General features: G+C 42.9%; 4 protein-coding genes and 1 pseudogene across 4 annotated transcripts; all 5 read right to left on the bottom strand.

Moving 5' to 3' along the window:
- Nucleotides 1–20,769: 20,769 nt before the first annotated feature.
- On the bottom strand, nt 20,770–27,530 carry LOC114582452 (vomeronasal type-2 receptor 26-like). Its single transcript, XM_077917772.1, has 4 exons — nt 27,240–27,530; nt 24,377–24,604; nt 22,185–22,311; nt 20,770–21,671 (listed from the first exon to the last, which is right to left on the bottom strand). The coding sequence occupies exons 1-4, from the start codon at nt 27,528–27,530 to the stop codon at nt 20,770–20,772; spliced, it is 1,548 nt and encodes a 515-aa protein (XP_077773898.1).
- Nucleotides 27,531–32,551: 5,021 nt separating this feature from the next.
- Nucleotides 32,552–33,451, bottom strand: LOC114583536 (vomeronasal type-2 receptor 26-like). The gene has a single exon (XM_028704840.2). The coding sequence runs from the start codon at nt 33,449–33,451 to the stop codon at nt 32,552–32,554; it is 900 nt and encodes a 299-aa protein (XP_028560673.2).
- Nucleotides 33,452–35,505: 2,054 nt separating this feature from the next.
- LOC144325193 (vomeronasal type-2 receptor 26-like) lies at nt 35,506–38,346 on the bottom strand. Its single transcript, XM_077917771.1, has 3 exons — nt 37,546–38,346; nt 35,872–36,006; nt 35,506–35,580 (listed from the first exon to the last, which is right to left on the bottom strand). The coding sequence occupies exons 1-3, from the start codon at nt 38,344–38,346 to the stop codon at nt 35,506–35,508; spliced, it is 1,011 nt and encodes a 336-aa protein (XP_077773897.1).
- A 9,646-nt stretch (nt 38,347–47,992) lies between these two features.
- On the bottom strand, nt 47,993–52,789 carry LOC114583537 (vomeronasal type-2 receptor 26-like). Its single transcript, XM_077917770.1, has 4 exons — nt 52,499–52,789; nt 50,791–51,018; nt 49,740–49,866; nt 47,993–48,894 (listed from the first exon to the last, which is right to left on the bottom strand). Exons 1-4 carry the CDS (start codon nt 52,787–52,789, stop codon nt 47,993–47,995), a joined length of 1,548 nt encoding a protein of 515 aa, XP_077773896.1.
- Nucleotides 52,790–57,970: 5,181 nt separating this feature from the next.
- LOC144325061 (plasma membrane calcium-transporting ATPase 1 pseudogene) lies at nt 57,971–62,006 on the bottom strand (annotated as a pseudogene).
- Nucleotides 62,007–71,558: the final 9,552 nt, after the last annotated feature.

The raw sequence follows: 71,558 nt of genomic DNA, 5'->3' as shown, positions 1-71,558 counted from the left end.
CTCCCCAAATGTAATTATAGGGGGCATGGCAAGGTCAGGACAATGCAGGAAGGGGGAAACTAGTTTAATTTTTTATTCCATTTGAACCAGACTGATACATATATTCTTTTTCCATAATTCAAGAAAATCTACTGTTCTTTTTTTTAAAAAAAATCATTTTGTAGATTGCCTATGTTACCCATTGAGTTTGATACCTTTGTTGACAAGCATTCTATGTAATCTGTGGCATAGATGCTTTAAATGCACACTTGATGAAAAGACAAGAGATATGGTTGCATATTATATCGGTTCCTCCCCTCTTATATTCGTTGATTTATGCAAAGCTGCAAAAAGTAGTTTCCCTCTTCAGCCTTAAAAGTCTCACACCCCACCCAGACTTCCTGCAACGGCACATTACATCTCTTTCTGATCCAGACTATCCCACCATTATGATGTCTTTACTGCCAGTGCTCATTGCCTTGGCTGCCTCTTTCCCATGTATGTTGAGGTCTTTTTCCTTCCTTAATTCATTGTGAGTTCCATGTGATCACTTTGGGCTGTTGCTTTTCCTATTTCAGCTTTTTCCCCTGCCTTCCTTTTCCAGACACCCTCACACAAATTGTTCTGACCCAGTCGGATCCAATACTGAAGAAACCTGGAGAATCCCATAAACTAATCTGTGCTGTCACTGGGTTTGATGTTAACAGCTACTATATGGACTGGTTTCGACAAAAACCTGGAAAAGGATTGGAATGGCTTGTTCACTACTACAAACCTGGGAGCACTGATTATTATTCCCCTACAATCCAAGGGCGATTCATAGCCACTAAGGACAGCTCCAACTTCTATCTGCAAATGAACAACCTGAAAGCAGAAGACACGGCTGTCTATTACTGTGCGAGAGACACAGTGAGTAAGATCCCACTAGACCTCAGACAAAAACCCTTCACTGCATTTCATTTTGTGAGAAATAACCAGAGAGGGCAGCAAAGGGCAACAAACCAGAAAGCCACAAATTTGAAATGATCAATGGTCTACCGATTTCATTTATTGGCCACACTCCAGTCTGCAATGAGTTGCTCTAATTTTGTCTGCTGCAAAAGAACAGCTCTGAGACAGTGCCCTCCCCACATTTCCCCCACCTGTGCCTTTCTCTGAGAGAGCTTGTCAGCTTCCTTCCAAGACAAAATATATTTTCCTTTAACAATGTCCAGAAAAGCAGTTTTTCTAGTGTAGTTTTTTCTCATGATATTTTGTGCTGTTGGAAACTGAACCCACTGATTAGGCTGCAGTTGTGGATGTTCATCACCCAAATCCACTCAGCTGGAGACAAGTCATCCTATCTCAGCTGCCTAGGTGCAGCAGGAATGCAGCTGGCTGAACTAACCTGGAGCACTTAAGGCTGGCATAAGGATCCCCAAATGGCTGTTCTAGGGAAAATGGCAAGGTCAGGACATTTCTGGAAGGAGGGACCTAGTCTCAATTTTTATTCCATTTGAACCAAGCTGATACATATATTCTTCTTTTCTTAACCATATCTACTGTCCTGTGTTTTTTTTTAATTGTTTTGTAGCTTACCTATGTTAACCTTCTAGTTTGAAACGTTTGTTAGTATGCATCCTTTGTAATCTGTGGCATAGATGTTTTAAGCGCACACTTGAAGAAAATGCCAGAGATAAGTTTCCATATTAATATACTCCCTTCTTATAATCACTGATTTATGCAAAGCTGTGAAAAGGCGTGTTCCCCTTAAGCCTTCAAAGCCTCACACCCCACCCAGACTTCCTGCAACAGCACATTACATCTCTTTCTGATCCAGACTATCCCACCATTATGGTTTCTTTTCTGCCAGTGCTCATTGCATTGGCAGCTTCTTTCTCATGTATGTCAAGGTCTTTTTCTTTCCTTAATTCATTCATTCTCAGTTTCATGTGATAACTGTGGGCTGCTGATTTTCCTATTTCAACTTTTTCCCCTGCTTTCCTATTCCAGGCACCCTCACCCAAATTGTTCTGACTCAGTCGGATCCAGTACTGAAGAAACCTGGAGAATCTCACAAACTCACCTGTGCTGTCACTGGGTTTGATGTTAACAGCTATGCTATGGGCTGGGTCCGACAAAAACCTGGAAAAGGATTGGAATGGCTTGTTCGCTACTATAAAGGTTGGAGCAGTCAATATTATTCCCCTACAATTCAAGGGCGATTCACAGCATCAACAGACAGCTCCAACTTCTATCTGCAAATGAACAACCTGAAAGCAGAAGACATGGCTGTCTATTACTGTGCAAGAGACACAGTGAGTGAGATCCCACTAGACCTCAGACAAAAACCCTTCACTGCATTTCAGTTTGTGAGAAATAACCAGAGGGGGCAGCAAAGGGCAACAAGCCAGAAATGATGAATGGTCCACCAATTTCATTTATTGGCCACACTCCAGTCTGCAATGAGGTGCTGCAATGAGGTCTTATGCAAAAGAACAGTGGATGTTTAGTTAAGGCCCTCTTATGCAGATCTGTAGGCCTATGTTGATTGATTCAGGGGAGGCAGGGCATAACCTAACCCCTGCAATCGAAACAAAACAAAATAAACAAAATAAAACAAAATAGAAGTTTTTTTAAAAAAATCCTTTCAGGAGCACCTTAGACACCAACTAAGTTAGTTATTGGTATGAGCTTTCGTGTGCATGCACACTTCTTCAGATACCTACCTACCTACCTACCTACCTACCTACCTACCTATCTGTAACTAACCCCTGCAGATACCAACCAATGAAGATGTCCATTCTGCACAATGTTAAATTGGTTCTTTAGTGTGGTGGCTCCTGACGTTTGCAAATCCTCACCTTTATATATCAGGCAGGCAACTTCTCTATTATCTTTTCAGCAATTGCTAAATTGCTTAAAAGACAATAGAGTCCAGAAGATACGGCTCTCTATTACTGTGTGAAAGTCACAGTGAGTGAGATCCCGCTAGACAGTATGATGAAAGCATTCAGTCTCCAACAACACAAAATTTCATATGAAAAGTTGCACCTGGGGAACTTCTGCCTTCCTCAATATTTGTAAAGGAACAGGAAGGAAGGAAGGAAGGAAGTTTTTTTCTGGAAGGAAGTTTTTAAAAAAATCAAAGATGGGAGAAATGGGGGGGAGAGGATTGTCTCAGAACTTACCTTTTGTATTGGAACAAGAAAGATGTGGAACAACTTACTGCAGGCAGAACCTAGGATAAAGAATTGCAGCTGTTGGGCATTTATAATTTCTCAGCTTTATACAGTGGTACCTCAGGTTAGATACGCTTCAGGTTACATACACTTCAGGTTACAGAGTCCACTAACCCAGAAATAGTGCTTCAGGTTAAGAAAATTATGCTTCGGTGGCACGGCGGCAGCAGGAGGCCCCATTAGCTAAAGTGGTGCTTCAGGTTAAGAACAGTTTCAGGTTAAGTACGGACCTCCAGAACGAATTAAGTACTTAACCCGAGGTATAACTGTACATCCGTTCTGCAACAGGTTTTACTGGTTTGTGCATCTTTGGTACCCCCTCTGGCAATTAGTCACCAAATCAGAGGCAGTGAAGCATTTTTGACATCAGACTGTATTTGTGTGCATTCTTTTTGGGCCTTCTTATAAATTTGGGTTCATTAAGATTGGATACTAAGTAGATTAAATGTGGGGAGCTTTGCAGTAACACAAATCCTACAGATAATGATAATAAGAATAGCAATAGTAATAATAATAATAAATTATTCAATTTATATACAGCGTTTTATCCAAAGATCACAGGCCTGTATGCAACATAAGAAAATAATTTACAAAACATAATAAAAAACATGATGCAGTGCATAATATTACAAAGCATAATAAGAAAATGATCAAAATAACCACACAGACTTTTAACACGCCATAGATTATTTAATAGCTGAAGGCCTGGGTAAAGAGGAATGCGTTCACCAGGCAGCTAAAGACCTGCAATGATGGAGCTATTCCACAGATGGGGAGCCACCACAGAAAAAGCCCATTTCATGTTGTCACCCTCCAAAACCTCTCAGGGAGAGGAGACAAAGAGAATGGCCTTGGGTGACAGGCACAGAATCAAAGTCGGTTCGTATGGGAGAGACGGTCGGTAACTCATTGAGGTCAGGAGCCCTGAGGCTTTATAGATCAGCACCAGCACTTTGAATTGGGGCCAGAAACTAATTGGCAGCCAGTGCAGTTGGGCCAGGATCAATCCTTAGTCCATTCAGATTGGTCTGAAACATATATTGTTTTCTTTTTTCCTTTTAAAATCCCCTACTGTTTTATCAATAAAAACATATACAAAGATTTCATGGATCATCTAATATAGGTAGCAATTTGGGTTTGATAATTTGGTAATGTGCATGCATAGAATCTATGGCATAGATGTTTTAAGTGCACACTTGATGAGAAGGCAGGATGTGTAGAGTTTGGATTCCATATTAATGCTCTCCATTCTTATGCTCACTGATTTATGCAAAGCTACAAGACATTGGACATCCTACTTAAGCCTTCAAAGCCTCACACCCCACCCAGACTTCCTGCAGCAGCACATTACATCTCTTTCTGATCCAGACTATCCCACCATTATGCTGTCTTCATTGCCAGTGTTCATAGCACTGGTTGCTGCTTTCCCATGTATGTTGAGATCTTTTCCCTTCCTTAATTCATTCATTGTGAGTTTCATGTGATAACTGTGGGCTGTTGCTTCTCCTATTTCAGCTATTTTTCCTGCCTTCCTATTCCAGGTACCCTCACCCAAATTGTTTTGACCCAGTCGAATCCAGTACTGAAGAAACCTGGAGAATCTCACAAACTCACCTGTGCTGTCACTGGGTTTGATGTTAACAGCAACTATATGGTCTGGGTCCGACAAAAACCTGGAAAAGGATTGGAATGGCTTGTTTTCTACCATAAAGCTGGGAGTGATTATAGGTATTCCCCTTCAATCCAAGGGCGTTTCATAGCCTCAACAGACAGCTCAAACTTTTATCTACAAATGAACAACCTGAAAGCAGAAGACACGGCAGTCTATTACTGTGCGAGACACACAGTGAGTGAGATCCCACTAGACCTCAGACAAAAACCCTTCACTGCATTTCATTTTGTGACAAATAACCAGAGGGGGCAGCAAAGGGCAACAAGCCAGAAATGATGAATGGTCCACCAATTTCATTTATTGGCCACACTCCAGTCTGCAATGAGCTGCTCTAATATTGTCTGCTGCAAAAGAACAGCTCTGAGACAGTGCCCTCCCCTCATTTCCCCCACCTGTGCCTTTCTCTGAGAGAGCTTGTCAGCTTCTTTCCAAGACAAAAGATATTCTCCTTTAACAATGTCTAGGAAGGCAGTTTTTCTATTACGGTTTTTCCCCCCTTCATGATCTTTTGTGCTGTTGGAAACTGAACCCACTCTTTAGGCAGCAGTTGTGGATGTTCTGTGAAGGCCTTCTGATGAAGATTTGTAGTCCTAGGTGGATTGACTGAGGGGAGGTAGGGCATAACCTAACCCCTACAGATACCAACCAATGAGGATGTCCATTCTGCACAATGCAAAATTGGTCCCATAGTGGGGCAGCTCCTGCCCTTTGCAACTCCTCACCATTGTGTGTCAGACAAAAACATTCTCCTTCGCCTTTTCATCAATTGCTAAAGACATTCCTCCTTCATCAAACATTCTAAATTGAGGCATTTATACCAACTGGTAAGAACACAAGAGATTAATTTATTGGTGGTGTATATAAGTGCTTTTTAGCTGGCTGTCCTGGAGCAGAGGGCACTTGGATGAATGGGGTCACAATGGAGTGCATCTCCCAAATCCACTCAGCTGGAGAAATGTCATCCTACCTGAGCTGCCCAGGTGCAGAAGTAATCCAGCTGGCTGAATAGAGCCTGGAGAATCTAAGGCTGGCATAAGGATCCCCAAACGGCTGTTCTTGGGAAAACAGCAAGGTCAGAACATTACTGGAAGGAGGGACCTAGTCTCAATTTTTATTCCATTTGAACCAGACTGATACATATACGCATTTATTTATTTTGCTATATCTACTGTTCAATTTTTAAAAATCATTTTGTAGATTCTCTGTGTTACCTATTGAGTTTGATACCTTTGTTGATAAGCATTCTATATAATCCCTGGCATAGATGTTTTAAAAACACACTAGATGAAAAGGCAAGAGATATGGTTCCATATAAATATACTCCCTTCTTATAATCACTGATTTATGCAAAGCTGCAAAAAGGAGTGTCCCCCTTAAGCCTTCAAAGCCTCACGCCCCACCCAGACTTCCTGCAACAGCACATTACGTCTCTTTCTGATCCAGACTATCCCACCATTATGCTGTCTTATCTGCCAGTGCTCACTGCATTGGCTGCTTTTTTCCCATGTATGTTGAGGTCTTTTTCTTTCCTTAATTTATTCATTGTGAGTTTCATGTGATAACAGGGGGCTGCTGCTTTTCCTATTTCAGCTATTTTTCCTCCATTCCTATTCCAGGCACCCAGACACAAATTGTTCTGACTCAGTCGGATCCAGTACTGAAGAAACCTGGAGAATCTCACAAACTCACCTGTGCTGTCACTGGGTTTGATGTTAACAGCTACGCTATGGGCTGGGTCCGACAAAAACCTGGAAAAGGATTGGAATGGCTTGTTCGCTACAATAAAGGTTGGAGCAGTCAAGAGTATTCCCCTACAATCCAAGGAAGATTCACAGCCTCAACGGACAGCTCAAACTTCTATCTGCAAATGAACAACCTGAAAGCAGAAGACACAGCAGTCTATTACTGTGCGAGAGACACAGTGAGTGAGATCCCAATAGACCTCAGACAAAAACCCTTCACTGCATTTCAGTTTGTGACAAATAACCAGAGGGGGCAGCAAAGGGCAACAAATCAGAAATGATCAATGGTCCAACGATTTAATTTATTGGCCACATTCCAGTCTGCAATGAGTTACACTAATATTTTCTGATGCAAAATAACATTTTTGAGACAGTCCCTTCCCTCATTTCCCCCACTTGTGCCTTTCTCCGAGAGAGCTTGTCAGCTTCCTTCCAAGACAAAATATATTTTCCTTTACCGATGTTTAGGAAGACAGTTTTTCTAGTGCAGTTTTTCTCATGATATTTTGTGCTGTTGTAGACTGAAGGCACACATTAGGCTGCAATAGTGGATGTTTAGTTAAGGCCCTCTTATGCAGATCTGTAGGCCTATGTTGATTGATTGAGGGGAGGCAGGACATAACCTAACCCCTGCAATAAAAACAAAAGAAAATAAACAAAATGAAATAATAAAATTTTTAAAAATCCTTTCAGTAGCACCTTAGACACCAACTAAGTTAGTTATTGGTATGAGCTTTCGTGTGCATGCACATTTCTTCAGATACCTACCTACCTACCTACCTACCTACCTACCTACCTACCTACCTGTAACTAACCCCTGCAGATACCAACCAATGAAGATGTCCATTCTGCACAATGTTAAATTGGTTCTTTAGTGTGGTGGCTCCTGACATTTGCAACTCCTCACCTTTATATATCAGACAGGCAGCTTCTCTATTGTATTTTCAGCAATTGCTAAATTGCTTAAAAGACAATACAGTCCAGAAGATACGGCCTTGGGTGACAGGCACAGAATCAAGGTCGGTTCATATGGGAGAGACGGTCAGTAACTCATTGAGGTCATGAGCCATGAGGCTTTATAGATCAGCACCAGCACTTTGAATTGGGCCCAGAAACTAATTGGCAGCCAGTGCAGTTGGGCCAGGATCAATCCTTAGTCCATTCATAGTGGTCTGAAACATATATTGTTTTCTTTTTTACTTTTAAAATCCCCTACTGTTTTATCATTAAAAACATATACCAAGATTTCATGGATCGTCTAATATAGGTAGCAATTTGGGTTTGATAAGAACATTACTGGAAGGAGGGACCTAGTCTCAATTTTTATTCCATTTGAACCAAGCTGATACATATATTCTTCTTTTCTTAACCATATCTACTGTCCTATTTAAAAAAAAAAAATGGAGCTTGCCTATGTTAACCTTCTAGTTTGAAACGTTTGTTAGTATGCATCCTTTATAATCTGTGGCATAGATGTTTTAAGCGCACACTTGAAGAAAAGGCCAGAGATAAAATTCCATATTAATATACTCCCTTCTTATAATCACTGATTTATGCAAAGCTGCGAAAGGCGTGTCCCCCTTAATTCTTCAAAGCCTCACGTCCCACCCAGACTTCCTGCAACAGCACATTACGTCTCTTTCTGATCCAGACTATCCCACCATTATGCTGTTTTCATTGCCAGTGCTCATTGCACTGGTTGCTGCTTTCCCATGTATGTTAAGATCTTTTCCCTTCCTTAATTCATTCATTACTAGTTTCATGTGATAACTGTGGGCTGTTGTTTCTCCTATTTCAGCTATTTTTCCTGCCTTCCTATTCCAGGCACCCTCACCCAAATTGTTTTGACCCAGTCGGATCCAGTACTGAAGAAACCTGGAGAATCTAATAAACTCACCTGTGCTGTCACAGGGTTTAATGTTAACAACGACTATATGGGCTGGATCCGACAAAAACCTGGAGAAGTCTTGGAATGGCTTGTTCTCTACTATAATGCTGGGAGAGATTATAGGTATTCCCCTACAATCCAAGGGCGGTTCACAGCCTCAACGGACAGCTCAAACTTCTACCTGCAAATGAACAACCTAAAAGCAGAAGACACGGCTGTCTATTACTGTGCGAGAGACACAGTGAGTGAGATCCCACTAGACCTCAGACAAAAACCCTTCACTGCATTTCATTTTGTGAGAAATAACCAGAGAGGGCAGCAAAGGGCAACAAACCAGAAAGCCACAAACCAGAAATGACTGATGGTCCACCCATTTCATTTTTTGACCAGGCTCCAGTCTGCAATGAGTTGCTCTAATTTTGTCTGCTGCAAAAGAACAGCTCTGAGACAGTGCCCTCCCCTCATTTGCCTCACCTGTGCCTTTTTCTGAGAGAGCTTGTCAGCTTCCTTCTAGGACAAAAGATATTTTCCTTTAACAATGTCCAGGAAGGCAGTTTTTCTAGTGTAGTTTTTCTCATGGTCTTTTGTGCTGTTGGAAACTGAAACCACTCATTAGGCTGCAGTTGTGGATTTTCTGTGAAGGCCTTCATGTGCAGATTTGTAGGCCTATGTAGATTGATTGATTGATTGATTGATTGATTGATTGAAGGGTGGTAGGACATAACCATAACCCTACAGATACCAACCAATGAGGATGTCCATTCTGCACAATGCAAAATTGGACCCATAGTGGGGCAGCTCCTGCCCTTTGCAACTCCTCCCATTGCGTGTCAGACAAACACCTTTATTGTCTTTTCAGCAATTGCAAAAGACATTCCTCCTTCATCAAACATTCTAAATTGAGGCATTTATCCCAATTGGTAAGAACATTGGACATGAATTGATTGGAGGTGTATGTTAGTGCTTTTTATCTGGCTGTCCTGGAGCAGAGGACACTTGGATGAATGGGGTCACAATGGAGTGCATCACCCAAATCCACTCAGCTGGAGACAAGTCATCCTATCTCAGCTGCCTAGGTGCAGCAGGAATGCAGCTGGCTGAACTAACCTGGAGCACCTAAGGCTGGCATAAGGATCCCCAAATGGCTGTTCTAGGGAAAATGGCAAGGTCAGGACATTTCTGGAAGGAGGGACCTAGTCTCAATTTTTATTCCATTTGAACCAAGCTGATACATATATTCTTCTTTTCTTAACCATATCTACTGTCCTGTTTTTTTTTAAATTGTTTTGTAGCTTACCTATGTTAACCTTCTAGTTTGAAACGTTTGTTAGTATGCATCCTTTGTAATCTGTGGCATAGATGTTTTAAGCGCACACTTGAAGAAAATGCCAGAGATAAGTTTCCATATTAATATACTCCCTTCTTATAATCACTGATTTATGCAAAGCTGTGAAAAGGCGTGTTCCCCTTAAGCCTTCAAAGCCTCACACCCCACCCAGACTTCCTGCAACAGCACATTACATCTCTTTCTGATCCAGACTATCCCACCATTATGGTTTCTTTTCTGCCAGTGCTCATTGCATTGGCAGCTTCTTTCTCATGTATGTCAAGGTCTTTTTCTTTCCTTAATTCATTCATTCTCAGTTTCATGTGATAACTGTGGGCTGCTGATTTTCCTATTTCAACTTTTTCCCCTGCTTTCCTATTCCAGGCACCCTCACCCAAATTGTTCTGACCCAGTCGGATCCAGTACTGAAGAAACCTGGAGAATCTCACAAACTCACCTGTGCTGTCACTGGGTTTGATGTTAACAGCTATGCTATGGGCTGGGTCCGACAAAAACCTGGAAAAGGATTGGAATGGCTTGTTCGCTACTATAAAGGTTGGAGCAGTCAAGAGTATTCCCCTACAATTCAAGGGCGATTCACAGCATCAACAGACAGCTCCAACTTCTATCTGCAAATGAACAACCTGAAAGCAGAAGACATGGCTGTCTATTACTGTGCGAGAGACACAGTGAGTGAGATCCCACTAGACCTCAGACAAAAACCCTTCGCTGCATTTCATTTTGTGAGAAATAACCAGAGGGGGCAGCAAAGGGCAACAAGCCAGAAATGATGAATGGTCCACCAATTTCATTTATTGGCCACACTCCAGTCTGCAATGAGGTGCTGCAATGAGGTCTTATGCAAAAGAACAGTGGATGTTTAGTTAAGGCCCTCTTATGCAGATCTGTAGGCCTATGTTGATTGATTCAGGGGAGGCAGGGCATAACCTAACCCCTGCAATCGAAACAAAACAAAATAAACAAAATAAAACAAAATAGAAGTTTTTTTAAAAAAATCCTTTCAGGAGCACCTTAGACACCAACTAAGTTAATTATTGGTATGAGCTTTCGTGTGCATGCACACTTCTTCAGATACCTACCTACCTACCTACCTACCTACCTACCTATCTGTAACTAACCCCTGCAGATACCAACCAATGAAGATGTCCATTCTGCACAATGTTAAATTGGTTCTTTAGTGTGGTGGCTCCTGACGTTTGCAAATCCTTACCTTTATATATCAGACAGGCAACTTCTCTATTATCTTTTCAGCAATTGCTAAATTGCTTAAAAGACAATAGAGTCCAGAAGATACGGCTCTCTATTACTGTGTGAAAGTCACAGTGAGTGAGATCCCGCTAGACAGTATGATGAAAGCATTCAGTCTCCAACAACACAAAATTTCATATGAAAAGTTGCACCTGGGGAACTTCTGCCTTCCTCAATATTTGTAAAGGAACAGGAAGGAAGGAAGGAAGGAAGTTTTTTTCTGGAAGGAAGTTTTAAAAAAAATCAAAGATGGGAGAAATGGGGGGGAGAGGATTGTCTCAGAACTTACCTTTTGTATTGGAACAAGAAAGATGTGGAACAACTTACTGCAGGCAGAACCTAGGATAAAGAATTGCAGCTGTTGGGCATTTATAATTTCTCAGCTTTATACAGTGGTACCTCAGGTTAGATACGCTTCAGGTTACATACACTTCAGGTTACAGAGTCCACTAACCCAGAAATAGTGCTTCAGGTTAAGAAAATTATGCTTCGGTGGCACGGCGGCAGCAGGAGGCCCCATTAGCTAAAGTGGTGCTTCAGGTTAAGAACAGTTTCAGGTTAAGTACGGACCTCCAGAACGAATTAAGTACTTAACCCGAGGTATAACTGTACATCCGTTCTGCAACAGGTTTTACTGGTTTGTGCATCTTTGGTACCCCCTCTGGCAATTAGTCACCAAATCAGAGGCAGTGAAGCATTTTTGACATCAGACTGTATTTGTGTGCATTCTTTTTGGGCCTTCTTATAAATTTGGGTTCATTAAGATTGGATACTAAGTAGATTAAATGTGGGGAGCTTTGCAGTAACACAAATCCTACAGATAATGATAATAAGAATAGCAATAGTAATAATAATAATAAATTATTCAATTTATATACAGCGTTTTATCCAAAGATCACAGGCCTGTATGCAACATAAGAAAATAATTTACAAAACATAATAAAAAACATGATGCAGTGCATAATATTACAAAGCATAATAAGAAAATGATCAAAATAACCACACAGACTTTTAACACGCCATAGATTATTTAATAGCTGAAGGCCTGGGTAAAGAGGAATGCGTTCACCAGGCAGCTAAAGACCTGCAATGATGGAGCTATTCCACAGATGGGGAGCCACCACAGAAAAAGCCCATTTCATGTTGTCACCCTCCAAAACCTCTCAGGGAGAGGAGACAAAGAGAATGGCCTTGGGTGACAGGCACAGAATCAAAGTCGGTTCGTATGGGAGAGACGGTCGGTAACTCATTGAGGTCAGGAGCCCTGAGGCTTTATAGATCAGCACCAGCACTTTGAATTGGGGCCAGAAACTAATTGGCAGCCAGTGCAGTTGGGCCAGGATCAATCCTTAGTCCATTCAGATTGGTCTGAAACATATATTGTTTTCTTTTTTCCTTTTAAAATCCCCTACTGTTTTATCAATAAAAACATATACAAAGATTTCATGGATCATCTAATATAGGTAGCAATTTGGGTTTGATAATTTGGTAATGTGCATGCATAGAATCTATGGCATAGATGTTTTAAGTGCACACTTGATGAGAAGGCAGGATGTGTAGAGTTTGGATTCCATATTAATGCTCTCCATTCTTATGCTCACTGATTTATGCAAAGCTACAAGACATTGGACATCCTACTTAAGCCTTCAAAGCCTCACACCCCACCCAGACTTCCTGCAGCAGCACATTACATCTCTTTCTGATCCAGACTATCCCACCATTATGCTGTCTTCATTGCCAGTGTTCATAGCACTGGTTGCTGCTTTCCCATGTATGTTGAGATCTTTTCCCTTCCTTAATTCATTCATTGTGAGTTTCATGTGATAACTGTGGGCTGTTGCTTCTCCTATTTCAGCTACTTTTCCTGCCTTCCTATTCCAGGCACCCACACACAAATTGTTTTGACCCAGTCGGATCCAGTACTGAAGAAACCTGGAGAATCTCACAAACTCACCTGTGCTGTCACTGGGTTTGATGTTAACAGCAACTATATGGTCTGGGTCCGACAAAAACCTGGAAAAGGATTGGAATGGCTTGTTTTGTACCGTAAAGCTGGGAGTGATTATAGGTATTCCCCTTCAATCCAAGGGCGTTTCATAGCCTCAACAGACAGCTCAAACTTTTATCTACAAATGAACAACCTGAAAGCAGAAGACACGGCAGTCTATTACTGTGCGAGACACACAGTGAGTGAGATCCCACTAGACCTCAGACAAAAACCCTTCACTGCATTTCAGTTTGTGACAAATAACCAGAGGGGGCAGCAAAGGGCAACAAGCCAGAAATGATGAATGGTCCACCAATTTCATTTATTGGCCACACTCCAGTCTGCAATGAGCTGCTCTAATATTGTCTGCTGCAAAAGAACAGCTCTGAGACAGTGCCCTCCCCTCATTTCCCCCACCTGTGCCTTTCTCTGAGAGAGCTTGTCAGCTTCTTTCCAAGACAAAAGATATTCTCCTTTAACAATGTCTAGGAAGGCAGTTTTTCTATTACGGTTTTCCCCCCCTTCATGATCTTTTGTGCTGTTGGAAACTGAACCCACTCTTTAGGCAGCAGTTGTGGATGTTCTGTGAAGGCCTTCTGATGAAGATTTGTAGTCCTAGGTGGATTGACTGAGGGGAGGTAGGGCATAACCTAACCCCTACAGATACCAACCAATGAGGATGTCCATTCTGCACAATGCAAAATTGGTCCCATAGTGGGGCAGCTCCTGCCCTTTGCAACTCCTCACCATTGTGTGTCAGACAAAAACATTCTCCTTCGCCTTTTCATCAATTGCTAAAGACATTCCTCCTTCATCAAACATTCTAAATTGAGGCATTTATACCAACTGGTAAGAACATAAGAGATTAATTTATTGGTGGTGTATATAAGTGCTTTTTAGCTGGCTGTCCTGGAGCAGAGGGCACTTGGATGAATGGCGTCACAATGGAGTGCATCTTCCAAATCCACTCAGCTGGAGAAATGTCATCCTACCTGAGCTGCCCAGGTGCAGAAGGAATCCAGCTGGCTGAATAGAGCCTGGAGAATCTAAGGCTGGCATAAGGATCCCCAAACGGCTGTTCTTGGGAAAACAGCAAGGTCAGAACATTACTGGAAGGAGGGACCTAGTCTCAATTTTTATTCCATTTGAACCAGACTGATACATATATGCATTTATTTATTTGTTTTGCTATATCTACTGTTCACTTTTTAAAAATCATTTTGTAGATTCTCTGTGTTACCTATTGAGTTTGATACCTTTGTCCATAAGCATTCTATATAATCCCTGGCATAAATGTTTTAAAAACACACTTGATGAATAGGCAAGAGATATGGTTCCATATAAATATACTCCCTTCTTATAATCACTGATTTATGCAAAGCTGCAAAAAGGAGTGTCCCCCTTAAGCCTTCAAAGCCTCACACCCCACCCAGACTTCCTGCAACGGCACATTACATCTCTTTCTGATCCAGACTATCCCACCATTATGCTGTCTTATCTGCCAGTGCTCACTGCATTGGCTGCTTTTTCCCCATGTATGTTGAGGTCTTTTTCTTTCCTTAATTTATTCATTGTGAGTTTCATGTGATAACAGAGGGCTGCTGCTTTTCCTATTTCAGCTATTTTTGCTCCCTTCCTATTCCAAGCACCCACACACAAATTGTTCTGACTCAGTCGGATCCAGTACTGAAGAAACCTGGAGAATCTCACAAACTCACCTGTGCTGTCACTGGGTTTGATGTTAACAGCTACGCTATGGGCTGGGTCCGACAAAAACCTGGAAAAGGATTGGAATGGCTTGTTCGTTACTATAAAGGTTGGAGCAGTCAAGAGTATTCCCCTACAATCCAAGGGCGATTCACAGCCTCAACAGACAGCTCAAACTTCTATCTGCAAATGAACAACCTGAAAGCAGAAGACACGGCTGTCTATTACTGTGCGAGAGACACAGTGAGTGAGATCCCACTAGACCTCAGACAAAAACCCTTCACTGCATTTCATTTTGTGAGAAATAACCACAGGGGGCAACAAAGAGCAACATATCAGAAATGATCAGTCGTCCAACGATTTAATTTATTGGCCACACTCTAGTCTGCAATGAGTTACACTAATATTGTCTGATGCAAGATAACAGTTTTGAGACAGTCCCTTCCCTCATTTCCCCCACTTGTGCCTTTCTCCGAGAGAGCTTGTCAGCTTCCTTCCAAGACAAAATATATTTTCCTTTACCGATGTTTAGGAAGACAGTTTTTCTAGTGCCGTTTTTCTCATGATATTTTGTGCTGTTGTAGACTGAAGGCACACATTAGGCTGCAATAGTGGATGTTTAGTTAAGGCCCTCTTATGCAGATCTGTAGGCCTATGTTGATTGATTCAGGGGAGGCAGGGCATAACCTAACCCCTGCAATCGAAACAAAACAAAATAAACAAAATGAAATAATAAAATTTTTAAAAATCCTTTCAGTAGCACCTTAGACACCAACTAAGTTAGTTATTGGTATGAGCTTTCGTGTGCATGCACATTTCTTCAGATACCTACCTACCTACCTACCTACCTACCTACCTACCTACCTACCTACCTGTAACTAACCCCTGCAGATACCAACCAATGAAGATGTCCATTCTGCACAATGTTAAATTGGTTCTTTAGTGTGGTGGCTCCTGACATTTGCAACTCCTCACCTTTATATATCAGACAGGCAGCTTCTCTATTGTATTTTCAGCAATTGCTAAATTGCTTAAAAGACAATACAGTCCAGAAGATACGGCCTTGGGTGACAGGCACAGAATCAAGGTCGGTTCATATGGGAGAGACGGTCGGTAACTCATTGAGGTCATGAGCCATGAGGCTTTATAGATCAGCACCAGCACTTTGAATTGGGCCCAGAAACTAATTGGCAGCCAGTGCAGTTGGGCCAGGATCAATCCTTAGTCCATTCATAGTGGTCTGAAACATATATTGTTTTCTTTTTTACTTTTAAAATCCCCTACTGTTTTATCATTAAAAACATATACCAAGATTTCATGGATCGTCTAATATAGGTAGCAATTTGGGTTTGATAAGAACATTACTGGAAGGAGGGACCTAGTCTCAATTTTTATTCCATTTGAACCAAGCTGATACATATATTCTTCTTTTCTTAACCATATCTACTGTCCTATTTTAAAAATAAAAAATAAAAAAATGGAGCTTACCTATGTTAACCTTCTAGTTTGAAACATTTGTTAGTATGCATCCTTTATAATCTGTGGCATAGATGTTTTAAGCGCACACTTGAAGAAAAGGCCAGAGATAAAATTCCATATTAATATACTCCCTTCTTATAATCACTGATTTATGCAAAGCTGCGAAAGGCGTGTCCCCCTTAATTCTTCAAAGCCTCACGTCCCACCCAGACTTCCTGCAACAGCACATTACGTCTCTTTCTGATCCAGACTATCCCACCATTATGCTGTTTTCATTGCCAGTGCTCATTGCACTGGTTGCTGCTTTCCCATGTATGTTAAGATCTTTTCCCTTCCTTAATTCATTCATTACTAGTTTCATGTGATAACTGTGGGCTGTTGTTTCTCCTATTTCAGCTATTTTTCCTGCCTTCCTATTCCAGGCACCCTCACCCAAATTGTTTTGACCCAGTCGGATCCAGTACTGAAGAAACCTGGAGAATCTAATAAACTCACCTGTGCTGTCACTGGGTTTAATGTTAACAACGACTATATGGGCTGGATCCGACAAAAACCTGGAGAAGTCTTGGAATGGCTTGTTCTCTACTATAAAGCTTGGAGCAGTCAATATTATTCCCCTACAATCCAAGGGCGATTCACAGCCTCAACGGACAGCTCAAACTTCTACCTGCAAATGAACAACCTGAAAGCAGAAGACACGGCTGTCTATTACTGTGCGAGAGACACACTGAGTGAGATCCAACTAGACCTCAGGCAAAAACCCTTCACTGCATTTCATTTTGTGAGAAATAACCAGGGGGGGGGGGCAGCAAAAAGCAACAAATCAGAAATGATCAATGGTCCAACGATTTAATTTATTGGCCACATTCCAGTCTGCAATGAGTTACACTAATTGTCTGATGCAAAAGAACAGCTCTGAGACAGTGCCCTCCCCTCATTTCCCCCACCTGTGCCTTTCTCTCAGAGAGCTTGTCAGCTTCTTTCCAAAACAAAATATATTTTCCTTTATCAATGTCTAGGAAGACAGTTTTTCTAGTGCAGCTTTTCTCATGATATTTTGTGCTGTTGTAGACTGAAGGCACACATTAGGCTGCAATAGTGGATGTTTAGTTAAGGCCCTCTTATGCAGATCTGTAGGCCTATGTTGATTGATTCAGGGGCGGCAGGACATAACCTAACCCCTGCAATAGAAACAAAACAAAATAAACAAAAGAAAATAATAAAAATTTAAAAAATCCTTTCAGTAGCACCTTAGACACCAACTAAGTTAGGCACAGGATCAAGGTCGGTTCATATGGGAGAGATGGTCATTAACTCATTGAGGTCCTGAGCCATGAGGCTTTATAGATCAGCACCAGCACTTTGAATTGGGCCCAGAAACTAATTAGCAGCCAGTGCAGTTAGGCCACGATGAATCCTTAGTCCATTCAGCTTGGTCTGAAACATATATTGTTTTCTTTTTTCCTTTTAAAATCCCAATCTGTTTTATTATTAAAAACATATACAAAGATTTCATGGATCATCTAATATAGGTAGCAATTTGGGTTTGATAATTTTGTTAATGTGCATGCATAGAATCTATGGCATAGATGTTTTAAGTGCACACTTGATGAGAAGGCAGGATATGTGGAGTTTGGATTCCATATTAATACTCTCCCTTCTTATGCTCACTGATTTATGCAAAGCTACAAGACATTGGGCATCCTACTTAAGCCTTCAAAGCCTCACTTCTCACACAGACTTCCTGGAACAGCACATTAAGTCCCTTTCAGAGCCAGAGCATTGCATCACTATGCCATCTTTATTGCCAATGCTCATTGCACTGGCTGCCTCTTCCTCATGTGTGTTAAACTTTACATCTACATCTTATTCCTTCCTTCATTTAATGTGCGTTTCATGTGGGCTGCTGCTTTTTCTATCTCATCTATTTCCCACTTCCAATTCCAGGTGCCCTTACACAGATAGTTCTGACGCAGTCGGACCCAGTATTGAAGAAACCTGGAGAATCCCATAAACTCACCTGTGCTGCCACTGGATTTGATGTTAATAGAAATGTGATGGAGTGGGTCCGGCAAAAACCTGGAAAAGGATTGGAATGGCTCGCTGAATACTATACACTTGGCACCAATTATTATTCCCCTACAATTGAAGGGCGATTCACAGCCTCAGCGGACAGCTCCAACCTCTATCTGCAAATGAACAACCTGAAAGCAGAAGACACGGCTGTCTATTACTGTGCGAGAAGTACACAGTGAGTGAGATTCCAGTAGACCTCAGACAAAAACCCTTCACTGCCTTTGATTTGGTGACAAATTGCCAGAGGGGGCAGCAAAGGGCCAGAAACTAGAAAAGCAAGTTACAGAACACAGCCTTCATTCTTTGGCCTATCTTCTGCCTACAGTGAATTGTTCCAGTTTTCCTGTTCTAGTTGAAAACAGCAGTTCTGAAATATTCAAGGCAGTCAATTCCTCTGTGCCCACCATATTTCCACAACTAGTACCCTGTCCTCTCATTTCTACACTCCCAATTGTACATAAAATCCTTCCTCGCCACCTGCAGTAATCAGAGGTTGATAAAGGCACCAATTCTTCCTCTTCTTTACCTCTCCCTCATATAAATGAACAGTTCTCCTCTTCTCTCTTGCATTCTTCGATTCTACAGCCTTCTCTTCCTCACCCCCTCACATCCAAGCAATTCCTCTTTCCCCAACTTTCTTGCATTTTCCACAGTTGCCTCCCCTCTACTCTCTCCCTCACTCTTTTATTCCCTGCTCTCTCCACTTCCTTCCTCCTCCTGCTTTCACCCTTTGCTGACCATAGTGGATACATTATGCTCCTTTATTCCCTTTCCTAAGTAGCTGCTTCTTTGAGATCAAAATGTGGCACAAGCACAATAATGTAGCATTTTGTGTGTGTGGTGGGGGGATACATACAACCCAGTCAAGATGGAGAAAATTTCCACAGCTACCATGTATTTTCCCTTGGTACTTAGAGAAGACTCCCTGGAAAAGACCATGTTGTTTTCTTTTAAAGAACTCTACCTTCTGCTGTACTTTCCATAGGTTATATATAAACACACCTATCTAATTCAAGGAATCATATGGGTTTCTTACATTTGCTGAGGTGCATGTAATCAAATCTATGTCACAATTGTTTTAGGCCTGCATTAGAAAAGTATGTGGAAAATTTGGATCTTATTAATACATCCTCTTCCAATGCTCACCGATTTATGCAAAGCCATGAGAATGATGAGTTCCTACTTAAGCCCTCAAAGCCTCTCACTTCACATAGACTTCCTGGCAAGTCACACAGGGTCCTTTTGAAATCCAGTCCATCATTCCAGTATGCAGTTTTTCTTTTCTGTGCTTATTGCACTCACTGCCTCTTCCTCATGTGTGTTGGGCTTTCATTTTATTCATTCCTTCACTCAGTCTGGGTTTTATAATGGGCTTTTGTATGACAGCTATTTCTTCTTCCTTTTCCCTTCATTCCAGGTGGCCTCACACAGAGAATTCTGACCCAGACGGAATCTTCAGCATTGAAGAAACCTGGAGAATCCCATAAGTTGACCTGTGCAGTCACTGGACTTGATACTGACAAGTAGTGGATGGGCTGGTTCCGACAAAAACCTGGAGAAAGATTGGAATGGCTTGTTCATTATGTACGCTATGGTTACACTGATTATTATTCCCCTACAATCTGAGGGCGATTCACAGCCTCTAAGGACACCTACACCTTCTATCTGCAAATGAGCCGGCTGAAATCAGAAGACACGGCTGTCAATTACTGTGCAAGATTCACAGTGAGAGAGATCCCAGTAGACCTCAGACAAAAACGCTTCCATTTGGTGGCAAATCATCACAAGAGATGGCATCAAAGAGCCACAAACCAGAAAGACATGGTACAGATCAGATGCATAAAGGAAGGGGAATATTAATGATCTACAGCTGTCATTCTTTGGCCAAGCTCCAGCCTGCAGTGAACTATTCCAAGATGTTCCTGTTCCAATGCTAAACAATGTTCAGACAATGTCCTTTCCCCAGTTCAGACAATGTCCTTTCCCCATCTCCCCCATTTGTCCCTTTCTCTCAGGCATCCCACCCAAAACAATGTGGTTAATAAGTGCACTTTTTAATTGTAAATTTTGAAACTGCACTTATTGTTGTATTTTAAAATGTAACCTGATAAATTTGTCTCCCTGCTTCTTTTGTTTTTCAGTTTGGTTGCAAAAGTTAAAAAGGAAAAGTCTTAGCCTTCATTGTTAAATAATACTTTTATTTCTGGAATTTGTTCAGATATGTGACAAAAATGAAATGAATCAGCTGGTATTATATCCTGAACTAACTGATATGGGAGGTCCACAGTTTCCATTGCCACAAACACCTCACAAGAAATGCAAAATTAATATCAGATTAGCATTATAATATAATGAAATATAATGGTAATTATAATATAATAAAATAAAATATAATGATAATGAAATCATATTATGACATAATTTAATATTTTTTCTTTATCTGTTGTTCCTTAATGTCCAACTTAGGCTTCAGTAGAATAATGTAACATTTAGGTCCAAAGATACAACCCAAGAGCCCAGCACTAGAGGCTAAGATAGAGAAGATCTCTACTGCTACCATATATTTCCCCTTGGTGCTCAGGTAGGTAGGGACAAAGGACAGCCAAACACTGCAAAAGAGCAACATGCTGAAGGTGATAAATTTGGCCTCGTTGAAAGTGTCTGGCAACTTCCTGGCCAGGAAAGCCACATTGAAGCTGATGATGGCTAGAAGGCCCATGTAGCCCAGGACAAGATAAAACATGGTGACAGAACCTTCGTTACATTCAACTATGATCTCTGTAGCCTGGGATTGCAGGTCCAAATCTGGGAATGGAGGAGAGTTTGCCAGCCACACTACACAGATTCCTACTTGAATAAGAGAACAGGAAAAGACAATGGAGTTGGTCAATTTTTTGCCCACCAATTTCCTCATGCTTGACCCTGGCTTTGTGGCCATGAAGGCAACAGCTACCGTCACGGTTTTGGCCAGCAAACAAGAAACAGCTACGGAGAAGACAATGCCAAAAGTAGTTTGACGGAGAATGCAGGTCACCTTCGTAGGTCTTCCAAGAAACAGCAAAGAACAGAGGAAGCAGAGGAGGAGGGAGACAAGGAGGATGTAGCTGATGTCCCGGTTGTTGGCTTTGACTATAGGGGTATCTCTGTTCTTGATGAAAATTCGCAGCACGAAAGCTGTGATGAATGAAAGAGAAACAGAAACCAAACTAAAACTGATCCCCAAATATTCTTCATAAGATAGATATGTCATAACTTTGGAGATGCATCTGTCTCTACTCTGGCTTGGATACTGCTCATCTGGGCATTTAAAGCATTCATCCATGTCTGGAAAAAAGAAAGGATCCGTCATTGTGCCAATTTCTATGTAAATTGAGTCTCATTCTTAGAACGCTGTTCAATGTGGGATTTGTTGGTCATTCTGACATCTTATTATTATATTTGTATCCTACTTTTGCTGCAGGGAGTTGGCCAGGAGACCAATCCAGCCACAGTGCACTGGACCCAGAACATCCTATTCACATTTCTGCCTGACACTGCCAAAAAATGATAAGAACAGGGCAAAAGTGAACCCACTGTTGAACATGCTCTTAACCCAACAGACTTCAGTGGAAGAATGATTTCTGTAATTTTGGGGGCTGGAGGTTCCAGCTCAGCTTAACCAAAATACAAAGCCTCCATTGGCTTGAACAGGCAGAATCAGATCCTGCAATTTGGAAAATGGCCAGTGTGGCCAATCTTTATGTCACCTTTTCTTCCTGAGTATTTGCAAAAGTGCTCAAAACACACACACAAATGGCAAATTGTTGGCTAGAATAATTGGTGAAGTGCATCACCTACCTTTTTGGTCCGATATTTTCCCTTCTGGGCAGGGAGCACAATCATAGCAGCAAAACTTCTCCCCTTCTCTCTTTTTCTTCTGATAACCAGGAGGGCAGGAATCACTGCATACAGAAATAGGCACCACCTATTAGGGGCAATGAAGAGAGACTGGAGTTGGAAAAATTGTGTGTAGGGCACCAGGGGCAGGGGAGAATCTTCATTTACTGGCAGGCAAAGAAACAAGAAAATAGTAGACTAGTATACTAGAAGGAAGCTGGGAATCTCACTTTACATACCCCTCAACTATCCCACTTAAAACGGGACATCTTGAAAATTACAGAAGCTATCCCAGCTTCTGATTGGCTCCTGGGATGTCCTGTTTTGGCTCCCACAAGACCATGACCCTGAAAGACATACATTTTTGGGCACCATGCTCTTGCGCATCTCACCTGGCTCACCAAGGAGCGTGGCCCAGAAGACGCACATCCTGGTTTTCCTCATGTTGGAGGGTGTGACCTTCACAGATCCACTATCAAGCGGCAAAGGTAGAGAGGGGATTTATTGGGTGAGGCCTTAAATGTTCTTCATATTTTGGGATGTTGGATTTTGCTATCTCAGGAAAGAAGCAGCAGTGATGCTAGAATAATCATTTACTGATCCAGAGCAATTTTGCTCCATAGTGCTACAGGACCCCCCCCCCCCCACTCAGGTGTTCTCCTACAAAATAGCACAGCTGCAGCCATATCTCTCCCTCCCTCAAAATTAATGTGGCATTTTTATTGATTTTGACCATTCATATAACTGAATTCAGAGAGAGAGAGAGAGAGAGAGAGAGAGAGAGAGAGAGAGAGAGGTGGAGGTGTTATGTGTTCCAAGTTCTCTGGTTATGGAGGAGAGAAGATGGCCTATTGTGAATGGAGTTGCACTCCCTTAGAAGAAGCAGGTTCTTTACTTGGGCGTACTCCTGGATCCAACTTAGACATTTGAGGTCTAGGTGGCCATGGTGGCTAGCAGTGAGTGCTTATTTTCAGTTATGGCTGGTTGGCCAACTACTGCCCCATTTTACAGAGAAATTAATTGACTATGGTACTTCTATATTGGATAGCTGCAATGCATTCTGTATGGGGCTGCCCTTGAAGATTTCCGTGTGTGTTTATATGTAAATGAAGTAGATTAGCCAAAATGCTGAGTTGCTGAGGTCTGTTATGCAACTGAGCAGACTCTGTGGATCCCTAAGTGTTCCAGTGTCGGTTGGCATCAGTCGCTGTGATGTTCAGGCTGAAGAAAGCTTATGAAGCTCCTGAACGATCGACCAGGAGAGAGGGAACATGCCAGTCGAGCATGTGCCTCTGCCAGGGTCCTACTCGAGTGTAGGCTGAACTCCTGACATGATATGCCACCTGACCCAAAAAGCAACAGCCAGGTTACTGGCTAGCTAGGGTTTCCTTCAGAGCACGTAGAATCCCTATTTCTAAAACAGCTGCATGGATTGCCAGTTCATCTCTGGGCTGCATTTAAGGTGTGTCAAAAGCTGCAAACAACATAGGCAACACTATCTGCTTCTTTACAGAACTCTCAGGTATGAAGATCAGAAGAAGGGGCCTCTTTGGCATTGTCACTGTACTCAGAAGTGGGGGAGATGTTGGCTTGGGAAACAGCATTCTCTGTGGAAGCCACTCAATTGTGGAAATTCCTCCCCTGGAATATTCATTATAGAGGTTTCATTGCAGGCTGAAGAAACATCTTTTTTCCAGGGCTTTTGATACATGTTATTTGTGATTTCAGGACTCATTCTATTCCTGTTACTATAATGAGATCTTTATATCATACCCAATCAACAGTGCCTTCAGGGTGGTTGAAAATGAAAGTGAAAAGCCATCAATAAAAATAATTTCCCCCCCCTCAAGCCCACCCACCACCTCACTCAGGGTTTATCTTTCTCCTGCTCAGTCCTACCCAAGTTGAAAAGGGCCTGGTAAATATTCCCATTTAGCATGTTGTTACATGTACAGAGCATATCAAATTGCTTTCATTTATTTGCTGCATAAGTTCTAGAATGTAATAGGTGCCAGCAACTCTATCATGGGATCAGTACATGGTAAAGTTAGTTAGTAAAGGAAACTTTTAGCCTCACCTCTACCCCAATCACCTATCCTGAATTGTCTACACTGATACTGGAGTTCTTGCCCAGAGTATCGAAGAATCCACACCTGATTAAAGCTCCTGTGCCACACAATGAATTTGTCATTAATGATGAACTGTTTCCCTTCACCAGCATTCAGATTCACCATTCCAACTTTCATTTTAAGGAAGGAATTGTTTGGGAATAGGTCCATGCTCATGATATCAAAACTGGCTATTAATTCTCCACAATCATTTAAAGACACATTTTCTCCAGCTGAGTTGTTAAATGAAATGCCTTGAAGAAATGGGTGGAGCTGGTGGGAAGAAAACAGGGAAATATAGTGGAGTCTCCTTTTTTGGTGTAGTTTTATGAATATGTTCCTTGCTATTCAAATTTTTCATATATTTTTCATATGTGCATGAGTACACACACACACACACACAGGACCCAAGAGTGAAGAACATTGTTATAAGGTCCTTTGGGCACAAGCCAATAAGAATGACAACAAGAGATGCATCACTACATTGGTGAGACATGCTCTTTTATTTCATGCTGATTACTTCATTATAATGAAGCCATTTCACTGAGGAAATATTACCTGCCAAGGTTGAACACTGCGAAGGTCAAGCCTTGCAAACCCCATCACTGCTCTGTATTTGATCCAAGAGGATTCCATGGCATGCAGCGCATAAGCTATGGCATAGACAGCATTATAGACATTGTAGCTGTGGCCAGTCATGCTCATTTCAAACACAGACCTGGGAAGGCTCTCCAGTCTCTCTTCTCCAGTACATGTTATGCTCAACTTTGCTGGCAACCTGGGATTTGGAAAAGAACATTCAAATGCCTGCTCCCAAAAAACCTTGAAAAATCCATCTTCTTTGGGAGGATGAGTTTTTTTGTTCTGGATGTATGTGCGGAATCCACGAGGCTCATTCGAGTGAATTGCAAAGGATATTGTGCCATCGAATATTTGAAAGTTCCATCTCCGTAAAATGAATGTTACAGAAAAATCTATCTGAGCTGTCATAATCCACACTCTTCCAGCAGATGTGTTTTTCCCCAAGTCGGGGATTAAAAAAGCTACAATGGTGGTCAACCACATGAAGGTCATAGTTTCACCATAAGTGACAAATGCTTTGGCTTTGCTCTCCATGAAAGGCACGTTAATACTCCATCCCATATCAACAAATTCATCAAAGGAAAGGAAATCCCCCTGGTTTGGGATTCTTTGAATGAAAGCTGAACAAATTTTATTCTGAGAAAACAGGGGCTCTATGATCTGCAAGAAATGGTCTCCACTGTCATCATCCACAGCAAAGAGCCCAACCCAGGTCCACCCAAAATGCTGAAGCAGAAGAATAATTCCTGTGTACTGCTGGTTTTCACTAGGTGCCATGTGGTAAAAGGAACGGACCTGTTTTGTATGACCCTCTTCTGGGGCAAATGCTCCGTATGTAAGCTAAAGAATTTTTTTTAAATGCAAATATTTTAGAGCTTTGTTACTAGGCATACTTGAGTGCATTTTTATTTGAGTTCCTTTTTACAGAGAGTTTCTACTTTTGCAGTGTTTACTTCAACAACTCTGTGACAGAAAGCTCAGTCAGGCCAAAGTTTGGTGATTTAGTGCCTCAGAATTCTGTCTGACTGCAACCTCCTTCTGTTTGGCTGTGGGTACAGCTAGCAGGAGGGGGGAGTCAGCACTTTGGAAGTACTGACTCCCAAAGGGGGGGGCAGAGGCTGCGCAGCCACAGAAATTATTTTGTGGGTGCTGAGACCCCCCCAGGGGCCCCCTGGAGTTGTTGCCTCTTCTCCTGGGGAGATGTTGAAACACTGCATTAGCAGCAGCAAAATGACCTCCCTGGGGCACAAGCCTGGGCAGCGTGTATGTGGGTCCTAGGCTGCCCAGATGACCAGACCCCCCTCTCAGCCTCACCGATGTAATCCAAAAGAAAGCAGAGCAATATGTTTGGCACCAGCTTGACTGCAGAAGGCATGCAAAACACCATCCAACTGTCTTAGCGACTCCACTCTTGATTTGTGTAGCCTTTTCTTCTCAGAAAGATATCACACAAGGCAGTGGCGTTTTAGGGCCAGAGTTGTCCTTGTCCTAGATGGGCTACCTTCCCAGGTTGACAAGCCCCACTTCCTCCTACAGGATGTGCAGAAACTGCCTTCTTGGCTGTTGGATCCATTATTGCTCTCGTCCTCTCAATCTGCCAGAGCCTGTCTTCCCTTGCAGGTTGAAGTCCTCCAGTCACTGGTGGTTTGAGACCTATCAGCTACCCTCCCTTGACTTATCCAGTCAGTTGAAGACATTCTTGGTTGTGGCCGCTGTTGCATACTGACACCTTCTAGGAGCCACAGGTAAGAGCTGAGTGCAGGGTTGGGGCCAAAGGGTGGGGACACAAACTACCCCAAAAGAAGCATGACATGTCCCACATCAGAGGCACTACCCCTCCCCTAACACCCCATGTAATGTCTGAGCAATGGACATGATTTGTTTAAAAAGAATCTGCTAGAATCACCTGACTCTGCCCTTTGAAATGTTCACCAAACTTTCAGAACAAAAAAAATTCCTTCCAGTAGTACCTTAAAGACCAACTAAGTTAGTTCTTGGTATGAGCTTTCGTGTGCATGCACACTTCTTCAGATACACCGTGTGCATGCATACGAAAGCTCATACCAAGAACTAACTTAGTTGGTCTTTAAGGTGCTACTGGAAGGAATTTTTTTTGTTTTCACTATGGCAGACCAACACGGCTACCTATCTGTAACTGAAACTTTCAGAAGTCATTCTCATTCTGATTTGGAACTTCAGATATTATACAGAAAATACTTTCTAGTTCGTTTTCCTCTCCCATCATAACCACATAATCACCCTCAGTATTAGAAAACATGCATCAATTACTGGTATAATATTAGTGCAAACTCCAGCCCCTCATTACCTGTGGGATCTTGTAGAGGACTAAGATATCTGCCATGTGGAAGGAGATATCAGAGCCAAGTGCCCCAATAATGGCTACTAAGTTCTTCTGGGTGCCACATGCATAGTTGGGGACAAACCGGTCTGATTTGAAGAGCAAGTCTAGAATAGTGCGGTGGAATATCTTCTCCTGATAGTAGCTGTCGTAGATGTGGAACCCAAGTGTGACATTGGGCAAAATCTTAGGGTTCTCATTGATTTCTTTGATGGCAAATGCCAAAGCCAGGATGTGCTGGTAGAACTTGGTCACCATGCTGCAAATAGAGTTATATGTCTTTTCAAAAAGGAGTTCTGCACTGTGCACAATGGTTTTGTCGGTGCTCAAGGACCATGCTGGTTTGCACAACCCAACCAACATTTTGAAATACTCCTATGTAAATATAGTATAATAATGCTTCTCCACTGTTGTCAAAACCCATCATTATGGCTGCAAAAAGAACTATAGTCAGGAGCTTCAAAAGTTACTGGAAACAGAAGGGAGGATAAAGCAAAGAGAGATGGCAGTGGGGGAAAAGCGAAGGGCAACTGAAAAGAGGCACCATCTGGAAATATATATGCCATGTAATGACAGACAGATAAGACAGACAGACTACATCCACATTTTACCTCTAATGGTTTCCCACAGAGACATAAGGGAACTGGAATTTGTTAAGGGTGCTAAGAATTGTTGGGAGACCCTAATCCTGTCACAGAGATACAATTCCCACAGCTCCCTGGAAAGAGGGATTGTTTATTAAACCTCACTTGAGCAGCTACAATTCCCAGGATGGTTTGGAAGAAGCTAAGACTGTTCAAAGTGGTATGAACAAACTTTAAGTATGTAGTGCAGGTATAAGCACAGATAGATGGCATAATATATGACCTATTTGCGTATCTATCCAAAAGTAGCTATCCAACATTTTTTCTGTTAACCATGCTAGCAGTTCCCAGGAACTGAAGCTAAGAACTTATTGATGTAAAGTGAATGCTTTATGATGAATTAATGACCAATTCTTCCCTGACAGGTTGAAAACTGACCTCTTAAATGTGGTTGAATTTGGAAAACAATTTTAGCATTTTTCATCAGGGAGGGAGTGTTTTTCTTAAAAAGAAAATCATATGGAGTTGCCACTGGGTGAATGGGTTATTCTTAGTTTTCCCAGACCCCAATGTGGAACAGTTATAAATCAGTTTTACCCACTGTGCTGACTTTCTCTTCATAGTTTCCAGGAAACCATTATTATTATTATTATTATTATTATTATTATTATTATTATTATTATTATTCCTCCCCACTTTTTTCCCCTGATGCCACTCAATATGGTTCACCACAACCACTTTCCCCTCTAGAGACACTAGACAAAGAACTCTAAGCATATATGTAGATAGGCAGATAAATAGTTAGACAAACTGCAAATGTAAAAAATGGAAAGTGTTAATGACTGTGCAATAAAGAAATATGCTGAGGTAGATGTTGATGTTTAAGGCTATTTCTTGTATTTTACAAACCCTACATTTCCCGGCTCAAATGATATGAGATGTAAAGAGGGGGTCCTTACATCGGAAACTCAAAGCCCAGCTCCTGAGAAGGATATACCTGGAAGGAAATTTTAGGAGAAATATAAAGTATCTGAGAGGCAATCCCACCGATGAGGAGGGTTCCAAGACGACGCCACTCATGGGGAACAGGGAAGGAGTCCATTCCAGGACACTTCATGGCATCTATTTTGCACTCCTTCAGAGGCAGAAGCAGCAGCACCAGAAGAAGAAGTGTGACCATTTTTGAGAAAAGCATTTCTTTTGAACCGATCCTCCTGTGTCCACCTATGGTATCACCACTGGCACCAGTCTCAGTTTTAAAAGAAGCTGACAATTGATACCAACACACACTTCCAATATACAATGAAAAAAGAAACATGGAAAAGCAAGGTTTGAATGACAGGAAGCACACATGGATTTGAAGCCAGAAGCATATAATGAAAGGTGCTGAGTGTGGGGAGCTGTCTCAGTTCAATCTGACAGAGCCCTACTGGGCTCTTGCCTTCATCCCAGCTCTATATGTCACAAAAGGAAGGTTTTATAGACACTTTCTGAATTACTTATTGATGTTGTTTCTAGTGTCTTCTGGAAAACCGACGTTGCACTGAACTAATTATGATGATGTGGATAATTGTAGAGAAATATAATTACCTCCTCTGAGCTCTAGTGCTGAAAGGCAGTTGGTATCAGGTGTGCCTACTGTCACCCTAATTGGAGGCCACATGGGAGATGAGTTGGAGATGAGTACAGATAGAAGGGTCTTTGAACTTTGAACAGTTGGGACTTTCTTATCCCCCCTTCCCACTTTCTGGCTCCATCTGCACCATGCATTTAAAGTAGTAATACATCACTTTACACAGCCATGGATTCCCTCAAAGAATCCTGGAAACCGCAGTTTGTGAAGGGTGCTGTTTCAAGACCCCCTATTCCCTTCGCAAAGCTACAATCCCTTTTTCACAGGTAATCTAGGAAATGTAGTTCTGAGTGGGAAATAGGGGTCTCTTAACAGTTCTCAGTACTCCTTAAATACTACAGTTCCCAAGATTCGTTGGGGGAAACCATGGAAGTTTAAAGTGGCATAACAGTGCTTTAAATGTTTAGTGGCAATGAACCCTATCACAGAACATGTTGTCAATGAAAGTCACTTTTCCAAATTTCGATCTGCTGAAATCTGTTTTTCCTGTTTCTTGCTAGGGGATAGTGACAGTCACTCTTAGTGAGAGCCAGTATGGAGCCAGTGTGGTGTAGTGGTTAAGAGCGGTAGTCTCATAATCTGGGGAACCGGGTTCACGTCTCCGCTCCTCCACATGCAGCTGCTGGGTGACCTTGGGCCAGTCACACTTCTTTGAAGTCTCTCAGCCCCACTCACCTCACAGAGTGTTTGTTGTGGGGGAGGAAGGGAAAGGAGAATGTTAGCCGCTTTGAGACTCCTTAAAGGGAGTGAAAGGCGGGATATCAAATCCAAACTCTTCTTCTTCTTGGATTCATATACGTAGCGTGAATGTGGTCTACTATTTGCTGTTCTCGCCTACAACGTTGAAATGGGTGTTGAAAGAGGTGTTCCAACTGAAAGAGGGATAGTTCTTAATTTCCTGAACTCCATCCTGAAAACCTAGAGAGTTACTGACACTCAGTATCAACAGTGCTGATCTAGATAGTCCAGTGGTCTGATTCAGCATAATGCAGTTTCCTATTTCCCTATTGTCCACATCACTGATATGCTAAATCAGGATAAGAAAGGGCCACAGTTCAATGGCAGAGCATCTGCTTGGCAAAAAGACGGTTCAAGATTCAATCTTCCATGGCTCCAGATAGGGCTGGGAATTTCTCCTGTCTCAATTCCTGGAGATTTACTCTTAGTCATTGTAGAATATACCAATGCATAAGGTATAAGCCAGGTTCAAAGTTCCTTTCACTGTGAGATAATTCCAGATTATTCCTCTGTTGATAGAGGTTTTAGCTGCTTCCTAATCAAGTCACAGGTTCAGGTAATTAAACCTTCTTTAATAATTTCTGCCTAATAAGAGTCAGCTGAAATATCATAATACACTAGTAGTACGCCCTGTAACCCTAAATGACTTTGGGAGTCGGTGCCCATTTAAGACCTAGGTTACTTGGGAAGATGCCACATACCAAGTCAGACCATCTGTCCATTTAGCTCAACATTGTCCATCCAGATAGGCATTGGCTCTCCAGGAGTTCAGGCAGGAGCATTTCCAAGCTCTCCTTGGTGATGCCAGTAATTGGTCCTGGCAGCCTTTGTTGAACAGCATGCACTCTGCTCTGCCATTGAGCTCTGCATCCTTTCACCCGAACTTCCAAAGCAGAAATATATCTCCCCCAAACCAGGTCTTAAATCTTTCCTCATCCATCAAAAGGGGGGGGGGGGAGCAAAATTCCATTTACCATGAGAGAAACAAAAGAGACAGATGAGCAAGCTGGCTTGTGGCATCAACAGTAAGACAATAGATGTACCCTTGATCACAAACACTGTGTGGTTCCCTTGAGATATGGACTCCCCAAGAGAGTTTCCTATGCTTGTCTCTTAATTGCTGAAGAAGCTATTTCTAAAGAACTCATTTTGAGAATACCAAAACCAACACTATATTTATTTATTTATTTATTTATTTATTTATTTATTTATTTATTTATTTTCTCATATTAGCATAGTTTTAATCTGTCCTTCACAAAATGGTCCCAGGACAGAAATTCAGTGATGATAAATGGAAACGCAATTTTGTAAGATACTGGGTCATGGCCCACTACTGGGTCATAGGCATGATGGAGAATTTGCAGCACAAGAAAATGGGATTAGAAATGGATGATATTCACTTATTAATCCCCTAACCAGGCTGGAAATCAATGAATATAATCACAACATTGTAGAGCTGGAAGGGACCCAAAGGGTCATCTAGTCCATTGTTGTTGCTGGCATCCAACTGTCTTGAGAGACAATGAGGTGCAACTCCAGGAGTGAAGTCAAACCGCAGGAGAGTCACAGCAACTGTGGTGGCTGCAGAGACCAGTAACCTTGCACTTTCTGGAGAACATCTCGACTGTGAATCTTTCAGGCCTCTTTCAATAATCCCCAGTCCTGAGCTGACTACACTGGCTGCCAATGTGTTTCCAGGTCCAATTCAAAATGCTGGTTTATATTTCTAGTACAAATATAATTAATGTCCCTAGTTGGTGCTAGTGGTATCAGAGCTATGTAAGATAGAATAAAACAATTGAAAAGTTGGAAAGTACTGTGTATCAAAGTGTCATTTGACTCTGTGGTCTAAACCACTGAGCCTACGGCTTGCCAATCAGAAGGTTGGCGGTCCAAATCCCCATGATCGGGTGAGCTCCCATTGCTCTGTCCAAGCTCCTGCCAACCTAGCAGTTCGAAAGCACGTCAAAGTGAAATTAGATAATTAGGTGCCGCTTCGGCAGGAAGGTAAACGGCATTTCTGTGCACTGCTCTGGTTTCGCCAGAAGCTCAGTCATGCTGGCCACATGGCCCGGAAAAACTGTCTGTGGACAAACGTTGGCTCCCTCGGCCTGTAAAGCGAGATGAGTGCTGCAACCCCAGAGTTACTTGTGACTGGACTTAACTGTCAGGGGTCCTTTACTTTTACCTTTTTAAGCACAGTGTGTTTCTGCTCTTTCCTACACAGCATTCACAACAGAACATTACACTCTGCACCTGTTATAGTTCAAACTCACTCCTTCAAGAGGCCCATTCAATTGAAGATGCATATGACTTTAAATTCGCTAATTCTTTCTCCTTGTTAGCTGCTCCTTGGTGTTTAGATCAGGCCTCAACACAATAATGTAGCATTTTGGGGAAAAGATACAGACCAGCAACCCAAGACTGGAGGCTATGATGGAGAAAATCTCCACAGCTACCATGTATTTCCCCTTGGTGCTCAGGTAGGTTGGAACAAAGGAAAACCAAACACTGCAAAAAATCAACATGCTGAAGGTGATGAACTTGGCTTCATTGAAAGCATCAGGCAAGGTCCTGGCAATGAAAGCCACAGTGAAGCTGATGATGGCTAGAAGTCCCAGGTAACACAGGACAAGATAAAACATGATGGCAGAACCTTCATTGCATTCCACTATGATCTGTCCAGTTAAGGACTCCATGTCCAGATCTGGGAAAGGAGGAGAGATTGCTAAGCACACCACACAAATGCCTGCTTGAATAAGTGAGCATGAAAGGACAATGGAGTTGGCCAGTCTTTTCCCCACCCACTTCCTCATGCCAGACCCTGGTTTGGTGGCCATGAAAGCAACAACCACTGTGATGGTTTTGGCTAATACACAAGAAACAGCCACCGAGAAGATGATGCCAAAAGCAGGCTGACGGAGAAAGCAGGTCACTTGGTTAGGTCTTCCAAGAAAGAGTAAAGAACAGAGGAAGCAGAGCAGGAGAGAGAACAGGAGAATGTAGGTGAGGTCCCGGTTGTTGGCTTTGACTATGGGAGTATCTTGCAGCTTAATAAAAATCCCTAGCACTGAAACTGTGATCAGGGAAAAAGCAAAAGCAATAGAGGCTAAACTGATCCCCAAAGGTTCTTCAAGAGACAGAAAGGTTACAGTTTTGGGAATACATTTATCTTGGTCTCTGCTTGGGTATTCCTTTTGGGGGCATTTGAAACAGTCATCCATATCTGAAAAATGAGAAGAATTGCCATCTCAGTGCCAAAATACATATGTGTATATAAACCTTTTCTTTTAAAAATGCATATATATGTGTGTGTGTGTGTGTGTGTGTGTGTGTGTGTGTGTTTACTGTTTTTCTATATGTAACTGTTTTAGATATGTTTTATTATATTGTAAATCATATCAATATGCTTTATAGGATTATTTATTTATTTATTTATTAAATTTGTATACTGCCCTATATTTGTAGGTCTCAGGGTGGTTAAAACATAAAATCACATTATGGGATGCAATCCACAAATAAAATTACAGCAGCAGAAACAACTGGCTGTGAACTGACAATACTGGAAATCTTTGAGGAGCAGAAGGGTCCCCTTACTTACCTCTCTGTGTTGAAATCTTCCCTTCTGGACATGATGCACAATCATGACAGCAAAATTTCTCTCCTTCTTTCCTTTTTTTCTGATAACCGGGATGACAAGAATCGCTACACAAAGAAACAGGCTTCACCTGCCCATAAAGATGAAGATTGAAGAACAGCTTAGTAGGATGCCCATCTGCTCATTTACCCAGTAAATGCTATTTTCTCTAATGATGAGCTGTCAGAGGAGCTGAATAAGAAACAGTTTCATTAAAGAACTATGTACAACAGGTATTTTGCTTCTTTCTCTTTCTGCCTCCAGCCCTGCCTCCTTCTTGACCTTCCCTCCTAAACTAGATAGGAGAGATGCCTTTAAATATATAGTCACATTAACCCAACAATAAGCACATGATGAACTGGCATGGAAGAATTTGGAACGCTGTGCATGTTACATGTGAATGCCACAATTTACAAAAAAATAAAATAAAAAAATCCTCAGCACATCAGAGCTTATTTTTTGCAGTTTACTGTTTGGTTGAAGGCAGAAACTGGAGCAACACTCAACCCAATGACTTCTCTCACTCCTGTTCCTCACTCCTGTTCAGTGCCGGATTTAGGTTTGATGAGGCTTTAGCTAGTGGATGTAATGGGGACCTTTATATGTCCAGCTGTCCTTTGTCAACAACAAATGGTCGCTGTTTTCTGTGTTGAATATATGCTATATGCTATATGGTAATATACCATATATATGCTATACGGTAATTTATGGACCTAATAGGTATCTAAAGCCATTTGCATTAGATAAAATATGTATTTTATCAAAGTAATTGTTGAACCGAATTACAATTAAGAAGAAGTATATTAATAGTGAAATACAATTAAGAAGAAGTAAATTAATAGTGAAATAATTATTAACCTCTAACTTAAAATTATGTCTTATTCATAACAAACCTAATAATGCAAACACATTGGCCTTTGGCAATAGCATAAGTTCCTTTAGAAACACAATTTACAAAGACTCATAATCTAGTCTCTAGAAAATTGCTATGACTTGAAATAATAATAGGTGTAAATATATGATGCAAGCTGCTAATAATTATAAATAGCAGAATGTGTTGTTGTTGTTTAGTCGTTTAGTCGTGTCCGACTCTTCGTGACCCCATGGACCAGAGCATGCCAGGCACTCCTGTCTTCCACCGCCTCCCGCAGTTTGGTCAGGCTCATGTTTGTAGCTTCGAGAACACTATCCAACCATCTCATCCTCTGTCGTCCCCTTCTCCTTGTGCCCTCCATCTTTCCCAACATCAAGGTCTTTTCCAGGGAGTCTTCTCTTCTCATGAGGTGGCCAAAGTATTGGAGCCTCAACTTCAGGATCTGTCCCTATATATATAAATGAGCCTATATATAGAAATGAGCAAACCAGTGACATTTTAGAGAGCAGGTGAGCAGGCTTACTTACATCATAGAAACCTACACAACACAAAACACTGTTGCTGTATGTAGGCTTTATTTTATTTGTTTTTTTATCTTATATTTTGGAAATGTACATCCAGGTTTTTTTCCTTTAATTTTTTAGAGTGGGGCCCTAAGCTATAGCTTGTTTAGCTTATATGTAAATCCGGCACGGCTGCTGTTCCTTACTCTTGTGTGTGTTAGAATGTTTCAAAAGCAAAAAAAAAAAAAAAAAAGTAGGAGGGTGTTAATCTGGCAAATTCAAAATCTGAAGAGCCTTCAACAGGAATATCCTGATGATCAATATCTTCTCTGCTGAAACCTAAAACAGGCATGGGGGATCCAACTCTCTTCAGCTCCAGTTACCCCAGTCCAATGGTCCGGGGAGCTGCAGTCTAGCAACACTGGTCTGGTAGTGGGGAGGCTGTCTCAGGTTCTCCATCCTTCACCTCCATCCCTGAAGTCAAATATCAGGTACCCTGCACTGCCCTTATGGAGAACACCACCCATTAAAATACCCTAGAATCCAGACCTGATTGAAGCTCCTGGGCCATGTTATTATCTCCTCATTAATGAGTAATTCTTTCCCCTCAAGAACAGTTCCAACTTTTACTCTCTGGAAGGACCTGTTCGGAAATGTGATCACATTCATTATATCAAATCCACCCTCCATTTCCCTGCTATTGTGGAAGGACAATGTTTCTCCAGCTGAGTTGTTGAACGAAGTAGCTTGCAAAAATGCGTTGAGCTGGTTGGACAAGAGGGAAAAGACAATCAAAGAATAAACACTTTGCAGACTTTGGGCTAAAAGCAAGGATAAATATTTGCTAAGTTGGAGTCTACATGCTGCTATATGTGCACAACCCAACACCTTCACTTGCCCCAGCTGCAACAAGCCATGTCTCTCCCTTATCAGTTTCTACAACCACAGCAGACGCTGCAACCTGCCAACAGTTTGACTTCATCCCCAAGGACACACTCCTCCATTATCTCCCAAGACAGATGGTTGTATTGCTTCATGCTACACCAATCTCTGAGCAGTGTGAGGATTCATGTGGGATAGAGGCACGTTTGACACCCTGGTGCTATTATGGTGTATCGTTTATTCACACATATAGACAATCTGAAGCTCAACATCAAAAAAACGAAGATCATGGCCACTGGGCCCATCACCTCCTTGCAAATAGAAGGGGAAGAAATGGAGGCAGTGAGAGATTTTACTTTCTTGGGCTCCATGATCACTGCAGATGGTGACAGTAGTCACGAAATTAAAAGACGCCTGCTCCTTGGGAGAAAGGCGATGGCAAACCTAGACAACATCTTAAAAAGCAGAGACATCACCTTGCCAACAAAGGTCCGTATTGTAAAAGCCATGGTTTTCCCAGTAGTGATGTATGGAAGCGAGAGCTGGACCATAAAGAAGGCTGATCGCCGAAGAATGGATGCTTTTGAATTCTGGTGCTGGAGGAGACTCTTGAGAGTCCCATGGACTGCAAGAAGATCAAACGTATCCATTTGTAAGGAAATCAGCCCTGAGTGCTCACTGGAAGGACAGATCGTGAAGCTGAGGCTCCAATACTTTGGCCACCTCATGAGAAGAGAAGACTCCCTGGAAAAGACCCTGATGTTGGGAAAGATAGAGGGCACAAGAAGAAGGGGACGACAGAGGATGAGATGGTTGGACGGTGTTCTCGAGGCTACGAACATGAGTCTGACCAAACTGCGGGAGGCAGTGGAGGACAGAAGATCCTGGCGTGCTCTGGTCCATGGGGTCACGAAGAGTCGGACACGACTAAACGACTAAACAACAACAGACAATCTGAGCCTAAAATGGATGGGCTCACATCATTAGCTCCCCAGAAGGTCTTGCTACTTCCATAGTCACAGCCTTGGCTTCTAGCAAAAATCAAACATGGCTCTCACTCACTGGCTTCTGCCTGCTTCTAGTCCTGCTCTGTCACACACTTCTCTGGCTTTTGTCTTACTCACTACCAGCCAGGGGAGGGCGGCACCCATTTGCTGTGTGGCACAGAGCAGCTTCCCTTGTCAGACTAATAACCATCTTGCTTATGGTCTTCCCATATTGCATGTCTGGTTTGACACTCATCACTGAGTGATGGATTAGATGAGCTCCAATGTCTCTCCCAGCTCCATGATATTATGACATGTGATCCCTCCCAATGAGTAAGATGTGCAACACCATCATATCAATTATTCATGCAGAGTAACATTGGAACCACTCTAGCCTAGTACAAATCTGTTTACATATATAAGATTATTTCATTACCTTCCATGGCTGGAGAACTTGATGTTCAAGGCTCTTGCCTCTGGCCATTGCTGTGTCCTTGGATGTAGATGAGTACATGTCTTCCAGAGCATGTGCTATGACATAGACAGCATTATAGATGCTGTAGCTGTGGCCACTCATGCTCATTTCAAAAGCAAACCTAGGAAGGCGCTCCAGCTTCTCCTTCCCAGTACATTTTCCATCAGTCTCCAGTGGTTCTTCAGGATCTGGAAATAAACAGTCAAATGCTTGCTCCCAGAATACTTTGAAAAAACCATCTCCTTGTGCCCAGCCTGGTCTTATGGTATGAAGGAATTGCTGGGATCCTTGAATCTCATTGGAGTGGATTTTGAAAGAAAGAGCACCTTCAAATAACTGAAAATCAGTGCCTCTCTCAAAACCTGTCAATGTAAAATCAAACTGGGCAGTCACAATCCACACCTTTCCAAACGATCTATCTTCCTTATATCCAGGAAATCCTAGGAATACATACGTATTCAGCCACAGAATAGTCATGGATCCACCATAAATGACAAATGTATTGGCTTTGCTCTCTGTGAAAGCTAGATAAATATCTGAGACTATATCATTGATCTCATTAATAGTATTCATATTGTTTTGGTTGGGGATTTTTTGAGTGAAGGCTGAGCACATCCCATTCTGAGAAAGCAACCATTCCAGGGCCTGCATAAAATGTTCTCCATTATCATCATCCACAGCAAACAGCCCAACCCATGTCCATCCAAAATGTTTAAGCAAACTAATAATTCCCATGTACTGATGGGCTTCATTTGGGACCATGCTGTAAAAGGAAGCTATCCTCGTTTTCTCTCTTTCCTCTGAGATAACTGAGCCATAAGTGAGCTAAAAGAGAAGGTACACATATTTTAGTTGGTGTATCTCAATGCACATGCCTGGGAAAATAAGGAACATTTGCAGAGCAGATCAAGCATACAGATTTTTCAAGAATTACACTTAGGGGCCCTCCTGGCTCACTTTGGTCAAATTGTCAAAGTATGATACAATTTCAGTAAAATTATGTCTCATCAAAGCATAATGCATGATCCTCTACTTCCTCTTTATTTTATGCTACTCTGGTTCTGGTTCTTTTTTTAAAAAAACAACAACAGGTAAAACTAATCTTCTCTCTGCCATTCCTCTCCTTCTTCTATCTTTCAAAATCATTCTCAGCATTCCAAAAGAATAATATACCATATTTTGCGCTCTATAAGATGCACAAGACGCACCTAGTTTTTGGAGGAGGAAAACAAGAGGGAAAAAATTCTGAATCTCAGAAGCCAGTACAGCAAGAGGGATCGCTGCGCAGTGAAAGCAGCAATCCCTCTTGGTGTTCTGGCTTCTGGGATAGCTATGAAGCCTGCATTCGCTCCATAAGACGCACACACATTTCCCCTTACTTTTTAGGAGGGAAAAAGTGAGTCTTATAGAGCAAAAAATACAGTAATTTGTGAATGTCTCCCATCCATCCATGTATAAAGCCTACCTGTGGAATCTTGTAGAGACTCAATATGTCTGCCATACGGAAAGAGACATCAGAGCCAAGTCCTCCAATGATGGATATGATCTTTTTCTGGGTGTCACATTTGTAGTTAGAGACAAACGTCTGTGATTTGAAGAGCAGCTCAAGAGTGGTATGATACGTCAGCCTCGCATCATAGTAGCTGTCAAAGATGTGGAACACAAGTGTGAAATTGGGCAAGATCATTGGATTCTTATTGATCTCGTTGATGGCAAACACCAAGGACAAGATATGCTGGTAGTACTTTGTCACAACACTGTAAAGAAAGTTAAGTACTCTTTTGGAAGGGAATTCCTCAGTGCAACGAGCAGATATAGAGCAATAATCCTCTACCCTGGCTTCCTTTGCCTAAAATGTAACAATAATTATGATACCAATATTTTCTTTTCCATTTATCATTAGTATTAGTGTTAGTTTTATAGCAGCAGCAGGATGAGTATCATTCCACTATTCCAGAGCTGCATGCACCATGATGTCAAAACCTTACAATACAGAAGGATATCTATCTATCATCTATCTTTCTATCTATCTATCATCTATCTATCTATCATCTATCTATCTATCTATCTATCTATCTATCTATCTATCTATCTATCTATCATCTATCATCTATCAATCTATCTATCTATCTATCATCTATCTATCATCTATCTATCTATCATCTATCTATCATCTATCTATCTATCTATCTATCTATCTATCTATCTATCTATCTATCATCTATCTATCTATCTATCTATCTATCTATCTATCTATCATCATCATCTATCTATCTATATCTCTATACCCTAACCCTAAAAACTAGTGCTGGTAGAATCTGTTGCTTTATGTTCTCTCAGTTTTTTAAAAAAATATTATTCCAATATGCAGTTTTCTATTTTTACACACACACACACACACACACACACTTTATTGGTTTTAAAAACTATGTAACATAAGTAATCAACAGAAAATAAAAACAAAAATAAGCAAACATTCATTCCACAATTGGTGTTTGCTGTATGTAACAATTTGTAGCTGGATTCAACATGACCTCTGGTCCCCCCATTGTGCTTAACAGATTACATTCTTTATCTGCACACTAAACTTTGCCTCCTCTTGATTATCCCTGCATTTCCAACAGGTGTTTTGCCTAGATCTGAACATTTTGGACAGCTTGACAAGTGTTAAATACCACCTGTAGAGCATTTTCATGCACTTCTCTCTTAAATCATAGCATGCCATTAATTAATATCTTCCCTCCAAAACCACTCCCATGATTCCATTTGGATATTCTGGCCAAAGTTCCAGGCCCATTGCACCATTACGGATTTGACTTCTTCCTTCTTGACCTCCCAGTCAAGGAGTAGCCTATGCATTTTAGAGAGTGGTTTATATTTAATTTAAATCAAATATTTTTTCAAGTCTCGAAGGTTCTGTGGAAAAACTGATTTATTTATTTTTTTGGAAGGTCTCATTCAAGCGGAAATATTGCATCCAGTCTGTCAGGTGATTTCAGATTTCTTTTAAAAAAATTAATTTTAGCCCATCATCTTTTTCTTCCATCAGTTCTTTGTAGGTTGGCCAATTACCTCTCAAATTCCTCTTTTTAACTGCAGTTTTCTATTTTTCACTAGCAATTTACAATTTTGTTCCCCCCTATATTCCGTCTATTCTTTTAGCACCCAGGGCCAAGCTCACAAGAAGCAAATCCTTACTTTGGTACATCAAATATATCCCGAGAAGGAGGCTCCCTGAAGAATAGTTCACGGAAATTGTAGGAGATCTGAGAAGTCATCTCACCAATGAGGAGGTCAGCTGGCTGATACCACTCATGTGGAACAGGGCAAGGTTCCTTCATCAAGCACTGATTAGTATATACTTTGCATGGTACAAGCAGCAGCAGCAACAACACCTCCAGACTCACCAACATTGCAGTAAAGTTGCTCTCTGCATTGCCTTGCTCTAGCATTCAGCCTGGCATGAAGAGGCTACATAGGTTGAGACCTGTCAATAAAGAGAAACTCATCACCTTATATTTAGCATCATCAAGGCTACCTGTGTGCCTATTGCCATTCAACTCTATTTTATTTGCCTTCTAGGTCTCCTTTCAGATACCTTCATTTTTAGTGCCATTGGGAACAGCTTCAGTCAGGTGTGCCAATTAGTGTAAACTACATAACAGCAGGGGTTTGGGCCAGGGGGTCACTTTGGGTAGTCAACATGTTTTTCCCTCCTTGGATAGGAGCCCAATTCCGTATACAGGTGAAACTCGAAAAATTAGAATATTGTGGAAAAGTTCATTTATTTCAGTTATTCAACTTAAAAGGTGAAACTAATATATGAGATAGACTTATGACATGCAAAGTGAGATATGTCAAGCCTTTATTTGTTATAATTGTGATGATTATGGCGTACAGCTGATGAAAACCCCAAATTAACAAGCTCAGAAAATTAGAATATTAAATCAAACCAGCAAAACAAGGATTGCAAATAGAGCAATGTTGGACCTCTGAGAAGTAGAAGCATGCATATGTACTCAGTACTTGGTTTGGACCCCTTTTGTATCAATTATTGCCTCAATGCAGCATGGCATGGATGCTATCAGCCTGTGGCACTGCTGAGGTGTTATGGAAGACCAGGATGCTTCAATAGCAGCCTTCAGCTCTTCTGCATTGCTCAGTCTCATGTCTCTCATCTTTCTCTTGGCAATGCCCCATAGATCCTCTATGGGGTTCAGGTTTCTTGCAGCAAGGGAACTGCCAGAAGGCCCTCGGCACTGGACCTCAGTGTCTGGGCAGAATAATGGGGGTGGAGACGCTCCTTCAGGTATGCTGGACCGAGGCAGTTTAGGGCTATAAAGGTCAGCACCAACATTTTGAATTGTGCTCGGATACGTACTGGGAGCCAGTGTAGGTCTTTCCGGTGTGTTATATGGTCTCAGCGGCCACTCCCAGTCACCAGTCTAGCTGTGGCATTCTGGATTAGTTGTAGTTTCTGGATCACCTTCAAAGGTAGCCCCACATAGAGTCCAAGTGAGAGATAACTTGAGCAAGCACCACGCTGGTGAGACAGTCTGCAGGCAGGTAGGGTCTCAGCCTGTGTACCAGATGGAGCTGATAAACAGCTGCCCTGGACACAGAATTGACCTGCACCTCCATGGGCAGCTGTGAGTCCAAAATGACTCCCAGGCTGTGCACCTGGTCCTTCAGGGCACAGTTACCCCATTCAGGACCAGGGAGTCCTCCACACCAGCCTGCCCCCTGTCCCCCCAAAACAGTACTTCTGTCTTGTCAGGATTCAACCTCCATGTGTTAGCTGCCATCCATCCTCCATCCGCCTCCAGACACTCACACAGGACCTTCACCGCCTTCATTGGTTCTGATTTAAAAGAGAGGTAGAGCTGGGTATCATCCACATACTGATGAACACCCAGCCCAAACCCCCTGATTATCTCTCCCAGTGGCTGCATGTAGATGTTGAAAAGCATGGGGGAGAGGACAGAACCCTGAGGCACCCCACAGGTGAGAGCCCAGGAGTCTGAACACTCATCCCCCACCACCACTTTCTGAACACGGCCCAGGAGGAAGGAGCAAAACCACTGTATAACAGTGCCCCCAGCTCCCAACCCCTCAAGACGGTCCAGAAGGATGTTATGGTTGATGGTGTCAAAAGCCGCTGAGAGATTCAGCAGAACTAGGAAACAGCTCTCACTTTGTCCCTAGCCCACTGGAGATCATCAACCAGCACGACCAAGGCAGTTTCAGTCCCATGATGAGGCCTGAACCCCGACTGGAAAGGATCCAAATGGTCCACTTCTTCCAGGCTTGTCTGGAATTGTTCAGCAACCACTCGCTCTATCACCTTATTCAAGTATGGAAGATCTGAGACTGGGCGAGAGTTGGCCATATTGGCAGCATCTAAAGATTTTTTTTTATATGCCTGTTGCCTTTGTTCATGGAGTTTTCTTGGCAGGGATACTGGAGTGGCTTGCCGGTTCCTGCTCCAGGTGGATCACATTTGGTCAAAACTCTCCACTATGACCTGTCCATCTTGGGTGGCCCTGCACGGCCTAGCTCATAGATTCTCTGAGTTATTCAAGCCCCTTTGCCACGGCAAGACAGTGAACCATGAAGGGGACCAAACTGCGGGAGGCAACGGAAGACAGAAGTGCCTGGCATGCTCTGGTCCATGAGGTCACGAAGTGTCGGACACGACTAAACGACTAAATAACAACAACAATAAAAAAGATGTTTTTTAAAGAAGTGGTGTCAGGGCCACCCGAGGTCCCAGCTCACAAGAGACCAACGCCAAGTCCAGCTTATGTACAAAAGCTTTTATTGAAGAACATTGTTAGCTCCACATCCGAGGCGCGTGACCCCACGTCTGTTAGGCTTAGACCGCTGAAGTCCCTTCTGAATCAGTCCCGCCTCTACACCAGTTTAAGAGGCTTGCGCTGGACCACCTCTTCCTCTCCTTCCTTTTCCGCAGGGTCTTTCTGCCCCCCTGGGTTCCCTCCCTCCGGGATTCCCCAAAGGCTGAATCCTCTGACGCCTGCTCCACCCTCCTCCGTGCTTTGGGACCAGGCTCCTCCTCCGGACTCTCCTCACTTCCACGCGCCTCCACATTTGAACTTGGCACGCGTACGCTGCTTCTGACCTTCCTCTTGACAGTTACACTGCTCTCGGTACTACTCTCCGCCCCTTCCGGCAGGACGTCTTGCCCCGATCTCCTTCCCCTCTCTGCTTCCTGCTCTGCTCCGTCTGACACACTGGGAACTCCACCCCCCTCACTCCGTTCCGGCGGAGAAGCCGGTCCCGATCTCCAACTCCCACTGGGGGTTCCCCTGCTGCTGCCCTGCTCCTGACTACTCCCCCCTGTGGCTCCCCTTGGCCTGACCAGGGGCGCTCCCTTTTGGGAATCCTCCGATTCACTGGAGAGACTCATGGAAGTCCTCGACTCGTTGTCATCTTCTTCCTCGTCGCCCTGGGATCCTTCCCCCTCGCTCTCAGTCTCCTCCCTCATCTGCGTCTCTCTCCCTGAACCCCTGACAAGTGGTTTGATAACCTCCTCTTTCAGTGGATCTGGGAAGGCTCCCACACAGCGAGAAGCATTCACCACCCCACGAAGCCCATCGTCCAGCCCTTCCCAGCTCGCTTTTATAAGCCAGGATGGGCAAGGATTAATGAGACAGGTGGTTGGTTTCTCTCATCCAAGCAGCCTGTCCACATCCTCGGAGGTAACAGATTGGAACTGATCCCACACAACTTGACTAGACAGGACTCTAGCACTCTCCCGCCCTGTTCCCATGGGGGAGTCTACCTCTTCCCGAATCTGAGCAACTTTATCTGCAGAAAATTTTGCAAAATCATTGCAGGAGATCATGTGGCCCGTACTGTAGCAGGTGGTTCTGCTAAATTGTGAACCACCTGAAAGAGTCTCCTGCTGCTGTTATCTGCAGATGCAATAGAGGCGGTGAAGAAAGTCTTCTTCGCCGTCAGTACCACTACTTGGTAGGTTCAACATTGAACTCTAACCTGTGTCCGGTCAGCTTCAGAATGAGTTATCTGCCACCAGTGCTCTGGCCATCTCAGTGATAGTTTCATTGCCCTCAGATCCGTGGAAAACCACGGAGCTGTCCGGGCTCCATGCAATCGGAGAGGGCGCTTCGGAGCCAAACAGTCAATAGCCCTGGTTAACTCCACATTCCAGTGCGCCACCAGGGAATCAGCTGAAAGGCCATCAACATGGGATAGAGCATTCCCTACCACTCTCTGGAAACCATTTGGATCCATTAAGTGGTGGGGGCAGACCATCCAAATCAGTTCTGCTTTTACTTAGTGTCAGATCACCAACATCAATAGAGGTGAACACCAGGTCCAAGGCATGTCTGCAGCTATCAGTTGGGCCAGACTTATTCAGGGACAGCCCCATGGAGGCCATGCTTTCCATGAAGTCCCGAGTGGCCCCTTGTAAGGTCGTGTTGGCATGGATGTTAAAATCCTCTAGGACAACCAAACTAGGTGTCTCTAGGAGATCATCTGCCACAACCTGAAGCAGCTCGGGCAGGGAATCCTTGGTGCAGTGGGGAAGTCGGTACACCAAAAGGAATCCTGTACTGCCCCTATTGCCCAACTTCCAGAACATGCACTCAGAGAACTGGGTCTTCCCAATAGGATGCCTGGTGCAAACTAATGACTTCCTAAAAATCACTGCAACCCCCCCCTCCCCGCCCACAAGGCTTGGGTTGCTGTGCGTAAGAGAAACCTGGTGGACAAGCAGTGGCAAGGACAGGCCCATCTGCTTCATCCAACCAAGTCTCTGTTACACATTCCAGGTCAAGTACTCCAAAATCTCCTGGTAGATGGCTGCATTGACCCTGGACTTAGTGAAGCATAGTGGACCAACACCAGCTGATGACATGGCTCCCCAAATCAACACAAGACTGTGAAAACTTCACACTGGACTTCAAGCATCTGGCATTGTGTGCCTCCCCATTCTTCCTCCAGACTCTGGGTCCTTGGTTTCCAAATGAGATGCAAAAGTTGCTCTCATCAGAAAAGAGTACTTGGGACCACTGAGCAACAGACCAGTTCTTTTTTTCTTTAGCCCAGGTAAGACACTTCTGACGTTATTTCTTGTTCAGGAGCGGCTTGACAAGAGGAATACGACATTTGAAGCCCATCTCCAGGATCTGCCTGTGTGTGGTGGCTCTTGATGCACTAACTCCAGCCACAGTCCACTCCTTGTGAAAGTCCCCAACACGTTTGAATGGTCTGTTTCATTAATATATCTCCATTTTAGAGATGAAGCCTGGTGTTATGTTTATTGCTTGTTCTCCAGGCATTTCATGCTAAGTTTGTGTTATTAGGCACTTCTGCATGAGGGCACACAGTGACACTATGATGTCTGGCATGCACTTTCTTGAGGAATCATAGGAGAGCATTGAAAAGAAAAGACTTTATAGATCAGTGGTAGAAGCACATACAGTTTGCACACAAAAGCAGATGAAATGCAAATATCCACAGGTGGGTGGAAGAAAAGTTGAAGTGCAAATATTCACATTTGGGTGGGAAACCACATCACTGATATGCTAAATCATGATAAGAAAGGACCATAGTTCAATGGCAGAGCATCTGTTCAAGACTCTTCAAGATTCATTCTTCCATGGCTGGGAATTTCTCCTGTCTCAATTCCTGGAGATTTACTCTTAGTCATTGTAGAATATACTAACGCTCTGACTTAGTATAAGGCAGGTTCAAAATTCCTCTCATTGTGAGATAATTCCTGATTATTCCTCTGTTGATAGAAGCTTTAGCTGCTTCCAGTGGCCAGCAAGAAGCATTTGTGTTGCAGGTAACATGGTATACATAATTATCTGACCACGCAGATCCTGTTTTATAATCTTGCTCGTATGAAATTGTAGATCTAAATGTCATAAGCCCCCGCCCCTTGATTTTGAACCTACTCCGAGTATGACCAATAGAACATATATTTCACTGACTAGGGCTGCAAACCTATATCCAATTGCCTGGGAGTAAACTGCACTGAACTGAATGAGGATGACATTCAAGAAGACATGGATGGTATTGCTCTCACAATCATACATTATGTTCAAGAGTGAAACTAAAAGGAGAAAAAAATCACTGTACAACAACCAGCCATTACTAAATTGATTTAACGTGTATTTTATTTCTTGCAGGTATTTTAATAAATTTTATTGTGTTATAATTAAAATGGTTGCAAGTCACCCTGACCAGTACATGGACACAAGAGGGATGATATATACAATTTGTATGCTAAACTTTCACATTTTGTGAATTTAAGATATATATGTTCCATCGGCTTAGGACAGAAGTGCACATTAAATATATATATATATATATATTCTTTTACCATATATAGGAACAGGTGCTTACTGCTAGATCAAGCTCACAGTCTGGAATCCATAGGGCAGCAAACATATAACACAGTGAATTGTACACTAATCTTTTCTTCTGATTAGCGGCTCCCCCTTTTCACAATAACTTGGCATATGGAGATCTCTACAGCCACCATAACAAACAAAACATTTGCTAATTTGTGAAGAAGGTGCAGCAGAGACTGTACTTTTTGAGAATTCTAAGGAAAAACCATCTTCCGCAGAAACTGCTGCTTGCCTTCTATCACTGTGCCATTGAGAGCGTGCTCACTTATGGCTTATGTGTGTGGTACGGAAGCTGTACTACCCAGGACAGGATGGGGTTGTGCAGAGTTGTTAAGGCAGCAGAGAGCATTGTTGGCTGCCCACTCTCCACCTTAGAGCAGATTTATGCCACAAGGTGCCATAGGAAGGCACTGGACATAGTAAAAGATCCATCGCATCCTGGTCACTGTCTCTTCGAGCTTCTGCCGTCGGGACGGAGATACAGGACGATGAAGACAAGAACAAGCCGTCTTAAGAACAGCTTCTTCTCCAGAGCGATCTCAGCCCTGAATGGGAAGCCTGGACTTTGAAAGTCATCTAATCTTCCTTGCTGTACTATACTGTATTGTTTTAATTAGTGTTTTTATGGAGCAGTCAAGTAATTTCGTTGTGCCAGAGAGGGGGCAATGACAATAAAGATGATATTATTATTATTATTATTAGTATTATTATTATTATTAATCAATAAACAGTCATCATCCAAAGATTTTGTTCTCCAATATATATTGGTTCCCCTCATGTAGTGCATACTTGTAAGTTCGGGGTGTGTTTGTACAACATGGGCCTCCCCAGTGCCTCATTCCTGACCCTCATAGTAAGCAACAACCCATCTAACATAACTCAGGACAATCCAGTGAACCACTTCTATGTGAAACATATGCATTGCTTGATGCTTACTCCTAGAATAAGCCCTAAGCACCCACTCCATAGTATGAAAACATATAATAGGCAGATACGGTGATCTAAAACTTTCTTTTTATTAGTTGTTCCTTGCTGTTCAGTTCGGGCCTCATAATAATAATGTAGCATTTGGGGAGAAAGATACAACACAGTAAACCAGCACTAGAGCCTAAGATGGAGAAAATCTCCACAGCCACCATGTATTTCCCCTTGGTGCTCAGGTAGGTTGGGACAAAAGATACCCAAACGCTGCAAAACAGCAACATGCTGAAGGTGATGAACTTGGCTTCATTGAATGTGTCTGGCAACTTCCTAGCCAAGAAAGCCACAGTGAAGCTGATGATAGCCAGAAGGCCCAAGTAGCCCAAGACAAGATAAAACATGAGGACAGACCCTTCATTGCATTCCACGACAATCTCTGTAGTCTGTGAGTGTATGTCCATATCTGGGAATGGGGGAGAGGTTGCCAGCCACACCATACAAATGCCTGCTTGAACCATTGAGCAGGAAAACACAATGGAGTTGGCCAGTCTTTTCCCCACCCACTTTCTCATGCTGGATCCTGGTTTGGTGGCCATGAAAGCAACAACCACCGTGATGGTTTTGGCCAACACACATGATACAGCCACAGAGAAGATGATGCCAAAAGCACATTGTCGTAGAAGGCAGGTCAACTTCCTGGGTTGCCCAAGAAAGAGTAATGAACAGAGGAAGCAGAGTAGGAGGGAAATGAGGAGAGCATAGGTGAGGTCTCTGTTGTTGGCTATGACTATGGGGGTATCTTTGTGCCTTATAAAAGTTTTGAGCACCAAAGCCGTGATGAGGGAAAAAGAAAGAGCAGCTGAAGTCAAACTGATTCCCAAAGGGTCTTCATAAGAAAGATAGGTTATTACTTTGGGGATGCATCTATCTCTGTTCTTGTTTGGATATTGATCTTCTGGGCATTTGAAGCATTCTTTCAGATCTGAAAAAGCAAGAAATGCCATCACAGGGTCAAATTACATACAAAGCCAGGCCTCAGAAATGTTCAGTGTGGATGTTGAAGGCCATTGTCCCTGCTACTTCCAGTTTCCACACATGGAGTTAATCATTTTAGTATTAACTACATTCCTTCCCTCCACACTAATAATGAATACAATGAATGCTTGGGTTGTGAACGTGATCCGTGTGGGATGCATGTTCGCAACCTGTGCGTTCGCAACCCGCAGCGGCACGTCTGCGCATGCGCGGGTTGCTATTTGACCCTTCTGCACACACGCAAAGCACAATTTAGTGCTTCTGCACATGCGTGGCTGCCGAAACCTGGAAGTAACCCATTCCAGTACTTCCGGGTTTTGGTGCATCCGTAACCCAAAAAAACGCAAGCTGAAGCGACTGTAACCCGAGGTATGACTGTACTTGAGAAACAATGGAGTGGTTGATGGATCCTATATATTACACATAACAGCAGATCTACAACCTGATTAGCCAAATTCAGAAAGTACTGGCAGGTAGAAGGCATGGCACCCACTGGTCTGCCAGGGCACGTTGAGTGCTGCAATCTGTGACTCCCTAGCCATGGATTGGGAACAAATGTCTCCCAACTAGCAACGTGAGCCTGGGGTATGTAAACTTAACATGCATACTTGGCCCTGCTGTCCACCCAAGTGTGCATTGTCTCTAAATACCCATAAAACTCCTTGAACATATGTTGACAAACCCCAACTATTTTTGAGCCTCTCAGGCACATGTTCATGTATCCTGACTGGTACTAAATTTCATGCATGTTAATCCTGTTTGTATCAATATTTGCTGCTCTCCATTACATACTTGTTTGGTTTGAAAACTTCCCTTCTGGGCACAGATCACAACTAAAGCAGCAAAATTTCTTCCCTTCCTCTTTTTTCTTCTGCTGACCAGGGGGGCAGGAATCACTACATACAGAAATGGGGACCACCTATCCATAAAAAAAAGGCGAGAGAGCTCAGGATGAGAGAGAATATGGTTGAGGAAAATGTTAATCATCTGAAAGTCAGATAAGGAAGTGAACAGTTAAACCTCAGTAAATTTGGCATATTGACAATAAATGTAGTTATTCAATATCTGTCCTGGGAAAACTGGTGGAAACTATTTTTAAAGATAAAACAACTCAGCATATAGAAGAACAAGCTTTGCTGAACTAGAACCACCTTGGTTTTTGTAACACCAAGTCCTGTCTCACTAACGTATTAGGGTTCTTTGAGAGTCTCAGGGAATAGACAGACGTCCCTCTGATAAAGTGATGCGGAATGTGGAATATTACACCACCTTAGCTAATGGCCCAGGCCCTTAGTGTTTTGACCAATGCAGCATACATCCTGATTCCTCCATCTCACTCTTACTGCTTACCATTCAGCCGGCTAAACCTCCAAGGTCCAAGAGCATCCCATAAACCAGATTCAGCAGCACAGGGAGCTGAATTGGTTATGCTGCTGTCACTCAAACAATACTTGCGAATGCTCACTAGGAAATGGTGCCTTATCTCCTTCTCAAAGAAAAATAGGAGAAAAATGGGGTTCAGCCTAAAAAATAATGCTTGGCCCCCAATGGTGACAGTCTACTCACACATTGCTTTCTGAGCTTGCTTAAATACAAAGACAATACTTCCTTTTTAAAGTGGTATAGTAGCTTCATTCAAGAAGATTCAAGTCTTCTACTGCTTCCCCTAGCAATGGGGTGTGGCATATTATTCCCTGACAAACAACCAAAGGGATTATTATAGAAACAGGCCCAGTTATGATACAGATCCAATACAGACTGAAGGAAATTTCGCACCATTATCTACCCTGAATCAACTATCTGGATAACAGAGCGGCTTTCTCAAATTCCAAAGAATCCATACCTGGTTGAAATTTCTGTGCCACATTATGAGATCCTCATTAATGGTGAATTGTTCCCCTTCAAGAGCATGTGGAACCACTCTTCCAACTTCTGTTTTTAGAAAGGAATTGTTTGGGAATATGTACATATTCATTATGTCAAAGCTGGGTACAAATTCCCCATGATCATCAAAAGACACCTTTTCACCTGCTGAGTTGTTAAACAAAATGCCTTGAAGGAACAGGTGCAGCTGGTGGGGAAAGAGAAAAAATAAAATAAGAACAACTTCCTGCAATTTTTCTTCTGAATCTTTATGGACACCTTTGTTGCTATTATATATTCATGAACATTCCTTCTTTTTTATTTATAGAAAGCTAATACCAAAATGTAGGGTTGTTTCCCCCTCCAGATTTCAGTTATAGGAAAAATGTAAATTCATACATTTTATAATAAAGTAGAGTCATATGTTCCTATGAGTGATTACCTGTCAAAATGTTACCTGCCATGGCTGAAGATTCTGTAATTCAAGTCCTGTGCTACCCAATGTTCCTTGGTGCTTGGTCCTGAATGTACACATTGCATGCAATGCGTGAGCTATGGCGTGGACTGCAGTGTAGATACTGTAGCTGTGGCCACTCATTGCCATTTCGAAAACAGAGCTAGGAACGCTTTCCAGCTTCTCTTCCCCAGAACAGCGTTCATCATCATTATCTTCCATTAATCCCAGAGAATTTGGAAGTGAACATTCAAAAACCTGCTCCCAAAAATCTCTGAGAAAACCATCTCCTTGTGGCGAGTAAGGATTTCTGTTTTGAAGAAAGGTTTGGAACCCTTGAGGTTCATTTGAGTGAATTGCAAAGGAAATGGTGCCTTGGAAAAGTTCAAAATTCCATCTCCTTAAAAGAGGTGTTACTGCAACATCTATCTGGGCTGTGAAAATCCACACCTTGGTAAAAGATGGGTCTAACTTTAGCTGAGGAAATGACAAAGATATTATTGTGTTCAGTAACAGGTATGTCATAGTTTCACCGTAGAGCACAACTGCTCTGGCTTTTGGATCGTTGGCATATTTATGTAGCTCAAATCTTCCAATTTCCTTTTCAGTAAAGAAATGGCCTTGACTTGTGATCCTTTGTGTGAAAGCTGAGCAAATTCCATTGTTGGAAAACAATAGCTCAATGGCATGTAAGAAATGGTCTCCACTGTCACTGTCCACAGCAAAGAGTCCAACCCATGTCCACCTGAAATGCTGGAGTAACCTTACAATGCCCAGGTGCTGGTGGGCTTCACTGAGGACCATGTTATAAACAAAAGGAACTTGTGTTGTATCTATCAGTTCTTTGGCAAAAGATCCATAAGTGAGCTGAAAGGAAATGTACATGTGCTTTAGGGATATAGGAGATATGTACCTGAATGCATGTAAATCCATTTTTAAGCATTTATGCATTTCTAGCTTTGGTTAACATTCACAGCATTATAGTCAAGAACCTGACAAATGTTGTTGATGTTGATCCCTGACAGCAACCACAGTGAATAACTTTTATATACATACCTGCTTCTAAGCCATTCTTTCTGTTCCTCTAGGTCTTGAAACATGATTTTGCCTGGTTATTCATATATACAAAAAACCATTTCAGTTCATAATTGTTCTCTCTTTTTTGGAACCACAAAATCAACCCCACAATGAGACAGGAATCGGACATCAGGTGAAGAAAATGCACAGATCTTACCTGTGGAATTTTGTAGAGACGTAGGATGTCTGCCATGTGGAAGGAGACATCAAAGACGAGTGCCCCAATAATGGCTATTAGGTTTTTCTGAGTATCACATCTATAGTTGGGGACATATCTGTGCAATTTGCAGACTATCTCCAAAGTGGTGTGATAGGTCAGTTTTGCATCATAGTAGCTGTCACAGATGTGGAAACCGAGTGTCACATTTGGTAAGATCTTGGGATTCTCGTTGATGACATTTATGGCAAATGCTAAGGCCAGGATGTGCTGGTAGAACTTTGTCACCATACTGTGAATAGATCCAAAGATCCTTTTTAAACTAATACTACAGTGCATGTAAATATTTTTTTAGAATGCTGGGCCACTCTTACATTAAACCCAGCCAGATGGGTGGGGATGTAAATAGTAAATTATTATTCAGGGGGTTGGACTCGATGGCCCTTGTGGTCTATTCCAACTCTATGATTCTATGATTATTATTAATATTATTATTATTATTATCATCATCAAATCAATTTTAATTTTGAACTCATATTGTGCTTATTACTATATATATATTTCCATTGTGTGTCTTAAAAAGAAAATTCCAATGGTTTTGAAAGTGAACGATAGTCAGAAATGGCAATTGTAACCAGAGACAAAGAATCTGAATAATGTATTTAAAAAAGAGAATTTGCTAACGTGTATAGACCCACCTGGAAAGAAGTACCGTTTGGAAATGAGTCATATTTAGTGAAATCAAAGTGCTTTGTTGGATTTTCCTAGCTCGGAATCCATACAGTTTGCAGGATAATAGGAAAATATAGGGGAGGGGGTACTATACAAGTGCATTGTGGCAGGAAGTCTCCTAAAATTCAGCAGTCAAAAAAGGCTGGGAAACCCTTCTTTCGTTCCTTCCTTTCATTGTCCATCAATTTCTGGAGTCTTGTTTTTTTCTCCTACAAGCCAGATACTCCTCCAAAAGCTCATTTTCAAGGTGGGTGCATTTTGCTATAATCCCCCCCCCCCCATGTCAGTGTACGCTGGAATCTCCTGCACTTCGCTGCAATTCCCCATTCCCCAGCCTGAGTGTCATTTTCAGATACTTGTCCTTTCCCAACTTTTTTTCAATAATTGGTATTGCTCAGAAAAAAATACATTTCTCTATATGTAAAATCAGAATGATTTGAGACAGCACTGAGTCCCCCATTTCAATGCAATGGGAAAGTCTGGGCACAACATGTGCATGTTTACATGCCTGACCTCTAGTCAGTCTCTAAATCATATAGCTGATTTTTTTTCTGTGCATTAATAAAAATGATTAAAATATTTATGGGGGAGAAATCACTTCTTTCTCTCTCTCTCTCTCTCTCTTTTTTTTTTTTTTGGAAGCAGTTTTTTTCCCTGGTAAAGGGAAGTGATATGGAAATGCATGAACAAGTGTGTGATACTGATAAATTGATGGAAAGGTGCGAAACCATCGTGAAAACGAACGAGGACGAAAGCTCAATAAATAACATATTGTAAGTTTTGTGAAGCTTTTCAGGGTGAAACCTCACTGAACAAATGTTCTGCAGGGGCCCTGGGATATATAAAGCAATGTTCTGGATGCATTTGACATCTTCTGTGCCTGTATTAAAGATTCCAAGCTCACATGACATGGAAAGTGTGTGTGGGGGGGGGTTACTTACATTGGAATATCAAACGGCTGATCTTCAGAAGGGTGTATCTTAAAGGTAAGTTCGGGAAATGGAGATGTTGTCTGAGAGGCAACTCCACCAATGATGAGGTCCCCTGATTGGTACCAGCTTTGCGGACCATGGAAGGGATTGTTTTCGGCACATTGCATGATTTCTCTTGTGCACTTTATGAACAGTAGGAGAAACTGGAACACACGGAGCCTTGCAATTACACTACCAAAGCTTCTCCCTGGAGCAGGTTCTTCTGCATTCATCTACACGCTAATGATTAGCATCAGTCTTCTTCTTCTTCTTCTTCTGCTTCAGAACTGCACCAATCTTATCTTCAACAACAAAGTTGGAAAGTACATGCCTTGTGCAGCAGAAAACTTGAATTGTGCCCCCCACCCCAACCCTGCCCTGGACCACACATGTGGAAGGATTTATAGCCACATCAGAGTTGCATATACATTGTTGTGTGTTTTTCAACCATACATTGGAAACAGCCGGCTAAGACAATGAAATACAGTGATTGTGATAATTGCGGTGGAGATAATTACATTCGATGAAATATTGGCCTCTGGCGGACACCACTTGTAAAAATTCCCCCCTCCTCTGCTCTCTGATGGCAAAGTAACTGGGAGGAAGAGTCAACAGAATCAAGTGAGCAAACACCAGCTTCAAGTTTTGGCTCTTGGGTTGCATCCGATAAAGTGATGAAATATTCAGCCTAGAAGTGGCAATGACACAACCGGAACCCGTTGCCCATGATAGCAAAACAGTAAGGGGCCTGTTGTGGTGGATGAAATATCTATGTAATCCAGCGTCCTGTTTGCAACAGTGGTCAACCACAGATACCTATAGGAATTCCATGTACTGTACAGGACAATAGCAATTCCCTGCTGCTTATTTCTGGCAGTGGTGAATTAGTCTTAAAATGCATAGGTTGGTTGGCCATCACCACATCTTGTGGCAGTGCATTACCTGGGCTGCCTATGTTTTATATCAGAGCTGGGAAACCACTAGTCTAATTTTGGTCCACCGGGTATTACAATGTGTCCCATGAGGCCATTTCCCCCATACTGTGGTATCTTGCCCATCAGCTGATGTCACTGCTGAGGTCCTCTGATGGACGAGGAGACAGGGTTTAATCTTGCATTGACTGTCTGCCCAGTTTATGGCAGGGCACAGGCACATATAACCAAGGCAGAGGGATGTAATCCCTGCTCAGCCTCTGATGATAATCGCCTAGCCATCTTGCCACCAGTGCTGCTATCTTCTTGCTTGCTCACAGTAGAAGCTGAGCTTCTTCATGGCGCTCTTTTTCCTTACTGTATAACCCAGATGTGGGGCATCTTAGGCTCCGAGGCCTTTGTATCTGGTCCTTGGAACTCATCGCAGGCTGCATCCCACACTGATCCTGCTTTGCATAAAAATGTTGCCCTCCTGTGGAGGATGGGTCAGTGTGTCTGGCTGGTAACCAGAAGGTTGGTGATTTGAGCCCACCCAGGGATGGCTGTGGGCAGAATTTTTACATTGCAGGGGGTTGGAATCTACAGTTATATAGTTCTCCCTGTATAGAATGTCCCTGTGAATTCTAATACTGTACAGTCTCTTGCTTATATGGATGGAGGACCGAAAGGGATATACTGTAGCAAACTAATACAGTGGTACCTCGGGTTAAGTACTTAATTCGTTCCGGAGGTCCGTTCTTAACCTGAAACTGTTCTTAACCTGAAGCACCACTTTAGCTAATGGGGCCTCCTGCTGCCGCCGCGCTGCCGGAGCACGATTTCTGTTCTCATCCTGAAGCATAGTTCTTAACCTGAAGCACTATTTCTGGGTTAGCAGAGTCTGTAACCTGAAGCGTATGTAACCTGAAGCATATGTAACCCGAGGTACCACTGTAATCACATTTGCTGTCATAGCTACTTGTCTCTGGACCTTGAGATGTGGCTCTCAGGAGCTTGCCAAAAGGGGTATGTGGCTCTTGGGTGAAATTGGTTCTCCAGCCCCTGATATAAGCAATGGTTTGGCAACCTATGACTTTCCAAATCTCCCTAGGTTTGTTGTACACTAGTACAACACTAGTTACTCTAGCCTAAACAATGGTTGGGGATGGTGGAAGTTGTAGTCCAACAGCAATGGGAGGCTCCCCATCTCTGGAACCGGCCACAGAGAACATAAAAACAGAGGGTGGTGGAGTATGGCGACAGGAAGAGGAACTGATAGAAAGAGAAGGCAGGAGGATTTGGGGTAGGATGAGAAGATCGGGTGATGGAGAAGAGCAAACGAAATTCTGCAGCAGACACACATGGACTCTAGAGGGCACACCACTGCCATTCATGAGATATCTGGATGAGTTAAATGGCAGATGGATATAGACAGACAAATAGGCAGGGTACATCTGACGCCTTTTTAAATGTGTTATGGGAGGGGGAGATTATTGGCTTGCTTTTCTTCTTATTTTTATGATGTATTTTGTATTCGGAATTTTATGTTGTGACCACCCTGAGATCTACAGATATAGGGAGATATACAAATTTAATAAACAACATAGGTATCTCGCCACTGCAAAAACAGGATGCTGGTGTAGATGGGCCTTTGTCCTGGTCCAGCAGGCTCTCTCATGTGTTGGGAGTTGAGAGAGTTCTGCTAGTAGCCTATGCTATATGTTCCTCCCCTCCACTGCGTCACTTGACTCAGCTCTTTGAAGTTTGACGCCCTGCATTGTAAACTGAACAAAATGGCATTCCCATACCCTCCAACATTTCTTCGATGAAAATAGGGACGTCCCATTCCATAATGATAATTTTACTATTTATACTCAACACATCTTACTGGGTTGCCCCAGCCACTCTGGGCAGCTTCCCACATATATAAAAACATAATAAAACAATAAACATTTTTTTTTTTAAAAAAAAAACCCCTTCCCTATACAGGATTGCCTTCAGACGGCTTGGAGATTGGATAACGCCATACGTCCAACATTTCTCCAATGAAAATAGGGACATCCCAAGGAAAAGTGGGACATTCCAGGATGAAATCAGAAATTGGGACGGTTTCTCTAAATTAGGGATGTCCCTGGGAAATAGGACACTTGGATGTTCTGCATTCCAGGCCAGCTGCCACTTTCCCTGAATGCTGTCTCAGCGGGTGATGGCTGTGTGGAGGTTTTTGTCTAGCCAATGGGAGCCAGAAAAGGCCTCCTTACTGGCCAGGAGAATTGAATCCCAGCACCTGCTCAGTTAGACCAATTGCAGGCAGCCATGGATGTGGGCACTCTTCAGGGTACAGGCCCAACAGAGCCGGCAGGCTTCACTTGGGTGTGCATTTGGGGGATTTACAGTGGTAACTCAGGTTACATACGCTTCAGGTTACATACACTTCAGGTTACAGACTCTGCTAACCCAGAAATAGTGCTTCAGGTTAAGAACTTTGCTTCAGGATGAGAACAGAAATCGTGCTCCGGCAGCGCGGCAGCAGCAGGAGGCCCCATTAGCTAAAGTGGTGCTTCAGGTTAAGAACAGTTTCAGGTTAAGAACAGACCTCTGGAACGAATTAAGTACTTAACCCAAGGTACTACTGTACAGAGGACCATTTTTAAGCAGAGTCTTTAGGGCCATATCTCTGGGATGCTGCAGCAGCAGGATTCCTGCAATAGCAAGGGGTTAGACTAGATGACATCTGAGTTGCTTCCCAATCCTATGATCCTAAGACTTTATAACATATTTGACTGGATTCTTTTTCTTATAAAAAGTTTTTTTTTTAGCAATCTTTATTATTTAATCATCTTCTCCCATAAGCAACTATTAAGAACAGCAAGGAAATACACTTAGCCTACTTGTAGACAGATCTATCCCATCTCAACTCTCATATGAATCGGAGCCCAGCAGCTAAAAAAAATAAAACAATGGTCTGAAATACTGAGGGAAACAGTGCATTTCCAAGCAGGCAGTTGAAGGCCTCGAGCAACTCAGCCATTTGTTATCAGTTGAAAGCATGAACAGGCACCAAACTAAAAGGTTATGCAATATTCATCTATCTATCTATATATATATACAGAGAGAGGGGACAGAGAGAGGCACTTCAGTATTGTTTTGAAGACACCCCGTGCAAAAAAATAATAATACATTTAAAGTCTCAAGATCCAGCAAAGGTCTGCTAACATAATATTCGGACCCATCTAGGACGTAAGGTTGAGCTGTGTTGCTATTTTGGTTCCTTACGTCCACCTGCACCACCAGTATCTTCTAGTAAATTCATTTCTATTTTGTAAGAGAGCTTTTAAAAAAAAATATGGCATGCTCACCATGCTGGAGAAATTCCCATCTGTTTCTTACTAGAGCTACTGTGCACATAACTCTCTTTTTTAAAAAAAACCAACTGCAGCAACAAGTGAAGGAGGTTTCAGAATCACTACTTGTGTTCTGTTAGATGGTTTTATTACTAGCTGAGCGGTGTACCTCATAAGGGGGAGTACGGAACGTATTTACTACTTTGTACTGAGTTTGTACTCTGTTCACACCCCTACACCATGAAGACTGGCTGATTCGACGCATTTCCAGCTCACCATAGTCAATCTCTTCATACATTTCTTCTTCTTGAATAATGTCCTCTTTCGGTGGTCTGTCACCAAACGTTGGCAGGAACCACAGATAACGATTTGGGAAAAATACGATCACTTGTCCCCATATCAATGTCCCTAGGCCAAAAAAGATGGACCACAACCACTGCTCCAGTGAAAGCTTTGTGCAGCTAAAGGGCTTCCCTCCAAGCTCAACAATGATGACCTGTACGACCAACGTTCCCACGCTGATAAAGCAAAAAATGGTATTACTGAATATCCCCGAGAAAACATTCCTTTCCCCATGAATCTTCCGGGCGTTGACTTCATTAAAAATCTGCATCATTACAAATGTGTTAAATACAATGGTGTAATGCTGGGTGGGAGGGTAATTCATGGGCACATTTCTCGCGTTTTCTATATCGAAGAATTTTTCACCTGCAAAAACAAGGGAAAATATAACGGCCATCTGGTAAATGGCGTGGAACAAAATGTTTTTCAGCATCGTGCGGGAGATAAGAGGCTTATTTCTCCCATAAGGCTTGCGTAACAGCAGAGCTTCAGTTGGCTTTTCTGTTGCTAAAGCAAGAGAAGCAAAGGTATCCATTATGAGGTTGACCCACAACATCTGAACAGCTTTCAGAGGGGAATTCTGGGTGACACACGCACCAGTAAAAGCGACTACAACGGCTACCACGTTAACAGTGAGCTGAAACTGAAGGAATTTGGAGATGCTGTCATACACATTCCGACCCCACATGACAGCTTTGACAATGCTTGAGAAGTTGTCGTCGGTGATAATGATATCAGAAGCTTCTTTGGCAACATCAGTTCCAGCAATGCCCATTGCAAAGCCAACGTCGGCTTTCTTCAATGCAGGCCCGTCATTGGTACCATCTCCAGTCACTGCTACCACCTGCCTTTGTTCGGTGATGTTGCTGTTAATGATCCCTGTGACCAAGTTGTACTTGTCGGCAGGTGAGGACCTTGCAAGGACACAAAGAGTAGGCCAAATTCTGTCCATTAGCTCTTGTTTAATCTCTCCATCTGGGCCACGTATCAGCCGATTAAAATCATGACCCTCCATGCACACAGAGGCTTCCCCTTGTTTCAGAATACCACATTTTGTAGCAATTGCCCGAGCTGTGTTGATGTTATCCCCAGTAATCATACGTACGACAATGCCAGCTTTCTGGCATTTTCTTATTGCATCAGGAACTTCAGGTCTCACCGGATCTTCGATGCCTACAATTGCAATACAGGTCAAGTCCTTGAAAATCTCATCCTCGTTGTCCCAGTTGGGTTCTGAGTAGGCAGCTGGGAATTCCTTGAATGTCAGGCCTATGGTGCGGAGTCCCTCAGAGGCCATTGGTTCAATCACATTATTGATCACGTTTTCTCTGTCTTTTTTGGAAAAAGGTCCTGAATGGCCACTGGCATCCAATATGCGGGTGCATTTCTTAAGCAGTATTTCGGAAGCTCCTTTGCTGTACAGCCGAAAGCTGCCATTGGGTTTCTTCACCACTGTGCTCATCGATTTCCGGTCGGAGTTGAAGGTGTACACTTTGTGCAGCGTCTCTTCCGTTATCTTAGCCCTTACAGCTTCGAAATTCTGGTTCAGTTCCATTAGCAAACCAAGTAAGGCGCATTCCGTTTTATTGCCAATTTGGCGAGGGAGTCCTCCTTCCTTTTCAGGAGGCAGGATTGTAGATGTATAAGCACAATTTACAGCAATGCCTTCAAGCAAGTAACTCAGTATGGTGGGCCGAATCATTTCAGGGGTGGGGACAGCTTTATAATGTGCGCTACCAATAAAAATCTGGACTACTGTCATTCTGTTCATGGTCAAAGTCCCTGTTTTATCAGAACAGATTGCAGTTGCATTTCCCATGGTTTCACAGGCATCCAGGTGCCTCACGAGGTTATTATCCTTCATCATTTGCTTCACAGAATAGGCAAGGGAGATGGTGACAGCCAGTGGCAGACCCTCTGGAACAGCTACGACCAAAATGGTCACTCCAATAATAAAGAACTTCACTATGTGCTGTATATAAATTGGTGTGCATTCAACAGTCCAAGCACGCTTCTCAATCGCAAAGGTTTGAACAAGGAAAAAAACAATAAGGACGAGGACTGTGATCACTGACATTGCCAGGCCTGCTTTGCCAATCTGAAGGGCTAACCGTGTGAGTTTTGCTTGCAGAACTGATTTTTCTTTTGGGTGTGATGTATGCTTTTGGCCACTTTCCTCGTCCTCAACCTGGTTTCCAGACACTTTGCGGGGCTTTGGGGCAGATTCCTTGCTGTGTCCGGGAGTCATGTCTCCTGAATTTTTCTGCTTCTTCTCTGGCTGGTCATCTCCGACTCCGAGTAAAGTGAGGATGATCCCTGTTTGTGAGTTTATGCCCACAGCTGTAATAACCATTCTCCCAGAGCCTTCCATCACATGGGTACCTGAAAGTAACATTGGGTCCTCTGTCAATGACTTCTTGACGTGATCTGATTCCCCTGTGAGGGAGCTCTCGTCAACTTTCAGATCATGCCCCTGGATAAGCAAACCATCAGCTGGCAAAAGGTCACCATATTTGATCTGTGCAATGTCCCCAACCACTAATTCGGCTATTAGCACCTGCTTGCACTCCCCGTGCCTGATAACAGTAAACTTCTGCTCACTTTCAATGCGATTCTGCAACCCCCTAAATTGTTTTTCCTTACTCCAGTCATTGAAGGCAGTTACCAACACCACACACATGACAGATAAAAGTATTGCAAACCCTTCGATCCAGTCAGCCTCCTCGTCTTCCTCTTCCCCTCCGGGCCCTTCCGCATGGCATGCTGCAAGATTCCCACCAGGTGGCTGGTAAAAGGAGAGTCCCAGGGAGATGATGGCTGCAACTTCTAAGATACATAGTGTCATATCCTGGAGTGCTTCCCACATTAATTCCAGGAAAGTTAGGGGCTTCTTAGGTGGTATAAAGTTACTTCCGAATACAGCTTTCCGTAGCTCTACTTCTGATTGGGTACCAACGATTCCAAGTGTGGGTGAAGTCTTCAGTCTTTTGCAGATTTCAAAGATATCGCCATAAAGTTCCTTTATTTTCTGCACTGCCTCGGACTTGCGGTATTCCATCAGGTGTCGCAGCTCTGAGAGAGTGACCCCAAAGTTTTTATCAGCAGTGTCTCTAGTGACCATCATCCTGTCTTCTTCCACAGAAAGAAATGAGAGAATCAAGATGGCTGCTATTCTGTATCCACAATCAAGGAAGGGGTTTTTCCCCACCCCCACTTGGTCTGTACAGAGGACAGCAGGGGGTACTGTCAGCTCAATAGCAGAGGGCCTTTTAAATTCAGAGATCCATCATCATTTACGTGTCTACACGAGTTCTTTTAGATTACCTTCTGTATTTTTTTTTAAACCAGGCAAGAACGATAGGCTCAGATCTTCATTTATTCTCAATTTCCACACCTAGAGACACATGTTCTGTGTGTTTGCTTCAGTTCTTTTCTTGCTCCATGTTCCCAGCTCAGCCCTGTCCTGACAGCCTGGGATCACTAGCTCTACGTTTCAGGAAAAGGGTGTAAAACACAGCTCTGTATTTCAGGCTCTTTCATTTCCCCATGTTGGTTTATGTCTCCTCAAAGCGGCAGTTACAGGAGGATGAGAAATGGAATCGGAATCCTGCCAGCAGCCAATGAATCATGGCTTGTGTCACATTTCCTCAGCTCTGAGCGTACATGTCACTCATAGGTGTGGTGAGTAGAGTTCAGAATTCTAAATTCTGATTCTGTTTTCTTATCTCTTTCACTTTGTTGATGAATTCTGCTGCTGTTTTGTCATCGCTTTAAGTTTCTCTGGTGAATTATGAGGCTGTTTCCAGGTGGCCTTAACTTTGCTTGGTGAATTCTTATTCTCCTCCTGCCCCCAGTCTAAACTTTTTTTGGGGGGGAGGGGGGTTAATTCTCTCGTGCTGTTCTCTGATCACCTTCACTATGAAAGATGGTTTCTGAAGCTGTGGACCCCAACAGACAGGGCTTTTTTAAGGGGGGGAGGGTATATCTACTGTAATAGTGGTAGATTTATACTGGATCCACTCACAAGACACTTCTACGTTATTAGTTCTTCTGAGATGCTTCCCCAGTGTTACTGCATTATTACCATCTGTAGGGGCACCCTTGCACCTTAAGTGGGATGAAAAATAAAACAGAACATTTGTGGGAGGAAAAGATTATGAATAACCAATAATGCTGTGCACTGGATACAGTTGAATCCCAAGTCAAATTGGACATATCCAGAGGGATTTGACCTCCTCTGAGTCACATTTAGGCAGCTACAGGTCACCATGGGTCAGGTTGGGTGGCCAAGAACAATTTGGAGCTGTCATGAACTGAGGTTATGGCTTCAGCCTAGCGACCGGCCAGGAATGGTGAGCATGCCGGCATCCCGTTCCTCTTCAGCCACAAAAGGGAACTATCATCAGCCTCTGTGGTTGGCAGGAGCAATGAATCTAGGAGTGACAGATATACAAGGAAATTTGCCTGGTGGTGGCGAGGGCTGGGCAAGCACACTCTTCCCCCGCCTGGTATGCATGCACACACACCTGCCCCGGCTGCTGGTGAACACCCCCGGTTGGAGGGTATGAAGTTATGCGACCCCTCGAGCCAGGGAGAAAAATAACTATAAATATCCCTATAAAGGGATATTGTTTAATGTTTAATGTTTATGGTTTTATTATGATTTTATACCAGAGGCAGTGGAAGACAGGAGTGCCTGGTGTGCTCTGGTCCATGGGGTCACGAAGAGTCGGACACGACTAAACGACGAAACAAGAACAACAACAAATGATTTTATATTTTATATATGTTGGACGCCACTGAGAGTGGCTAGGGCAACCCAGTCAGATTGGTGGTGCAAAATATAATAATAATAATAATAATAATAATAATAATAATAATAATAATAGGTAAAGGTAAAGGTACCCCTGCCCGTACGGGCCAGTCATGTCCGACTCTAGGGTTGTGCGCCCATCTCACTTAAGAGGCCGGGGGCCAGCACTGTCTGGAGACACTTCCGGGTCACGTGGCCAGTGTGACGAAGCTGCTCTGGTGAGCCAGCACCAGCACAGCACACGGAAACGCCGTTTACCTTCCCGCTATAAAGCGGTACCTATTTATCTACTTGCACTTAAAAGTGCTTTCAAACTGCTAGGTGGGCAGGAGCAGGGACCGAAAGATGGGAGCTCACCCCGCCGCGGGGATTCAAACCGCCGACCATACAATTGGCAAGTCCTAGGCACTGAGGTTTTGCCCACAGCACCACCCGCGTCCCTAATAATAATAATAGATGTCCCTATTTTCAGTGGAGAAATGTATGCTGCCCTACTCTATTCCTTATTGATGGGAAATACTTTGCCATTCCCGAAATCATGCCTGCTTACTGTATAATAACAGAGAGGGAGAGTTTGAGAAAGGCTTGTGTGACTCTTTTATCTGGAGGCGTATGTAAATGTAGGGTTAGCTTCCTGTTTAAATCAGCCAGACTCCCTCCCAGCCACATGTACAGCAAAAGGCAGAATGTGTCTCAAAGCTCAAGTTGGGAAAATGCTGCTTTTATTTCCAATTGTTTTCCTTTTAACCATCGTTGGGGGTAATTTTTCTCCACTTTATCAGTTCTAGGGTGTTCAGTTCTAGGGTAAACATGAAGGGGGTCTTAATAGTATATCTCTTTCTTCCTAGGTGTCCAATCAGAGGTTCGGCTGGAGGAGTCTGGAGGAGATGCCAAAAAGCCTAGCGAGTCTCTCCGTCTCTCCTGCCGAGCCTCCGGGTACACCTTTAGCAGCCACTGGATGAGCTGGGTAAGACAGGCTCCCGGGAAGGGTCTGGAATATGTGGAAGAAATAAATCCAGAGTCCACTACCTTTCGCTACGGGGATAAAGTGAAGGGACGATTCACCATCTCCAGGGACAATTCAAACAGTTTGTTGTATCTGCAAATGAACAACCTGAAGCCCGAGGACACGGCCGTGTATTACTGTACAAGAGCACACAGTGAGAGGAAGTGAATCTGAATCCTGGCAAAAACCCTCCTTCACTCATGGCTGCTAAATTTATTCAGCTGCAAGAGACTAAAGAGATTGATTCCGGTCGCTGGGACAATAGTTTGATCTTGTGTTGTGATAGACAGAAATCCATCTCTACAGCGGTAAATGTGTGGGCTCTCTCTAGACATGTTATAATACATACATAGCTAGGTCAGGGGCAAAGCCTGCCATTGTAATGCTGCTCTTAATTCAGATTGTGATTGTTTCAGATATGAACGGGATCCAGAAAAACGATTCTCACCTTTCCTCTCTCTTTGTCTCTCTATTCACGAGCTACCAAACCACACTTGCTTTTCACACAGAGAGAGTAATTGCTAGTTCCCTGCAGGATAGATTTATTCCCCATTCAGAAAATCTCATATTAAATGTAATTGAAAAGACTTTACACCCTGAAAAAAGAGACAATGAATGTACTTTTGTAAACCTAGAAAATCTTTAATATATTTTTTTAAAAAAATAATATAAATAGAAAAGTTTCAAAGACACGAAAGGCATTTTATAGTACTTCTCCCCTCATTCCCCAACCCCTCATCCAAAATATACAAAATGAAAAGTGAACCTGCTCAGTCTCCATCATGTATCAACAGGAATTAAAAGGAGAGGTTGGGGCTGATGGACCAAAAAGAAATCAAAATATCTGTCCTCCATAGCCGCCTGGAGATGAGAATGGAATTGAAATGGAACTCTGCTAAACTGTTGTGTTTGGTGGTTTGTGGACCCCTCTTCTGGAGTAAGCTGAGGTGGGTGGCTTAGCACACAACTCATTTCCTTAGGTGCACCCAGATATGGTTTGTGTGTACCTGTGTCTGTGTACCACAGGCATGTGTGACACCTACTCACCCCTCCACTGAGATGAAGGATAAGAATCAAGTTGAGGGGCACACTATTCAGGAATACTATTTGCTGTGTTTAGATGAGGGCTCCATCCTGGCTTGGACTATTGGGAATGTGGTCCCCAATAGAGTTGGCCATGCTGCCTGGGTCTGATGAGAGGTCTGATCCAGCAACATCTATCCTCAGCAAAGGAGTATCCCAAAACAACTTCATTTCTTCTCTAATAGGAGAAAGCAGTAACATCCAGGCACCAGCAAATTAATAATGAGTTCTTTATAGAACTTTAAAGGGGAAGAATGTGAAATTTACAAAAATGATCAGCAACTCAAAGTTCAGTACTCAAGAAAGACAGAAAGACAGCTACCCCTCCATTCAGCTGTACATGCCACGAGTCTCTCCAGCCATGATATAATGAACACCTAGGACAGGTGCAAAACCTGCCATCATGCTGCTGCTGTTCTTCCTTTATTGTGGTCATCTGAATGGGATCCAGGCGGAAATTCTCCCCTTTGAGTATCTTTCTACTCACAAACTACCAAATCTTTGTTTTACACATGCCCACACACCCTATTTTTAACGCTGTCAGTTCCCCACACTACAACTGAATCCCCTGTTCAGAAAACAGAAACATTCAAAGCCATGAAAGGAAGTTTATAGTACTTCTCTCCCCATACTCCAATTCCTCATTCAAAATAACAACAACTCAAAATTAAAATATCCACATTTGTTTTCAGTACAGCTGTATGCTTGGTGCTCCTCTACAATGCCCAACTTCACTAGAAGGAAAATTCATTCATCTGAACCCCTGAACTCTTCAATTTTTCCTACTGCTTGTCACAAGGGGGCAGGCATGGTGTGTAGAATACAGGATGCCTTCAGCTGTAACTGAAATAAAACCACAATCCAAGTACTGTTGCTGTTTTCAGCTGTGAGTCTAATTATATTTTAGACATTTCCTTGATAACTGTTTATGTACAAATCCCAGGAAAGATTGACTCCCTGAGAGACATACCCACACTCATCTCTGTTTCTTCAGTCCTTGGATAATGATTCATGGTGGGGAAATGTACCTGAGTTGTTAGGAGAACAATATTCCCACTCCCAGAGATACAATTCCCAGAGCTCCCTGGGAAGAGGAACTGACTCTGGGAATTGTAGCTCTGGGAGGCGAATAGGGGTCTCCTAAGAACTCCTATCACTCTTCACAAACCACAGCTCCCATAATGCTTTGAGGGAACCTATGCATTTTTAAAATGGTGATACAGTGCTTTAACTGCATGGTGTGAGTGTGGCCTCATGGTATGGGGTAATGGGCTGAAAACCAAGGCCAGCCACCATCAGCAGGTCTGAGGTATAAAATAAAAAATGAAATAAAAATCTGTCACTAGAACCAAAAACCTTTCAAAGCACCCTCCACATCCAAAATGCTGGATTTTACACCCCCCCCCCATACACCATCCATTACAAATTATCTCTATGCACGTGTTTGCATTGAAGCAGTGGCAAAGCCATCAATAAACCTTGATGCCAAACCTGTTTCCAGATACCCTCTTTATGTGTCATGAGCCACTAGGGGGAAGGCCTCATGCAAATATCTCCAGGAGGTTTCAAAAGAATCTCCTTCAATATAAAAGTTTCACATGCTTCCACTCCCCAAATCACTAAGACATTACTTCATTAACATTATGTTTTTCTTATTCTTGTTTTCTTTGGCAGCCTTTCCAAAATGTAAGTGTATTTTTGGTGGAAAGTTGAGAAGTATTGGAGGAGATTGGATGGCTCTCAAACATTAATTGAAATATTCTCTGCTTTTAGGGGTCTTCTCAGACGTTCAGCTTGTATTGTCTGGGTCAGGAATGGTCAGGCCAGGAGAGAACCTCAACCTGCTCTGTAAGGTCACAGGTTTCTCCATCTCCACTCAGCATTATGTGTGGCACTGGGTCCGCCAAGCACCTGGGAAAGGGCTAGAATGGACTGGAAGCACACACCCCTATGACGGGGGAAAGTGGTATGCCCCTTCTCTGAAGAATCGTGCAACCATTTCATCAGACAACTCCAGGAACGAGGTCTCCCTCCAGCTGAACACCCTCACAGCTGCAGATTCGGCCATGTATTTCTGTGCCCGAGAATACCACAGTGAGATAAGGTCTACTGGGGCTGTGTATAAAAAGGGAGGAACTGCTTCCGAATGCGGAATCCCCGCTTGTAATTGCTGAGTAATGAATATACTGTGTAAAGATACTTAACCGAGCAATCCTGTGCTCTGCTGATGCTGGGGAGGGAACAATTATGTTGCAGCATTTTGGTTATTAGCCTAATGAAGGCATGGTATGGGCATTTACTATGTGACTCAACATCTTTGCTTTCGATGAAATTATGAGATGCGGTGAATGTTGGACCCAAAGCCTAGCAGGGAAGTGGCAAGGACATGCACACAAGCCCCACTCTCAGAGACTTCACATACAGTGGTCACCCTCAATCCTCCGACACCACTCCTTCTGCCTGTGTTTGGGACTGTGTGTTTCTTTGCCTTAGCATTAGCAGGCATAACCTCAAACCTGCATTTGTAGGAGCTAGCAGAGCTCCATCAAGTAAGCAAGCTTCCTCACCATATGCTTGATTCCCAGATTATTATTATTTTCCATTTATTTTATTTTATTCTTACATTACTACAATGTTACAATAAAAACCCCATCTTTTAACACTTTTGCATTGCATTCTCTCTCTCTCTCTCTCTCTCTCTCTCTCTCTTGCCCCAATTATCCTTGATGAATTTCACCCTTTTATATCCCTGTGACTTCCATCCACCTGAGTTTGGCATCATTAAGTTTGTTACTGTATCCTTTAATTTGTGTTTAAACAATATACTTAAAATATTAACCATAAAATCTTGTACCTCTTTTATCATAACTTTGTGGATTTCAGTCTAAACATATCATTCTTTTGGAACTGTTTTACCATATATTCACCTACACATTCCCATTCTTTCTTCAAGTTTTGATTAGATAAAACAGGCATGTCCAAAGTCCGTTTCGGGGGCCTAATCTGGCTCCCTGGCTGGTTTTATCTGACCCCTGAGACAGTTTATTTATTGGGGTCAAATCCTTAGAAAAGCTCAATTCTTGAGCCAGTGTGGTGTAGTGGTTAAGAGCGGTAGTCACGTAATCTGGGGAACCGGGTTCGCGTCTCCACTCCTCCACATGCAGCTGCTGGGTGACCTTGGGCCAGTCACACTTCTTTGAAGTCTCTCAGCCCCACTCACCTCACAGAGTGTTTCTTGTGGGGGAGGAAGGGAAAGGAGATTGTTAGCCGCTTTGAGACTCCTGAAGGGGAGTGAAAGGCGGGATATCAAATCCAAACTCTTCTTCTCCGAGGATGTGGACAGGCTGCTTGGACGAGTGAAACCAACCACCTGTCTCCTGGATCCTTGCCCATCCTGGGTTATAAAAGCTAGCCGGGAAGGACTGGGCAATGGGCTTCGTGGGGTGGTGAATGCTTCCCTCCGTGAAGGAGCCTTCCCAGACCCACTGAAAGAGGCGGTTATTAAACCGCTTCTTAAAAAACCATCTTTAGATGCGGCCACGATGGCCAACTATCGCCTAGTCTCAAATCTTCCATTCTTGGGCAAGGTGATTGAGCGAGCGGTTGCCGAACAACTCCAGGCACGCCTGGAAGAAGCGGACCATTTGGATCCCTTCCAGTCGGGATTCAGGCCTCATCATGGGGCTGAAACTGCCTTGGTCGCACTGGTTGATGATCTCCGGCGGGCTAGGGACAAAGGTGAGAGATGTTTCCTAGTTCTGCTGGATCTCTCAGCGGCGTTTGATACCATCGACCATAACATCCTTCTGGACCATCTTCAGGGGCTGGGAGCTGGAGGCACTGTTATACAGTGGTTCCGCTCCTTCCTCCTGGGCCGGGTTCAGAAAGTGGTGGTGGGGGATGAGTGTTCAGACCCCTGGGCCCTCACTTGTGGGGTGCCTCAGGGTTCAGTCCTCTCCCCCATGCTCTTCAACATCTACATGAAGCCGCTGGGAGAGATCATCAGGGGATTTGGGCTGGGTGTTCATCAGTATGCGGATGATACCCAGGTCTACCTCTCTTTTAAATCAGAACCAGTGAAGGCAGTGAAGGTCCTGTGTGAGTGCCTGGAGGCGGTTGGAGGTTGGATGGCGGCTAACAGATTGAGGTTGAATCCTGACAAGACAGAAGTACTGTTTTTGGGGGACAGGACGCGGGCAGGTGTGGAGGATTCCCTGGTCCTGAATGGGGTAACTGTGCCCCTGAAGGCCCAGGTGTGCAGCCTGGGAGTCATTCTGGACTCACAGCTGTCCATGGAGGCACAGGTCAAATCTGTGTCCAGGGCAGCTGTTTACCAGCTCCATCTGGTACGTAGGCTGAGACCCTATCTGCCTGCAGACTGTCTCACCAGAGTGGTACATGCTCTGGTTATCTCCCGCTTGGACTACTGCAATGCACTCTATGTGGGGCTACCTTTGAAGGTGACTCGGAAACTACAACTAATCCAGAATGCGGCAGCTAGACTGGTGACTCGGGGCAGCCGCCGAGACCATATAACACCGGTCTTGAAGGACTTACATTGGCTCCCAGTACGTTTCCGAGCACAATTCAAAGTGTTGGTGCTGACCTTTAAAGCCCTAAACGGCCTCGGTCCAGTATACCTGAAGGAGCGTCTCCACCCCCATCATTCTGCCCGGATGCTGAGGTCCAGCGCCGAGGGCCTTCTGGCGGTTCCCTCATTGCGAGAAGCAAAGCTACAGGGAACCAGGCAGAGGTCCTTCTCGGTAGTGGCGCCCGCCCTGTGGAACGCCCTTCCAGCAGATGTCAAAGCGATAAACAACTACCTGACATTCAGAAGACATCTTAAGGCAGCCCTGTTCAGGGAAGTTTTTAACGTGTGATATTTTACTGTATTTGTGGTTTTTATGGAAGCCGCCCAGAGTGGCTGGGGAGGCCCAGCCAGATGGGCGGGGTATAAATAATAAATTATTATTATTATTATTATTATTATTATTATTATTATTATTATTATTAAAAAAGCTCAAGAACTTTGGGGTAAAATCCTAAAAGAAGCTCAACAATTTGGTCAGCCCTCATGCACATTCACTTCATCAAATCTGGCCCTCTTTGGAAAAAAAAGTTTGGGCACCCCTGGTGTAAGGCTTTATTCCAGTTGCTGTCTTGCATCATCATATAGCAGTCTTCTTACATTTCCAGCATTTTACAACCAAATCTTTGGCATCAGTGTCAGGAATCTGTGGTGAATGTCCATCTTTCCTTTTGTTAACAACCACTGGCAGACAATTCCACAGTAATATTTCTCTTTCATTGCTGAACTATTCCTCATAGTTTTTTAATGTACTGGGAACCTAAAAGTGCCATTTTTGTCATTGAACTCATACCTCCTACCCTACAGCTCTCTGTAGCATAGCTGACAACTTTTCCCTTTTCTTGTGAGGAACCCTATCCGGAATAAAAGAATTTCCCTTTAAAAAAAGGGAAGCGTTGACAGCTTTGCTCTGTAGATTTCATGAGAAATTGTTTGCCATTCCTGAAATCATGCCTTCATTTTATACTTGAAATCATTTTATACGTACTGTATAAAAACAGAGAGCATTTGTGGAAGGCCTGATTGACTCTTTTATCTGGAGGTATATGTAAATGCACGGTCAGCTTCCTGTTTAAATCAGCCAGACTCCCTCCCAGCTACAGCTACACCAAAAGGCAGAACGCTCTGTAGATACAGGATCACTTTCAGTCAATGCATCTCAAAACTCAAGTTGGGAAAATGCTGCTTTTATTTCCAATTGTTTTCCTTTCAACCATCTTTGGGGGTAATTTTTCTCCATTTCCTATTAGGGGTGTGTTCAGATCTTGAG

Source organism: Podarcis muralis, chromosome 13 (assembly GCF_964188315.1).
Source record: "Podarcis muralis chromosome 13, rPodMur119.hap1.1, whole genome shotgun sequence".
Taxonomy (NCBI): domain Eukaryota; kingdom Metazoa; phylum Chordata; class Lepidosauria; order Squamata; family Lacertidae; genus Podarcis; species Podarcis muralis.
The sequence above is the reverse complement of the archived record's forward strand: the minus strand, read 5'-3'. Positions and strand labels throughout refer to the sequence as shown.

What these genes read in the sequence shown, in the direction of transcription:
- LOC114583536 (XM_028704840.2), bottom strand. Translation starts at nt 33,451, where the DNA reads ATGGATGACTGTTTCAAATGCCCCCAAAAGGAATACCCAAGCAGAGAC.
- LOC114582452 (XM_077917772.1), bottom strand. Translation starts at nt 27,530, where the DNA reads ATGGTGACCAAGTTCTACCAGCACATCCTGGCTTTGGCATTTGCCATC. An exon ending in TCCTCTACAAGATCCCACAG is followed by an intron (nt 24,605 to 27,239) that starts GTAATGAGGGGC and finishes TCTTCCCACCAG; the next exon opens with CTCCACCCATTTCTTCAAGG. An exon ending in GAAAATATCGGACCAAAAAG is followed by an intron (nt 21,672 to 22,184) that starts GTAGGTGATGCA and finishes TCTTTTTTCCAG; the next exon opens with ACATGGATGAATGCTTTAAA.
- LOC144325193 (XM_077917771.1), bottom strand. Translation starts at nt 38,346, where the DNA reads ATGGTCCCAAATGAAGCCCATCAGTACATGGGAATTATTAGTTTGCTT. An exon ending in AAGTTCTCCAGCCATGGAAG is followed by an intron (nt 36,007 to 37,545) that starts GTAATGAAATAA and finishes TTGTCCAACCAG; the next exon opens with CTCAACGCATTTTTGCAAGC. An exon ending in CGAACAGGTCCTTCCAGAGA is followed by an intron (nt 35,581 to 35,871) that starts GTAAAAGTTGGA and finishes TGCCTGTTTTAG; the next exon opens with GTTTCAGCAGAGAAGATATT.
- LOC114583537 (XM_077917770.1), bottom strand. Translation starts at nt 52,789, where the DNA reads ATGGTGACAAAGTTCTACCAGCACATCCTGGCCTTAGCATTTGCCATA. An exon ending in GGCACAGAAATTTCAACCAG is followed by an intron (nt 49,867 to 50,790) that starts GTATGGATTCTT and finishes TTTTATGGATAG; the next exon opens with GTGGTCCCCATTTCTGTATG. An exon ending in GAAGTTTTCAAACCAAACAA is followed by an intron (nt 48,895 to 49,739) that starts GTATGTAATGGA and finishes TTGCTTTTTCAG; the next exon opens with ATCTGAAAGAATGCTTCAAA.